General features: G+C 34.9%; 1 protein-coding gene across 1 annotated transcript; it reads right to left on the reverse strand.

The window, feature by feature from the left end:
- Positions 1-35,380: 35,380 nt before the first annotated feature.
- On the reverse strand, positions 35,381-37,620 carry LOC105765977 (annexin D5). The gene is made up of 6 exons (XM_012585268.2): positions 37,487-37,620; positions 37,072-37,217; positions 36,738-36,956; positions 36,138-36,350; positions 35,969-36,058; positions 35,381-35,880 (listed from the first exon to the last, which is right to left on the reverse strand). Exons 1-6 carry the CDS (start codon positions 37,560-37,562, stop codon positions 35,677-35,679), a joined length of 948 nt encoding a protein of 315 aa, XP_012440722.1. The 5' UTR covers positions 37,563-37,620; the 3' UTR covers positions 35,381-35,676.
- Positions 37,621-72,089: the final 34,469 nt, after the last annotated feature.

Consider the following 72,089-nt stretch of genomic DNA (forward strand, 5'->3'; position numbering starts at 1 on the left):
TTAAGGGTGGAATAATCTAGAAACTAAGGAAAATGGATGAATTAGGACCAAATTGAAAAGGTGAAGAATTTTGAGGGACTAAATTGCAATTTTACCAAATTAAGTGATGACTCAAGGATGGAATTTCAAAAGATTATAAAGGGCAAAATGGTCAAATAGAGAGAGAGAATTCTAGAAGGTAATGATGATGTTTGTGATATTTTTAATTAATTAATTAGATAAATGTTATTTAATTAATATTTTATTAAGATTTTTAGTATTATTTTATTATTAAATGATTAATATAAAAGGGAGTAAAGATGATAAAAAATCATCATCTTTCCATGCAACCAACGTTAGAAGAGAAGAGAAGAAAGAAAGTTTTGCTTTCTTTACAATTTGGTCCTTTCACCAAAAATTCACTATTTTCACCTAGAAATCAAAACAATTTCCATAGCTTCCAAGAGAGAAAAATAATAAGGAGACAATGGGGAGCTAGAATGTCAAGTTAGATTTGAGAAATAGAAGCTGGAGGAGAGAGAAAATCAAGTTAAAGATTGAAATCAATAGCATAAGGTAAGAACATCAAGATTTCAGTATATTTTTAAGTTTGTTATTGTTGAAAAGTATGGAAATGATGTTATAGTAGAGTTTTCTTAAATAAAGTCTTATGTTCTTGATATATTGGTGAAGTAAATAAGTGAAAATGATGGGAAATATTATAGATAAAGGAATAAGGAGTTATAAATTTAGTAATCAACATCTTGCACTAAAACAGTTTTGGACAACAAGCAGAGGTTAACTTTGAAAATCACCATAAATTGTGAAAATCAAATTAGAGGATGAAAATATATGGAATTAAATATTATTAAGTCTAGTTTCTCATAGAAGAAACGGTGTAAGTAATGGAATTGTAAATCATGAGATATAATAAATTTTGTGAGACAAGATCAGAATGAATTCGGGTTCCCCTGTTCTGACTTTGGAAAATCATAAAAAATTGAATAAAAATAATTAGAGGCTTAAATTTATATTTTTAAAATCATGAATGAGTCTATTTTCAATAGAAACAAATGGAAACATCATCCAAATTCTACAAAGAGATAATTAATTTTTAGTGAAGAGGGTCGAACAATCAAATAGTGAAACAGGGAAACTTTAAAGAATAAACTGTACTTATTGGCTAAACCAAAATTTTGAAAATTTTATGGTAATAATATATGTGAGTCTAGTTTCATATAAATTTAGAGTATCTTAATTCGGAGTTCTGTAGCTCAAGATATAAATAATTTAGTGACTATGACTCAAGTGGACAGCTTTGAATTAATATATAAATAAATGATGGAATTATAGATAATGTTACATATAAGCATATTATACATTAAGGATGTGAAATGGAGAGGAGGAGGAGAAAATAAATTATTATTCAACTAGCATGAGTTTTCATTAAAATGGCCAATTTGCATGTTTTAGGTTTAAGGACTAAATTGAATAAAAGTAATATTTTAAGGGTAGATTGATAAAATGTCAAAAAATGACCAAATTGCATGAAATGAATTTTTTATTATTTAAATTAATAAATTGAATGAAATATTAATTTAGATCATGATTGGGTGGAAATTCAAGGAAAATAGAAAATTACCAAAATATCCACAAATTTTGGTATTTCGCAATTTAGTCTGGTAAGTTCGTGTAACTTGAATTATATTCTTAAATGTTTAAATTGTATGTTACTGATGTGAATATGATTTGAATGTTCATTGTATAAATTGATGAAACATTGATATATTTGATAAAAATAGTAATAATGCATTGAATGGATGTATGAATGTTTATCACACTATCCATTAATTCTATCGGTAATTTTAGATGTTTTGATTCTGGTTATAATGACATGTATGAGTTAAATTGGCCAACGTTAGCTCATTAATGTTTTGATTTTGATTGATTTTAAATATGAATGCTTGATGAAATGAAATGTCTGTAAATTAATTTGTAAACTCCGATAATGCTCTATAACCCTATTCTAGAGATGGATATGGGTTAGGGGTGTACAAAAGGACTCTTTTTCAATAGGTGAAATCGGAAAAGGAATAGGGAAGCAAATGAAGAACAATGAAGAGAGAAAAGTGAAAGAGAAGTGAAAAATAGAGGGTTTTGATATGTGTTTGAAGTGAGCAGCCAAAGGGGTATTTATAAGTTGAGAAGGCTGCTAAAAATAGCCAAAATTAGCAGCCAAAGACTCCCCCCGTGGATGGCCACACATTTGGCATGTTTGAATAGTTCAAACATGCTATTTTTAGGTAGGGGCAAATCTTAAGAGGCATGAATAGTGGAGGGGTTTGAACACAAATTGAAGGAGTCTTCAAAGGCCATTTTGCAAGCAAAAAAATCAGCCAAACAAGCTTATTAGGTCAGCATGTGGGATAGTTTTGGGCTGCCTAGTGCTGCAATTTAGTCCAATTAGCTATTACCGAAAATTGAAGAAAGAATTATCCAAAGCTAGGGTTCTTTATTCGGCCATATTGATTTACTTGCATGTAAGTGATTTTGATCCCGTTTTTAATAATTTTTATGTTTTTGAGGTCGTTATAGTTTGTTTTTTTTTTTAAGGAAAAATATGAGCACAAAGGTCAACTTCATTATATAGCATCACAAATAACAAAATCATGGATTTCCAAACGGTAATCCATGTCAAAAAACTAATTACAAGCAACCGAGCATAATTTTTTACTAATAAAATCAGCCACTGTGTTACAACACCGGTCTTCCCAACATAACTTTGCATACTTAAAAGTTTCCAAAGCTTTAATACTTTCTTTTATCCGCACACCAATGACAATGACGTCTGTGCAATGGTGCTTCACACTATTGACTAGGCTAGCATTATTTGTTTCGAATATCACAACTATTTGAATATTAAGCGCACACACGATCTTTATGCTCTCATCAAAAGCGTAGCTTTCAGCCCTTTCAATTAACATTATCTCATCCTTGAAGCCCCTGCCACCGCCAATAACAAAACCACCTTCATCCATTGTGATAACCCCAAAGTTGATTCTATTATTACTAACAGAAGCATCAAAGTTTATTTTGACATGACCCCTTGGAGGTTTCTCCCACCTTTTAACAGCAGGGTTAGCAAGTAACAAAGGAGCATTCATAAGGTTAAAAATGCAGTAGTCTTGACTGAATGTTCTCACCCTGTCCCAAACAACGTGCACCTCTTCTTCTTTCCCACGCAAAATGAAGTTGTTCCTATTCTTCTAGCTAATCCAAAGAGTGGTCATCAGATTGGAAGTAACTCTCTTGTCCAAAACCCTCATCATGTCTTCCAACCAATCAATGCAGCAGTGATACTCTTTCGGAATGAGGCTATTGTCAAGGAGACTGATAGATAAGATCGTCCTTGATGTAGGATAGTCTTTAAGGGCATGAATAAGGGTCTCTTTTTCAACTCTACACCTAGGACAATCCTGCCCAAAACCTTGTCAAATAGAGGTCGTTAGTGGGAAGGATCTCATGCCCTACCCACCAAGTGAAGAACTAAATCTTAGGGAGGGTGTCGAGCTTCCAAATAGCTTTCCAAAAAAATCGGTGAAGGCCGAGCCCCATTTGCTTCAACATAAGCCAGGAGTATGCTGACTTAGTCGTGAACGAACGAAGAGGGTTGTGGAACCACACCACTCTATCCCTTTGGCTTTCATCACCAATCGATAAATTGTAAATTTGATTCCCTATGTCTTGCCCATACAACTGCACACTCTTGCATTGTTACATCTTCTACAATTATTGATCCATAAGTCTTTCACGCTACTCTCATAAAGGTTCAAGATGTTGGAGTTAATAGCATCACCATTTAAACCTTTCAGCCCCCAATTTTTAGTCCAAATATTAATGCAATCACCACTGCCAACCTACCAACTGAAGCCATCCCTAAGAGCTTTAGTCGCTTCAACAATTCTCAACCAAGTGAAAGAAGATTTATCCACTCTTTTGGGATGAAAAATGTCACCCTCGGGGAAATATTTTGAGCTCAACACTTTGTAACATAAGGTATCTTTGCAATTTAAAAGTCTCCACACTTGACGTCCAATGAGTGCCAAATTGAAGAGCCGAAGGTCCCTAAAGTCGAGCCCTCCCATGCCCTTAGGACTGCACATGCTCTTCCATGGAATCATCGCCCAAAATCTACCCCTCTCCTTGCCCGTCCACCAAGTCCTACAAATCTTGGCTTGCATGTCTTTTATAACACCTCTAGGAGCCAAAAAACCCGAAAAGGCATAAGTTGAAAGAGATTGAAAAACAACTTTGATAAAGATTTCTTTACCACCGAAAGAGAGAAGTCTCTTTGACCAACTATTAATCCTGCAAGAAAAATGATTAGTTATCTCTTGAAAAGTCAAAGTTTTCTTCTTGCCAACTGGGAGAGGTAATCCAAGGTAGTTGTCCTGTAACACCCCTTACCCGAGACCGTCGCCGGAATCGAGTACGAGATGTTATCCAATTTAACTTACCGATTCGGAGCATAAAAATTTGCCTTTAAAATTAAATTCACTGTTCACAACAAAACTGTCTACCTGCGTGACTTTCACTAATTTAATTATAACTCGAGTTACAGAACTCAAAATTTAAATCCATAAATTTTCCCTGAAACTAGACTCATATTACTACTTACCATAAAATTTTCAGAATTTTTGACTTGGCCAATTAGTACAGTTTATTCATTAAAGTATCCCCTGTTTCACAGCTCGATAGATCTGACCTCTTGGCACTAAAAATCAATTATCTCTTTGTACAGAATACATATAAGGTTATCGTTTGTTTCTTTTGAAAATAGACTCACTAATAAATCTACACATATAAATTATGACCCATAATTCTTTCTGTACAATTTATAATGATTTTCTAAAGTCAGAACAGGGGACTTCAAAAACCATTCTGACCCTGTCTCACTAAAATTCAAATATCTCAAAATACAGAATTCCTTTTCCTACATCGTTTCTTTCATATAAAAATAGACTTGATAAGCTTTAATTCCATATATAATTCACTCTCTAATTCCATTTCTACTATTTATGGTGAATTTTACATTCACGTCACTGCTGCTGTCAAAGAAACTGCTTCTTTGAATTAGTTACCATTTACACATACATAATACCAAAACATAATCTTTACTAACCATTTCAATAGCTATTCTTAGCCATATCATTTGAACATGCTCAAAATGATTAAGACTCTATACATGCCATAGTTCAAACATTTTGAAAAGCACATAATACCGAGATGGCTATGATAGTGTGATACGAGCTCCGACGGTCCACTATTCGATCAAGTTCAAATCACTATAAAACAAAGGAAAGAAAGAGATGTGTAAGCTATAAATAGCTTAGTAAGTTACATGTAAACAATAATTACTCATTTAATAATTAACACTTTTAACATATAACTAATCAAAACATTTCTTAGCAATTTCAATCACTTACACATGCACAATCTTACCAATTCACTTGCATATACATTTTCACACTTAACATTTCATATTCACTTTAATTCATTATTAATCCCGTTGAGCAGTTGGAATATACACGGATACGTGATTTTAGCACATAAGTGCCACATCGATATGTAGCCGGTTACCACTGATATGTAGCCGGCTACCACCGAAATGTAGCCGAAGCTACCACCGATCAATAACACTGGAATGTCCACGGGCTGCTCACGAAGTTGTCCAGTGTCTCGCAACACATGCTAGATCACCCAGACCCGGACTCACTGTAACACTCGTAACATCTTTGTAACATTTGGTCTCTAGTGACATGTCACTTGTATCCAATTCTATTCCTAAGTTCAACCGAATTTACACTTAACACTTTATTACTTGAATAATTCATGAACAATTTTCCTTCCACATTCAATATTAATTCACATATCAAATATAATTCACAATTTATACAAATATAACTATTATTTACATATAACTTACCTCGGATGCAAAACGACTATTTTTTGTAATTTAGTCGATAACTTTCTCTTTCCCGATCACTTCCACTATTTCTTCTTTCTTGATCTATATTAACACAATTTAATACATTTTATCAACATTTCATTCAAATACAATTCATACACAACATTTTGGCAAATTTACATTTTTCCCGAAACTTTTCAAAATTCCACTTTTGTCCCTAAGCTCGTAAAAATAAAATTCACTAAATTTTTAAATTTCAAACTTCACTAAATCATATTTCATGCTCATAACAGCCCTCAATTTCACAAAATCACAACTTTATGCACACTTTACCATCTTTCACAATTTAGCCCTTTTTCAACATTTTCATCAAAATTCATCTAGTAAAACTTGTAATTAACACTTCAAACATTCATTATCTAACATCACTAATCAATTTACAATTATATCATGAATGGGTCAATTTTAAACTTTAATTTCATTTAAATTAAATGGTAGAAACATGAAATTCAAGCTTCAATAAGCATAAAAATACGAAAATAATCAAAAGCGGGCAAGAAATCACTTACAATTGAGCTTAGGAAGTTCAAGAACCCTAGCTATGGTGACATGAATTTTTTGGCAGAAAACGTCTGATTTTAAGAAGATGAACACTTGTTTTCATCTTTATTTTGTCTTTATTCAATTTGGACAAAATGCCCTTGACCCATTACTTAGATATTTTCTAGAAATACCCTTTTGTGTCCATAACACTAATTCATGGTCTAATTGCCACATAAACACTTCCAATTTCATGCAATAATTCAATTAAGTCATTTAATCACTAATTAGACACACTTTGCATTTTCTCAATTTAGTCCTAAAATTCAATTAAGCACTAAAGCATTAAAATTTTCTATCCATATTTTCACACAATATTTCAATCAATCAGTAACTAATAAAATTTATAAAATTAAACTATTTCACTTGGATTTGTGGTTACAAAACCACTATTCGATTAGGCCCTATTTCGGCTATCACAATTCTCCCCTTAGGGATTTTCGTCCCCAAAATCTTACCATGAATAAGTTGGGATCTGTTTCCTCATAGCCTCCTCGGTTTCCCATGTTGCCTCTTCCATCCCATGCCGTTGTCATAACACTTTCACTAAAGCAATTACTTTGTTTCTCAACTGTTTCACTTCTCGTGCCAAGATTCAATCGGCTCTTCTTCGTATGTCATATCCGATCAATTTCCACTTCATCGGTGAAATCGCATGCGATGGGTCCGATCGATATCGCCTCAACATAGAAACATGAAACACATTATGAATTCTTTCCAATTCGGTGGTAAAGACAATCGGTAAGCCATCGGACCAATTCTTTCTATCACTTCATACGGGCCAATAAATCTTGGACTTAATTTACCTTTACTACCAAATCTCAAAATTTTCTTCCATGGAGACACTTTCAAAATACTTTATCACCCACTTGAAACTCAATCTCTTTTCTTTTCAAATCCGCATCGACTTCATCGATCCGATGCGACTTTCAAACAATCACGGATTATCTTCACTTTTCTTGATTTCTTTTACCAAATCGACTCCATGTAACGATTTTCATTAAGTTCAGTCCAATATAATGGAGTCCGACACTTTCGTCCCATACAACGCTTCATAAGGTGCCATTTTATGCTCGATTGATAACTATTATTATATGCAAACTCCACCAAAGGTAGATATCTTTCCCAATTACCTTCAAATTCCAATACACAACATCTCAACATATCTTGAGCACTTGAATTACTCTTTCAGATGTCCATCGGTTTGGGGTGAAATGTTTGTACTAAAATTCAATTTAGTACCCAATGCCTCTTGTAATTTCTTCCAAAACCTTGAAGTAAACCGTGGATCTCTATCGATATAATAGACACAGCACACCATGTAATCGAACTATCTCAAAGAATATACAATTCACTAACTTGTCAAATGAAAAACTCATTCGCACAGGAATGAAATGAGCTGACTTAGTCAATCGATCAACTATTACCCAAATTGAGTCTTTCTTTTTCGGTGACAATGGCAATCCGGAAACAAAATCCATAGTAATTCTATCCCACTTCCACTCGGGCACCATAATAGGTTGAAGTAACCCTGAAGGTACTTGGTGTTCAGCTTTTACTTGTTGGCACACAAAACACTTTGTCACATACTCAGAGATATCCCGTTTCATACCCGGCCACCAATATAATTTCTTTAAATCATTGTACATTTTACACTAATGGGTGAATCGCTAGCGACTATCATGTGCTTCCTGCAAAATTTTCTGAATTAAATCAACATTTTTCGGAACACATATTCTGTCATGAAACATTAAACATCCATCTGAATCAATCCGAAAATCAGAATTATCGCCCACTGCACACTGAGTCTTTTTTCTTTGTAATTCATTATCCACTTTCTGAGCCTCATAAATTTCTTGAAGAAACAATGGACTAGCTTTTAACTCTGCAAGCAATGATCCATCTTCAGTCAATGTTAATCTTGTATTCAAAGCTCTCAAAGCAAAGAGAGACTTTCTGCTCAAAGCATCAGCAACTATATTGGCTTTTCCCGGATGATAATCTATTACAAGTTCATAATCTTTCATCAATTCCAACCATCTTCGCTGCCGCAAATTCAGATCTTTTTGTGTAATAACATATTTTAAACTTTTATGATCTGTAAAAACATGACATTTCTCACCATATAAATAATGACGCCAAATCTTCAAAGCAAAGACAATAGCAGCCAACTCTAAATCATGGGTAGGATAATTTCGTTCATGCGGTTTCAATTGTCGAGAAGCATATGCTATCACTTTTCCTTCTTGCATCAATACACATCCAAGCCCATTTAACGACGCGTCACTATAAACAACAAATTCCTTTCCTGACTCGGGTTGCACTAACACTGGTGCCTCAGTTAAACACTTCTTTAATTTCTCAAAACTTTGTTGACACTCCTTAGTCCATTCGAACTTAACATCTTTTTGCAACAATTTTGTCATCGGTGAAGCTATCATCGAAAAACCTTCTACGAATCGACGGTAATATCCGGCTAAGCCCAGAAAACTCCTAACTTCAGATACATTTCTTGGAGGCTTCCATTCAACTATTGCCGATATCTTATTCGGATCCACTCGAATGCCATCTCCGAGACAACATGTCCCAAAATCCAACTTCATCGAGCCAAAATTCACTTTTACTAAATTTAGCAAATAATTTCTTTTCTCGCAGAATCAGAGCACAATCCTTAAATGTTCGTGCTCACTTCACTTCGAGAATAAATAAGAATATCATCTATAAACACCACCACAAATTTATCCAAATAGGGCCGGAAAATCGATTCATCAAATCCATAAAATAGTGGAGCATTAGTCGGACCAAAAGGCATTACAAGAAACTCATAGTGACCATACCGGGTCGAAAGCGCCTTTGGCACATCGACTCTTTAACCCTCAATTGGTAATATCCGGATCTCAAATCAATTTTGGAAAACACTGTGGCATCCTTTAACCGATCAAACAAGTCATCTATTCGGGCAATGGATATTTATTCTTTCATGTCACTTTATTAAGTTGACGATAATCAATACACAATCTCAATGTCCCATCCTTTTCTTCACAAATAGCACGGAGCACCCACGGAGAATAACTTGGTCAGCGAATCCTTTATCCGTCAACTCTTGCAATTGCACTTTTAATTCTTTTAATTGATTGGTGCCATTCTCATGAGGAGCAATCGATATTGGAGCGACTGCATTACTTCAATACCAAACTCTACTTCTCTAATCGGAGGCAAACACGCAACTCTTTTGGGAACACATCTAAATATTCACATACCACGGCATCGATTCGATCTTTGTTTCGACACTTTTGTATTCAACACATAAGCAAGATATGCTTCACAACCATTTTTCAAACATTTCGGCGGACATGGCAGAAATCACAATTGGCATCACATTTGACTTATCTGTTTCAACCCGAAGAACTGTACCACTACTACACTTCAACTCAAGAATCTTCTGACTACAATCTATCTTGGCCTTATGCAATGTCAACCAATCCATCCCCAAAATAACATCAAATTCATCAAATGGCAACAACATCAAGTTGGCAGGGAAACACTGACCTTGTATCATCAAAGGACAATTTTTGCATATTTTATCAACTATCACATGCTTGCCTAAAGGATTCGACACTTTAATCACATACTCACCAATTCAACACACAAATTCTTATCAGACACTAAATTCATACATACATACGAGTGAGTAGAACCAGGATCAATCAATGCAAGAACATTAGTGTCGTAAAGAGAAAATATACCAGTGATCACATCGGGGGAAGATGTTTCCTCTCTAGCTCGGATGGCATAAGCTCTTGCTGGAGCTCCCACTTCAGATCTTACAGTCGTGTCTTTTGTTACGCCTCTACCACTAGTTCCAATCCCCACATTTCTCTGTGGTCTTCCTCTAGTAGTCACACTGCTCGATCTCACATTCTGAAACTTTTCTATCTCTTCTCTTTTCGGACAATCTTTCACAAAATGATCTTGAGATCCACATTTAAAACAAGCTCGGCTGATTAAATAACATTCCCCCAAATGTCGTTTTCCACAATGTTGACATTCCAGTCTAGTAGGTTTAACACTACCTACACTTGCCATAGAAGTCGCCTGAGCTTTGGAACCTGAATATTGTCTTCCTCGATCTCTTTGAAAATTCACACTAGAAACATTCGATCGAGTATTCATTTCTCTAGACTTCTTCGTTTGAAATTGAAATGACTTGCCCATTGATCTTTTCTTGCATCTCTTGCTTCACTTTCCACCTTTCTTTTCTCTTTGCTCAATTCTTCACCTTGATAGCTCTTTCAACTAGTACCACTAACTCTTTAATTTCAAGAATTCCCACTAGCAATCGGATATCCTCGTTTAATCCATCTTCAAACCTTTTGCACAATGTAGCTTCATTAGATACACACTCTTGGGCATACTTGCTTAATTTGACAAATTCTCGTTCATATTCGGCTCACCATCATGCGCCTTTGTTTCAATTCAAGAAACTCTTTTCTCTTTGATCAATGAAACGCTGACTCACATACTTCTTTCGAATTCTTCTTGAAAGAAATCCCATGTAACTTTCTCTTTAGGCACCATCGACACTAAAGTTTTCCACCAATTATAAGTGAATCCTCAACAATGAGATAGCACATTTGAGACTTTCTTCCGAGTACAAGATAATTCATCCAACACTCGATGGTATTATCAAGCCGAACTCTGCTCTTCAGGATCATCATTTACATTAGCTCGAACTCTTGGCTCCATACTTTCAATTTTGTCCACTGGAGGCTTTGACAATCTTAACACTTCAGTTTGTTGAGGAGCTATGGGAACAACTTGAGGAATAGGAGGGGGAGGAGGTTGAGCATTAGGATTAGTTCTAACAAACTCAGTGTACCAATTGTTCATCATTTGGAGAAAAGCTTCTCGAGCCTCATCTCCTTGACCACGAGTCTCAAATCGACTTTCAACAGCACATTACTTTGAGCATCATCACTGTATCTCGGTTAGAATCCATTACTATAAAAAACATTTTAAGATGTCGAGTCGTCACACTATCATTATTCAATTATGGCATGTATAGATAGTCTATTACACTCGCCACGTTAGTCCGAGAATCGACTAAACCGTAGCTCGATACCACTAAATGTAACACCCTTACCCGAGACCGTCGCCGAATCGAGTACGAGATGTTATCCAATTTAACTTATCGATTCGAGCATAAAATTTGCCTTTAAAATTAAATTCACTGTTCACAACAAAACTGTCTACCTGCGTGACTTTCACTAATTTAATTATAACTCGAGTTACAGAACTCAAAATTTAAATCCGTAAATTTTCCTGAAACTAGACTCATATTACTACTTACCATAAAATTTTCAGAATTTTTGACTTGGCCAATTAGTACAGTTTATTCATTAAAGTATCCCCTGTTTCACAGCTCGACAGATCTGACCTCTCGGCACTAAAAATCAATTATCTCTTTGTACAGAATACATATAAGGTTATCGTTTGTTTCTTTTGAACATAGACTCACTAAGAAATCTACACATATAAATTATGACCCATAATTCTTTCTGTACAATTTATAATGATTTTCTAAAGTCAGAACAGGGGACTTCAAAAAACCATTCTGACCCTGTCTCACTAAAATTCAAATATCTCAAAATACAGAATTCCTTTTCCTACATCGTTTCTTTCATATAAAAATAAACTTGATAAGCTTTAATTCCATATATAATTCACTCTCTAATTCCATTTCTACTATTTATGGTGAATTTTTACATTCACGTCACTGCTGCTGTCAAAGAAACTGCTTCTTTGAATTAGTTACCATTTACACATACATAATACCAAAACATAATCTTTACTAACCATTTCAATAGCTAATCTTAGCCATATCATTTGAACATGCTCAAAATGATTAAGACTCTATACATGCCATAGTTCAAACATTTTGAAAAGCACATAATACCGAGATGGCTATGATAGTGTGATACGAGTCCGACGGTCCACTATTCGATCAAGTTCAAATCACTATAAAACAAAGGAAAGAAAGAGATGTAAGCTATAAATAGCTTAGTAAGTTACATGTAAACAATAATTACTCATTTAATAATTAACACTTTTAACATATAACTAATCAAAACATTTCTTAGCAATTTCAATCACTTACACATGCACAATCTTACCAATTCACTTGCATATACATTTTCACACTTAACATTTCATATTCACTTTAATTCATTATTAATCCCGTTGAATAGTTGGAATATACACGGATACGTAGAGATTTAGCACATAAGTGCCACAATCGATATGTAGCCGGTTACCATCGATATGTAGCCGGTTACCACCGAAATGTAGCCGCTACCAGCGATCAATAACACTGGAATGTCCACGGGCTGCTCACACAAGTCGTCAGTGTCTGCAACACATGCTAGATCACCCAAAGACCGGGACTCACTGTAACACTTGTAACATCAGAACATCGGTCTCTAGTGACATGTCACTTGTATCCAATTCTATTCCTAAGTTCAACCGAATTTACACTTAACACTTTATTACTTGAATAATTCATGAACAATTTTCCTTCCACATTCAATATTAATTCACATATCAAATATAATTCACAATTTATACAAATATAACTATTATTTACATATAACTTACCTCGGATGCAAAACGACTATTTTTGTAATTTAGTCGATAACTTTCTCTTTCCCGATCACTTCCACTATTTCTTCTTTCTTGATCTATATTAACACAATTTAATACATTTTATCAACATTTCATTCAAATACAATTCATACACAACATTTTGGCAAATTTACATTTTTCCCGAAACTTTTCAAAATTCCACTTTTGTCCCTAAGCTCGTAAAAATAAAATTCACTAAATTTTTAAATTTCAAACTTCACTAAATCATATTTCATGCTCATAACAGCCCTCAATTTCACAAAATCACAACTTTATGCACACTTTACCATCTTTCACAATTTAGCCCTTTTTCAACATTTTCATCAAAATTCATCTAGTAAAACTTGTAATTAACACTTCAAACATTCATTATCTAACATCACTAATCAATTTACAATTATATCATGAATGGGTCAATTTTAAACTTTAATTTCATTTAAATTAAATGGTAGAAACATGAAATTCAAGCTTCAATAAGCATAAAATACGAAAATAATCAAAAAGCGGGCAAGAAATCACTTACAATTGAGCTTAGGAAGTTCAAGAACCCTAGCTATGGTGACATGAATTTTTTGGCAGCAAACGTCTGATTTTAAGAAGATGAACACTTGTTTTCATCTTTATTTTGTCTTTATTCAATTTGGACAAAATGCCCTTGACCCATTACTTAGATATTTTTCTAGAAATACCCTTTTGTGTCCATAACACTAATTCATGGTCTAATTGCCACATAAACACTTCCAATTTCATGCAATAATTCAATTAAGTCATTTAATCACTAATTAGACACACTTTGCATTTTTCTCAATTTAGTCCTAAAAATTCAATTAAGCACTAAAGCATTAAAATTTTCTATCCATATTTTCACACAATATTTCAATCAATCAGTAACTAATAAAAAATTATAAAATTAAACTATTTCACTTTGGATTTGTGGTTACGAAACCACTATTCCGATTAGGCCCTATTTCGGGCTATCACATGTCCAATTTGTCCACCACCTTCATACCAAGTAAATCACCAAAGAGTTGTCTTTGCACCCTAGTAGTGTTCAGACCAAAAAGAATCATAGACTTGTCAAAATTAATTTCTTGACTATAAACATTAGCAAAATCCTTAAGAATGTTAAGAAGGGCATCAACATCACATTTCTTATTCCTCACAAAAATGAGGGTATCATCAGCAAAAAGGAGGTAGTTAATCCGAGGACTAATTATACTGGCCCGCATCCCTCTTAACCAATTATTACACTGCGCATGTAAGAGCATCCTCGAGAGTGCCTCCATACAGAATAAAAAGAGATAAGGGGAGAGGGGATCCCCTTGACGAAGTCCCCTCTCGGGAATAATAATCTCCGAAAGAATGGTATTGCATTTAACAACGTATCTTACAGACTGAGCGCAACTCATAATTTTGTTGATCCAATTATCCTCAAACCCTATTTTTTTCATGTCCTTTTTAATAAAAATCCACTCCACACGATCATACACCTTGCTCATATCGAGCTTAATAACAAAGCCTTTATTAGGGCCATTTTTTGAACTTTGGAAGTACTGCATTAATTCGTGGGCAATCAAAATATTGTCGTGAATCATTCTTCGAGACGAACACGCTTTGGTTTTGGCTAATGCAACTAGGGAGCGAAACTTTGAGCCAATTAGCAAACACTTTAGAAATGATCTCGTAAATAAACTTGCATAAATTAATTGGATAGAAATTAGTCATATCACTAGGTTCTTTAATTTTTGAAATAAGAATAATCATGGTGTCATTTAAACAAGAAATATATTTTCTCCCATTAATAACATCTAAGCAAAACAGAGTAATCTCACTGCCCACAATCTCCCTGTTAGAGTAATTAATAAAGAGGTTAAAGTTGTTACTAAGTCAGTTAGCAGTTAGAAAGTTAGCTTCAAAGTCAGTTAGCTTTAGCTTACGTGGTTGTATAAATACATGAGAGGTATGCATGTTTTCCGCAATCTAATGAAAAAGTTCTCTTCTTGATTTCTTCATTATCTTAGTTTCTTGTAGTTTCACATGATATTAGATGTAAGTTTCTCCTGGCATTTTTTTCTTTCGTTAAGCCGCTGTGCAGTCTGCATAATCAATATGGCCTTCAATTCTTCTGACAGAGTTACTGACAGTTGGTTCTTTTCTACAAAGATGATTAGTGTTCTTCTTGACGATAATACCTATTTGGTATGGCGCCAGCAGGTTCTCTTGGCTGTAAAAGCGCATAAACTTCAAAGCTTCTTGGACTCCCAACAGGATCCTCCCACTCAGTTTCTTTCTGATGGTAGTGGTGGTCTTTATGAGAATCCAGAGTTTGCATGCTTCGAGCAACAGGACAATGAACTTGCGTCGTGGTTGTTATCCTCTATTAGTCAAACGGTGTTTCCTCATCTTATTGGTATGGATGCGAGTGCCAAGATTTGGAATGCGGTCGTTACCTTGTTTGGTAGTAAAACCACCTCTAAATTGATGTTCTATCGAAGAGCCTTGCATTCTCAACGCAAGGGCGAATTGAGCATGAAGGAGTTCTTGATGAAGGTCAAAAGCTGCTTTGATAATCTCGCTAGTTGCGGTGAAGTCATCGACGAGCATGAGCATGTTACTGCGATACTCAATGGTCTTCCTCCAGAATATGAATCTGTCATCACCATTGTTACAGCAAGTCAGGTGCCCTATATAGTACAAGGAGCAACTTCCATGCTTCTTGATGATGAAGCTCGACAGTAGGTGGTGAGTTGTGAAGTCTCCAATTCTACAAACCTGGTGTCTCATCAGTCTTCTGAGTCTTCTGATACTTCTGGTTCAATACCTACTTATCGACCGTCATCTACAGCTCGAGGACGTGGGCGAGGGCGTTCATCTAGCTCAAGGATTCAATGTCAACTATGTGGGAAAGCTGGTCACCTTGTTAATCGTTATTACTATCGATTTGACTCTTCCTACAAAAGTAACAACTACAGGCCCCCCACAAGCAAATATGTGCATGGTTGGTCTCAGTCCTTCTGCTGCACCTTGGTTCCTTTCTTCTCAGTAAATTGCTTAGTGGTGTTCACCATGTTGGTGTTTTCCCACCCATCCCTCATCTATCTGGTCTAACCCGTTTGTTGGTAGTCCTCCACAACAGGTCAGCATGCCCTCCCCTGGCGCAGCACAGTCTCAGGCATATGTGGCAACTCCTAAAATAGTAGTTGACAACTCCTGGTACCTGGATTCTAGTGCCACACATCACCTCACAAATTCGGCTACCTCACTTGGTGACAGTAGATCATATAAAGGACCAGGTAAGGTGTTTGTAGGCAATGGTTCAGCATTATGCAACCATGCCTTTAATGTTCTGGAATGAAGCCTTTTGTAGTGCCGTGTTTCTGATCAACAAGTTACCCTCCCATCCCTTGGGTGATATATCACCATATGAAAAGTTGTTTAAAACAAAACCAAACTACTCTTTCCTTCGAACTTTTGGTTGCTTATGCTTTCCTAACCTTAGACCTTTTACCAAAACAAAGCTACAGTTTAGGTCAATTCCTTGTGTCTTTCTCGGCTATTCACCATTACACAAAGGTTACAAATGTAAAGACCCTACTGGTAGAATCTATATTACCCGTCATGTCACCTTTAATGAGGCCATTTTTCCCTACAAAACACATTGTTCAACAGTTATCCCATCGCTTTTGTTCCACAGCTCAATACAAAACTCCTTGTCCTACATCCTAGCCCTATACCTGTACCTTGTAATAGCACCCCACCTAACGCTATTTCTACTCATCCCTCTCCAACACCTGTTACCTCACCCCCAACGCCTACCTCACAGTCCACCTATCTTATTATAGCTCAAACATCACCTACTTCACCTACGTTACCTAGGTCCTCTCCACCTCTGCAGTTGCAACCCTCCCAATCTGCCTCGATCAACATTCATTCCATGGTCACCAGGAGTAAGGTTGGAATTTTCAAGCCAAAGGCTTATCTGAGCACGACATCTTCTTCTCCTAGTAATGTTCCCTCTGACATACATGCAGTGATGGCATTTGAATGCTGGCGGACAGCGGTTCACAGTGAATTGCAAGCTTTGGTTCGCAATAATACGTGGACTCTTTGTTCTCTCCCCGAGAATCGATGAGCAGTCGGGTGCAAGTGGCTTTTTAAAATTAAAAGGAAGGCTGATGGGCCTATCGATAGGTACAAAGCAAGATTAGTTGCAAAAGGGTTCTCTTAACATGCAGGGCTTGACTTTCATGACACCTTTGGTCCAGTAGTTTGAGTTTCCACCATTCGCACTATTCTTGCGTTAGCTGTTATGCAGGGGTGGGCACTGCGTCAAGTTGACATCAATAACGCCTTTCTTAATGGTGAGCTCACTGAAGAACTGTACATGGAGCAACCCCCTAGTTTTGAAGTCTCGGATGCCTTTGGACAGCCACTTGTGTGCAAATTGAATAAAGTACTATATGGCTTATGACAAACCCCTCGTGCGTGGTTTCAAACTGTCAAGTAGTACCTTGTTGCTCAGCTTGGTTTTCACGCATCCAAAGCTGATTCCTCATTGTTCATTCGAGTGTCTGCAGGGAATTACCTTCTTCTCATGGTTTATGTCGATGACATTGTGCTCACTGGTAGTAGTGTTCAAGATATAGATGCTATGGTACATCATCTTCATAACAAATTTGCTCTTAAGGACATGGGAACTCTCAGTTTCTTTTTGGGAATTGATGTCCAGCGTACGTCCCAAGGTATGTTGCTCAGTCAGAAGAAGTATGTCACTGAGCTTCTTCACAAAACTGGCATGATCGGGGCAGCCTTTACACCGACACCCATAGTAAGCACTCCCAAGTTAGTTGCTTCAGATGGCAGCCCTCCTTTCCCTAATGTTTATTTGTACCGAAGTACAGTGGGTATGCTTCAATATGTATGTATTACACGACTCGATTTGTCGTTCTGTGTAAACAAGCTTAGCCAGTATATGAGTTCCCCCAGTGTCACTTATTGGAAAGCTGTCAAACGTGTTTTAAGGTATCTGGCTGGCACTATGGATCATGGTCTGTATTTTGTAGCAGGTTCATTAGAGCTGTTGTGTTACTCTGATGCTGACTGGGCCTCATCCATTGAAGATCGACAGTCTACATCGGGATATGTGGTATACTTAGGATCAAATCCTGTTACCTGGTGCTCAAAGAAACAGTCAGTAGTATCCAGGCTGTCTGTTGAAGCAGAGTATCACAGCCTAGCCAACTGTGTGTCTAACCTGCTATGGATTCAACAACTGCTGAATGAAGTGGGAGTACCTCTGTCTAAGTTACCAATCGTTTGGTGCGACAATTCTTCTGCAATTTCAGTAGCTAAATATCCCACGCATCATGCTAAGATAAAGCATGTGGAAATAGATCACCATTTTGTTCGTGAGAAAATTCTTGCTGGACTCCTACAGGTCAATTTTGTTCCCACTGATCAACAGATTGTAGATGTCCTCACAAAACTAGTTACTCCTAAGTTGCTTTCATCATTTCGACATGCTCTTCGAGTCTTGACGTTCAGTGAACTTAGTGGTCAAAAATAAAACATGCTAAGGGAATGTTAGAGTAATTAATAAAGAGGTTAAAGCTGTTACTAAGTCAGTTAGCAGTTAGAAAGTTAGCTTCAAAGTCAGTTAGCTTTAGCTTACGTGCTTGTATAATACATGAGAGGTCTGCATGTTTTTGGCAATCTAATGAAAAAGTTCTCTTCTTGATTTCTTCATTATCTTAGTTTCTTGTAGTTCCACTCACACTCCCAATTATTTTTGAAAAAATTCCCCGAGAGGCTGTTAACCCCGGGAGCTTTTCTGGGGTCCATTTGTTTGATGCTTGAATAATTTCACCCTCCGTGACTTTTGCGAGCCAATCGTTGGTCTCCTTGGTAACACACTGTTGGATGTAACTCATATCATGGTTTCCATAACAAGAGGTATTAGACCGAAACAGACTACTAAAGTACTCCCTCGCCACATTACAAATATCTTTAGTTTTGGTCACCCATCTCCCATTTGAGTCTTTAAGCTTAGCAATGTTATTCTTCTTGAAACGACTAGTGGTCCTCACGTGAAAGTATCGCGTATTTATATCACCTTCCTTTAGCCACTTGATACGGGACCTTTGAGCCCAATATTTTTCTTCTTTAGCATAGAGATGACTGAGTCTAAAACTGGCCTCCTTCAAAACAGCCGCACTATGGTCCCTTTGAGAAGTATCAATAACCTTCTCGATCTTCCACTCAAGCTTTCAGATTTCTTTTTTCATCTTGTTATATTTATCACGTTGCCACGGGCCAAGCACCGATCTCACTCTTTCAAGCTTATCAATGATATTCGAATCACACCTGTTCCAAGCACTATTAATAATATCCTTTGCCTCCCTGTCTTTAGCCCAACACTCGTCATACTTAAAGCACAGCCTTGGGTCTTTGAGTTGCTCTCTCGGTTTGCGCCCCCACATGTCCAGCAGGATAGCATCATGGTCAGACTTTGTTTGACGCACAACGCTGGCGGCCATATAAGGAAAATAATCAATCGCTGACACCGACGTTAGAAACCTGTCCAGCCTTTCTGTTATCATACAACTACCTTCCCTATTGTTGACCCACGTGAACCACCCTTTATCGGGTTTAATATCCACAAGAGCCATTTCATCTATGATGTCCTTGAAGTCGTTTATATGTGCCCGCACCTTTCTACGACCACCTTCTTTTTCAGCGTCGTTTAAAATGGCGTTAAAGTCTCCCCCTCCCACCCAGTCCTCCCTTACCGAACCTCCAACCCTTCTCAACATGTCCCACGAGCTGCTTCTTAGGTTAGGGTCCTCATGACCATAAAATCCAGTAAATATTAAGTTACATTGATTCTCCAGCTGAACCAAAGAGTCAATGCGGTGCTTTGAATAGTTGTGGATAGCAACGTCCACCCCCTCTCTCGACATCAATGCAATACCCCCACTTCGACCCTCAGAACTCACAGCCAAACCGCCTCTCATCCTACATAAGTTTTGAATACGAGGGAAACCGTTAGCATTCTTTGTCGTTTCACTAAGAAAAATGATATCGGGGTTAATAGCAACGAGGAGTTGCTTGAGCTCCCGAACTATCGCAGGGTTCCCCAACCCGCGACAGTTCCAACAGAGGAGCTTCATTGTTCTTGGCGGGGCAGGTCGCCAGCCACCGCCTTGTAAGGTGAGAGACAATCCACAAGCTTCCTTCGAACAAGTCTGTTGGGGCTCTCTTCGGCTAACTCCCCATTACTCCCTTTCGTCCTCTTTCTTTTACTTCTCAACTTTCCATTTCCTTCACATTCATCTTTGTAGGACGTTTTTCCATTGAAGAACATGATTCGGATTCTTCCTCATTGTTTTTTATTTATTTTTCTTTGCCTTTCTGTCCTGTAGATTCATTCACCTCCTCATTTCCCTGTTTCTCCCCGTTGGGATCACTATCCATGTTTTTCTTATCTGTGATGACCTCGATCCCATTTCTCCAGTAGATACGGTTCTGATTTGGCACTCCTATTTGAGCTCTAAGCCAGTTTCCATATTGGAAGCTTGTGTCATTTGACTTGCTTTGTTCTTTCTTCCTATCGCACTTTTGGGTTGAATGGCTGATGAGACCGAAAATGTAGCAAAATGTAGGCAGTCTTTCATATTTGATGGCACAAACAATCTCTGCACCGTCACTACTCACAAGATGGACCACCCTTCGTAGAGGTTTGGAAACATCAATCATAACCTTAAGTCTAATATACTCTGTCCATCCTCCATCTCTGTCGCGCCAATCAATGGCTACAACTTCCTCAATCGCTTTGCCCACATCCATAGCCACTTGTCTGTCCATGTACTCCAGGGGAATATTGAAGATTCTTAACCAAAAAGGCGTAAGGTTGAAAGCATAAGCATCCGTGTCTTGGTCTTTAACATAGGGTAACATAGCGAAGAGACATTGGTCGAACAAACAAGGGGATAGGTTCAATATCCTCTTTCTATCTTCCATATTACCAAACTTCACCAGGATGACATCTTCTTTTAAGGCGATGAAATTGACTTCCTCTTTAGTAAACCATAGTGACTTAAACATACGATACATTGCGTCTCTATTAACCTTCTCCTCTATTGTTATTTTCCCAACAGCCCACGCCTCAAAACCCTGGGAATTGTTGGATCCCATGTTTGAGCTAACAACCCTTGTAGATTCTTCCTCTAAAAAGTTAAGCTTCTCCAAAAGTTTGTTAATATCCTCCGCCATTCTATCACACAGTGAGACCACCAAAGAAAAGTGGTTAACCAACCCACAACCCTGTATTTCGGATGCGTCCACTTTGGATATCAAGAAAACTGCGGAATACACAAGAGAGAAGCAGCAGCAGCAAGAATTCCCAGGAAAAGCAATATTGAAAATAAACCAAGAATAAACCAGGTATGGCAGTAATGGAGACCACGAGATAGAAAGGGAATAAAGGAAACAAGAAAATAACGACTCGTGAAACAAACTAAGAGCACAGCCAAGAAATCCAAAGCGCAAGGTACAACACCCAAAAAACCACGAACACAATAGCAAAACTCTCCCCTCCAACAAAAGAAGAAAGAAAAACCTCAAAACACAAGCAGAAAGATGCCAGCAGTTTAACGAGAGAGAAGATAGAAATCTTGAAAAAAGACCTAACCCTACCTTATCTACAAAACAAGAAAAGACTGAAAACAATAAAAATGGAAAAAGAAAACAAGTATAATAAATGCACCCTTTGAAAATAAAATAAACCGAGTATATTATCACTTTTTTAGAAAAGTCAAAAGAAATCGTACCATTAATGGCATGCCATGCATAATCGAAAAAGAAACATGCAAAATAGACGTAGAAACCATGCAAGCATGCGTACCTTTTAGAGAAGCAATAATAATGGTAGAAACGATAAAAAACCTTTACAAGGAGACTTTCTTTCCCATCAATCAGTCCCTAGCACAGCCTATAATGCTCAGGGCCATCCACATATAATCATTCGTACTTCCTCGATCGGCACGCCACCGCACCAAAATACAACCCCCATCGTTAGCAGGGACAACCCACAATAACAACCATCCAATTATTCTTTTATCAATAATAAAGGCAGACAACCACAATAAGATGCCATGAAGGTGTTTGCATTATATTTGAAGTTTAACGAATGATTATGCGTCTTTGTTGATAAATAGAAAAATTTTGTGAAGTAATTTTTGATGAAAATGTCAATTAGAGATTTGATTGTAAAAATAGTAAAAGTACATGGTGAAATTGTGAAATAATGATTTGTATGAGTTGATGTGTTCATAATAAATTCGGCTAGCATGGGTTAGGGATGAAATTGCATAAATTTTTATTTACGAGCTTAAGGACTAAATTAATTAAAAGTTAAAATATTGGAGGCAAAAATATAAATTTATGAAAGTATGAATTTTTTATTAAATTGAATAATGTGAGTATTAAATAGATTGAATTTTGTTATTTAGATTAAGATAGACCTTGTACGGATTTAGATTGGGGTAAAGCTAAAGCTTCGGATTAGTCGATTCCATTTTTACACCTTAATCGTCGACGTAAATTCGTATGATTGTGTATCATTTTAATGCTATGTTTTCAAATATATATTCATATAACTGAATAATGTAAATCCAACGATGTTACAATGACTATCGAGTCCCGTTCGAACCTTAGGAATTTGTAGGATGCAAATGACATGTTATTAGGGTTTTCGTGTTTAGGGTATTGGTCTTGAATGTCCTACCAGTGGATGAGCTCCTACATTAGTTGTGGATACTCCACAACTTATGTGAGCAGCAGCGTGTAGCTTACATTTCGACCTACAGCTCGTGTGAGCAGGCCCATTTCACAACTCGTGTGAGCAATGATGTAAAGGGAAAAAAAGGTTATGGTTATATGTTTAGCACACTTCGTGTGAGCTATACCACGTATCCAATGATATTCTAAACGATTCAATGGGCATGAAAAGGAAAGGAAATGGTAAGTGTTCAATATGAACCATGTTATGTATTTATGAAAAGAATTGAAATAGTGAGTACATTGAAAGTATGTTATGTTAAGGAAGATGATGAATTCAAATGAATTATGTTCATGTATAATGGCTTACCTATGTTAAATTCATGTGGATTATGTTTGAGTATGCTAACATGTGTTGTTGTTGGTGCTTAGGCTTGTGCCAAGCTTATGGTTGGATTGTATTATGCATAAATTTAATGTTATGTAATGAAATGGTAAGCTATGTTTTATGTCTTACGAACTTACTAAGCATTATATGCTTACGTAGTTTTCTTTCTTATGTTTTATATATAATTGAAAGCTCGTTCGGTTTGGAAGTTCTTCGAAGACCTATCACACTATCCCACGGATATATCAGTAGATTTCAACGTTTTGGCCACGATTATAATGGCATGTATAGGAAACTTATGTTTAAAGTTTGAGTTGAATGCTAAGTGTTGAATTTGGTATGTATATATATGATAGTTGTTTTGGTACCATTTGGAAATGGTACGTTTTGTGTCATTTAGATGGTTTTGATACATGTGAGAAATGGTCCAAATGGTAAGGCTATTTTGATATGGCATAGATCTAGTATGATCTGTCTGAAATGTGGTCAATTGTGATTTGTTTTGGTATGGAAATAAGTTAGTTAATGAATGGTTAAGTATGCACATGTTTAGGTATGTTTGATGTATGTGCTTGAGGTGCCTATATGGCATATTGGTTGGATAGTTAAATAGCCTAATGAATTGGTCTTATTATACACATTATGAACATGTTTTAAGGTCTTGGTTAAATGTACAAGTTGCTTGTAGGTTCATGTTTGAATGGGTGAAAAAAATGGCTTGATTTTGGCCATTTTCTTGTCCACATGGCCGTGTGTCCCTTGTAAGTTTTGAATATTTAAAGTTAGGCAGTTACACGACCTAGCACACGGGCATGTGGCTTGGCCGTGTGACCTAAGTCAGAGAGTTACATGGCCACAAACACAGGCTAGGATAAGGTCATGTGTCACTATTTCAAATGTTACACGACTTGAGACACGGGTGTGTGTCTCAGCCGTGTGACCTCTACAGTATGAAATTTTCTAACTTTTTCCTTATTGTTTCAAATGTTCCCTATTTAGCCCCAAATCATTTCTAAAGTGTTTTTAAGGCCTCGAGGGCTCGAATAAGGGACAATATACTTATGTTTGAATGAATTATGCTATGATTTATGAAATGTTTTGAAATGAATGTTTTTAAGTACACATTTATTGTAATGCTCTGTAACCCTATTCTAGCGACGGATACGGGTTAGGGGTGTTACAAAAAGCCTACCTATTGAAGTAACCCTTAGTGAACCCCGTTGAGCTGAACATACCTTTTCTTGATTAACCCATGAATGTTAACCCATAACCTAATTTTTTTCGTTGTGACTCTTTCCCGTTTTATTAACTCCCCTTTTATCGAGATTTGATTTGATTAGTTACCTAACTATGCTCTTTTGTTTGAATTACTGAATTTTTTATTGTTCTAGTTAAGAAAAATAAAAAAAAATATTGATTAATTTCTTGTTAATTGAGCTTGAACAGTTTATTTCATATTTTATTGAAAAGCTCGTTTTTATTCTTGAATCGTATTGATTGATGCACTTTCTTTTAATTCAACATTTGTTTATTTTTTTTCTAGTTTGGTAATTTATCAACTCAATCTCGATTATAACCAACTTTTTTTGCCCTTTTTCCACACCCTTAACCTAAGCCCCATTACAACCTCTTAAAGACCTTTTGATATGTGTGTCATATCATTTTATAGTGGTGGAGATTTGATTTTCAAGCAAGTTTATGGTAATAACATTTCTTGTTCGACTGTTGAGTGCATATTTCTTGAACCTTAAACACTTTGAGTGAATCTTTAGTGAGGTTGTCAATTCTTGTTGATTTTAAATTAAAGGTAATTACTTAAGTAAGGGGAGACACATATGTTTTCATGCTTTAAAACTTTTAGCTTGAATTATTTGAATCTTTAGTGCCCTTTTAGTTTAATTATCAATGCATGATTGTTTGCGAATTGTTTTTGAGTCATTATTGATGAGAATTACAAGTTGAGAAAGATTAACCTTGATGTGAGCTGAGGATTTTTCTTGAGGACAAGCAGACACTTAAGTGTAGGGATATCTGATAAGTGATAAATGTAACATATTTTAATCTCGTTCTTAATGCATTTTTGGATGATTATTTATGCAAAATGGTGAATTTTATGCTCCTAATCTTTTGAATTCATGTTTCTATACTTAGGAGAGCATTTGGGAGCAAAACGAGCAAAAATTAGACAAATAGAGCAGATTTCAAGTTCCAAACGTGCTGGGCCTTCCCACACGGGCTTGACACACTTTCGCATGCCAGACCGTGTCAATTTTGTAACTTGCATCCCAAACATGTAGAAAAACATAATTTTTAGGCTTTCTGAGGATTCTACAGTCTATAAATACCAAATAGAAGAAGAGAAAAGGGGGAGCATTAGAGAATATTGAAGAAAACAACTCGAAGAACACCATTGGAGCCAACTCTAGAGTAGATTTCCATCAAGATTGAAGATCTCCTTTTAATTTCTTTTGAAGTTTTTATGAGTTTCTTTATTTCTTGTGGCTATTCTGTCTTTAAGATGTTTTTATTCACATTTATGAACTAATTCCCTAGATACCTAGGGAAAATGAACCCTATGATGAATTCTATTATTTGATTTCTATTTTATGTGATAAATACTTGATTCTTGTTCTCAGTTATGTGTGCTTATCTCTTGTTTTAATATTTTCGGGATATTAATCTATGTTTAATGTGCTTAAATTAGAGGAGGAAAAGTCTCTGTTTAAGAGTATATCTAGCATAATTGAGTGGAGTTGCATGCAATTCTAGAAATTGGACAACATAAATCTACCGAATTAGAGTCAAATCTAATAGGAGAATCCATAGATTGAGTTCATGCGACAATAGGAGTTTTAATTAGAAAGAAATTTCAATTAATCAACCTAGAGTTAATTGCTCTTAATCAACATAGAGTTAGTTGCTCTTACTCTCGAAAGAGATATTAGTATAATTTAGGATTTCTACTAATCAATATACTAAGTGAATAAATCATTTTATTCGATTCATAATGATAGATGAAGTCTAGGTGGATTCCTCCTAGGTATTGTTTCTCTCATTGGTTATTATTCATTTATTTTCCGATTTATTCTCTGTTGAGTTCTTCGATTAAATTAATTTAGTAATTTTAGTTTAAAACAATTACTCCTATTTGTTAGCTAAATAATAGGAAAATGGTATTTACTAGTACTTTTAGTCCTCATGGATATGATATCTTTACTGACTATAGCTATATTATTTATCAATAGATGCACTTGCCTTTGTTGTATTTTTAGTTAGTAACGTGACACATATCAAAACCACCTTCAACAAGCATGATAAACTCTCCTTTCTTATACTCAAGATACAATTCCCTAACATACTTCTTCTTAATCTCTTGCCTAGAAGAACGTTCGATTGATTCTATCTATTGAAACATACCTAGTTACAATCAACCACCATGAAAGGCTTGCTTCTTCAACAAAGAAACCTCACACTGAACATGCTCAGTTTAGGTACATTCAAGCCACTCTAAGACATGTATTATTGTCTCGAGCCAATACTCAACTACCGAAGGATCAACTATATTGTATTCAACAAAGTATTCACTACACCAAAACAGGATATTAGCGGCGGTTTTAGCAGCGTTTAGATAAAAAATGCCACTACAGATCGATCATTAGCGGCGCTTTACTGAAAACGCCGCTGAAAATAAGTATTAGCGGCGTTTTTGAGAAAGCGCCGCAAAAAACCTAAGCCCAACGACGCCGTTTCTCGAGCTTTCGGGGATTTAGCGGCGTTTCTGAGAAAGTGCCGCAAAAAAACCTAAGCCCAACGACGCCGTTTTGTGAGCTTTCGGGGATTTAGCGGCGTTTTTAAGAACGCGCCGCTAACGCTCAAGGCTTTAGCGGCGTTTTTGAGAAAGCGCCACAAAAAAACCTAAGCCCAACTACGACGTTTTGTGAGCTTTCGGGGATTTAGCGGCGTTTTAAAGAAATCGCCGCTAATGTTCAGGGCGTTAGCGGCGTTTTTGAGAAAGCGCCGCAAAAAAACCTAAGCCCAATGACGCCGTTTTGTGAGCTTTCGGGGATTTAACGGCGTTTTTGGGGAAGCGCCGCAAAAAAAAACTAAGCCCAACGATGCCGTATTCTGAGCTTTCGGGGATTTAGCTGGGCTTTTAAGAAAGCGCCGCTAATGTTCAGGGCTTTAGCGGCGTTTTTGAGAAAGTGCCGCAAATAATTTAAAGCCCAACGACGCCGTTTTCTGAGCTTTTAGGGATTTAACAGCCAAAAATGCTGGGGGCTTTGGCGGCGTTTTTGGAAAAGCGCCGCTAAAAATATTTTATCTTAATTGGTTTATTCATATTAAATAAAATTCAATTTATTTCTAATTGAATATTTAAAATCTTTAGAAAAAGATAATGACACGTAGAAATAATTTGAAATAAAACACATGGAAAAATTAAAATACTATTATTTAAAATAATTGTAAAAGAGATAATAATAAATTTGTTTAGGGTTTTTGGTTTAGGGTATATGATTTATTTAAGATTTAAGGCCAGTTTAGGAGTTTATATTTTAAGGTTTAGGAAAGTATGGGTTTAGGGATTATGGATTAGGGATTATGGATTTAAGGTTTAGGGGTTAAAAGGTTAGGGGTTTGGGGGTTAGATGTGCTAGGGGTTAAAAGTTAGGGATTATGAATTAGGGATTATGGTTTAAGGGTTGGGGTTTAAGGTTTAGGGGTTAGGGGTTAGATGTTAGGGGTTAAGAGTTAGGGATATAAGGTTTAGGGATTCAGGGGTCGAGTTAAGGTTTTGAGTTTAGATTAATTATTTTTTAATTTATATTTTAAATATGTTCTTATATAATTGTAAAATAGATAATAATAAATCAAATATATTGAAATTATGAGTATAGTTTAAATTATTTAAGAGATATATAATAGATAGACTTTATATGTATTGAATGGTTAATTTAGAGAGTTTAAGGTTAAGGTTTACTTGAGATTTGTTAAATGATAAAATTTTATACAATTAATTAATGTTTTATATTTAAAAAATTTAATGTAAACCATTTGATATATTTAAATATTAGTTTAAATAGAATTAATAAATAAGTTAAAAAAGTAATAGATTGATATGGATATTTATGTATAATTATTTATTTTGGAGAGGACCAAATTATAAGAAATAAATACAAAATAAAAATGAAATAAAATGATATGGATATATAGGTAATTATTTAATTTAGATAATTCTAACTTAATAATTAATTACAACCATTTTATCATTTGTTTTCTTATTAAAATATACAATATTTATTTTGAGAGTACTTGTTTTTTTTATAAAAATCAATTTATAAAAACAAAATAAAAATTTTTAGCATAGCAAAACAATCATTTTGTTCAAAATGAAATAATATCTTGCGGCGTTTTTATGAAAAATGCCGCAAATAATAAATCAATTAATAAAAACAAAAATAGCAAAGCGGCGTCATTTTGTTCAAAATGAAAAATTATTTGCGGCGTTTTTATGAAAAACGCCGCTAAAGGTAAGCAATAGCGGTGTTTTTTATAAAAAAACGCCGTAAAAAATAAATAACTTTATAAAAAAATAAAATAAAAATTTTTTAGCATAGCAAAACGGTGTTATTTTGTTGAAAATGAAATAGCGACGTTTTTTTATAAAAGCGCCGCAAAAAATAAATCAATATATATAAAAAATAAAATAAAAAATCTTTAGCAGAGCAAAACGGCGTCATTTTGTTCAAAATGACATAGCGGCGTTTTTTATAAAAACGCCGCAAAAATAAATCAATTTATAAAAAATAAAATAAAAAAATTTTAGAATAGCAAAATGGCGTCATTTTGTTCAAAATGAAAATTTTATTACTTAAATTGTGGAAGCAATTGCGGTGTTTGTACCTAAAATGCCGCAAAATGGTGTTAATATAATGGCTAAATGACGCCGTTTCCGTAACCGATTTTTAACTTAGAAAAATTTTAGAATAATTTATTTAAAACGTCACCGTTTGGCTTAAAATAGATTAAGTATTAGTGGCATTTTTTATCAAACGCCACAAAAAATGCAATTTCAGACTAACAGAATGGTGCCGTTTCTGTTTACAGGTTTAATTTTTTGTGGTGTTTGGTCTATAAACGCCGGAAATGTGGAATAATTAGTGGCGCTTTTTAGAAAATGCCGCAAAGGTGTTTTAATAATTTTTTCTGAACGACGTCGTTTCTGCAGACGTTCTTTAACTTAGCATTTATTCACTCGACAAAGACAGAAAGAAAAGGCAAGTGCAGAGGCCGATTGGGAAGGGAAAAAAACCTAGGAAAAAATTCTAAGGAAGAAAGGGGAGGAAAAGTCAGAAATCATCAAAGAGGAAGCAACGATTGCGTCATTCTTGACAGTAGCTGCGGAATTTCTGGTTAAAAGGTATGCGTTTAATCCTTCCCAAGCACATCGTCTTGATTTAGGGTTTTGGGTGCATTGTGTTTTGTGAATTTGGGGTTTAGGAAAAAAATTCAAAATTTAGGGTTTGTGGTTTAGGTTAAAACAACATTCTCGTTTGGGAATTTGGGGAACTTGTGAATTATTTATTTAGCAGTTTAAATAGAAGGGTTTATTTAGGAAAAAATCGTTTATTTAGGGATTGCCCGAATACAAAAATGGGTCCTCAACACAGCCTGTTGTTTCTCCATTAAAGCGATTTTTGGAGAAGCATAAAAGGGTAAGGACAGCCCTTCTGGTTGTGGTAGTCTTTGGTGCTTCTATGGTCATAGGGGATGGTGTGGTCACTCTAGCAATATCAGGTTGATATAATGGGTAACTAAATTTGAATATCTCAAAGTACTGGATTATCATCTTTATGGCTATGGATTCTAGAGCTTAATATTCATTCCTCTTAAACATATGTGGCAACTAGGACAATAAGCAAAACTATTAATCATGTCAGTATATATGATTGTGGATGGTGATGGTGAGCTTGAGAAGACATTCCCTTTAATAGCTCTGCTGATATTTTGCATATGGACTAGACAAGAGATACCAGTAAATAACTCGTCTGGTCTTACACCTGAAAGACTCAAATTAACACAGATTTAAACCCAAGCTAGCTGGTGAAGGTTAAACAAACCATTTTCCTAAAATTTTCTTGGCTGAGCCATTATTCGGACCATGCAATCATTGTTGCAATAGTGCATAATTATGTTTGATTCGTTTAGTGTGCTTATTTCTCAGCTGGACATAGTTGATCTCCCATGACATATTTATGGATAATGATATCAGAAGTTCTTTAATGAACATAGTGGTGTCATCGTAACTTCCGCATTTGGTCCTTTCTTTAAGTGGTTGCATTATTCCTCCTATCTGGAGTATATTTTTTGTGGTGGATGGTTTGACATGTCTCAGTGCTGATATTTCATTATTCAAATAATATTTCCTATCTAGAGTTCTTTTAAGAAATTGAAATTTAGTTAAATACTATTCTGTTTCGTTGTTTTATTTTTTACTGTTTAATTGGTAGTAATTAAAATTTGTTTTCCTTTTTTTTGTTTCTTGCAGTAGTTCACTTGAAGTCGAGTAAATTTGAGGTATTTATTCCTATGTTTCCTCCTTAGTTTGATTTAAAAACACCTCGAAATGTTTAAAATTTAGATTTTGTTATATTTAAGCTTTATACTTTAATTATTATTTTTGAGTTTTAAAATGGAGTTTCAATTAAGATTTTTAATTTTTTAAGCTTGGGGTATCGGTTTTATTTTTCATTATTGATAACCGCTTGTTTTACACGCTTATTTTCAATATAATAAATGTTGTTCTGCTTTTATATATACCGTTTGTTGCTATCCATATTTGCATGTTACTTTGCAAAATTTTTCCATAATTGTAAGGTATAAATTATGATTGTAATAGTTGTACGTATTTTTACCCAATCAAAAACAATTACGCAAATGATTACAATTCTTAAATCGCTTTGTATATTTCAAGAATTGAATAAATTATGGGCAAATAGTTGATTCGTTTTAAAGTGAACAAATTATCGATTTTCAATTTTATGTCAATTAATAAATTATCGACGTTAAATAATTCATGTAATTGATTGAATGTTAATGTTTAAATAATCTATCATTTGACAATAAATTGATCGATTAATTGTTTGAATATCAATGAATTATCAATTTTGTAAGTTAATTGATTGAATGTTTAATAAATTGATTATATAATGAATTATTTTAATAAATATATTTATTAGTAACAATTACTTTAGTGTATTACTTGAATATTTTACTTAAATAAATTACTTAAAATACATTACTTACTAAAATTGGGTTAAATTTATTACTTAAAAATGTTACTTAAATACATTACTTACTAAAATTTAAGTATATATTACATTACTTAAAGAACTTATTAAAATATATTAAATTACTTAAATATATATTATTTACTAAAATTGGGTTAAATTTATTACTTAAAAATGTTACTTAAAAATGTTGCCAATTAACTTCGAGTCATGGCGGAAAATGCCTGAGAGTAACAAAAACCAAGCTCTCGATAACATTAAGGTAACAAAACGTTAATGTCATTTATAATACTTGGGTTTAAGTTTCATTTATATTTACTTTCTTAACTTGTGTTTTTTGTAGGCGAGATTTGCTCTAGAGGTCTCCGATGATTATGTAAAGAAGGCATTGGGAAAAAGATGGAGAAACCATAAGAGCACTTTAAAGAAAGACTATTTTAAGACTAAAACAACACTCGACGAGAAATTACAAAATGTCCCGCCGGGAATGCTGAGGTACCAGTGGGAAGAGGTCGTCAGATTTTGGACTTTAAAGAAAGGAGAGGTATGTGTTACTACAGAAATCTTGTAATTATTTTGGTTTATAGTATTTACTAATTAACATACTAATAATTTCATAACGTAGGATCGTGAACGAGTTGGAAAAAGTAGTAGGCAGAAACAAAAATTCACTCACACAGCTGGGTCAAAAAGTTTTGCTTGTGTAGCTCAGGCCGAGGTATTTTGAATTTTTTAATACTGGCAGATATTTATTACTTTCTATCAAATAATATTTTTACTACTGTATTGTAGGAACTGTCATCCGGTCAAAAATTTGGACGTCTTCAACTTTTTGACATTACACATAGGAAGAAAGATGGAAACCCTATGACTCCTGAAGCTGCAGAAATTATGGTACGTTTGCTTAATACAATTTGACTTCTTTTAATTATTTATAGTGTTTATTTTCTAATGGTTTATTTCATTTCTTGTAATGCAAATATTGTTAAGTTATGTTGCATTTGTTTTTTTAATATATATTGCGTTCCTAACTATGTGATTTATTTTTTAGGAAAAATTAAAGAATAAAAAGGCAGAGTACGAAACGATTGCTTTCAGTGATAGTTCTGTTCATATTGATGACATTGATAACCGGATTATCACTGAAGTTTTGGGTCCTAAAAGGTATGGCCGGGTTCGATTTCAAGGATCTTTTGTTAACCCATCCCAATATTTTGGATCTAGCTCGCAACAATACATGCCTTCGGGGAGTCGGGCTCAAGCTGAAGTTTAGAGGTTAAGAGACCAGATGGCTCAGATGCAAGCGACAACAGCTGAGCAAATTACACAACTTAAAGCGGAGGTAGCAGCGAAAGAAGAAGAGCAGCGTAGAAAGTACGATGAGCTCCAGCAGCAGCTTCAGAATATGATGAAGATGTTTCAAAGAATAGCAAATTGTCGTCTTAGACTATCGTGTAAATATACTTCAATTTTGACTTTTAATTATCATTTTAACTTTTAACATTTTTGTAAGAATAATATGAATTTTATTTTATTTATTGATATTTATTATATATTATTCGTTTAATTTTAAATATTATATAAATTTATTGCTTTTGGCTGGTTTATATCTAGTTGCTTTTGATTTGTTGCTACAGGAGGGCTGAAAAAATGGAAAATTTTATTTTACAAAAATCCCAAATTAGTGGCGTTTTTTACAAAAGTGCCGCTAAAAGTCATATTCTATAGCGGCGTTTGTGAAGAAAGCACCGCTAAAGATCATGTTCTTTAGCGGCGCTTGAAGAAAAACGCTGCTAAAGAACATGATCTTTAGCGGTGCATTTTTCTAAGCACCGCTAAAGAACATGATCTTTTGCGGCATTTTTTTTTGTAAACGCTGCAAACGTTAGCGACGCTGTCGTTAGCGCCATTTTTTGCTGCACTTGAGGAAGCGCCACAAAGACCTTTTGTGGCGCTTAAAAAGCGCCGCTAAAAACCTATTTTGGTGTAGTGATTATAAAGAATTAATGAAAGAAAACATGTTTAATTGGTGATCAGAATATAAAACTATATGGTAAAAAATGTTTAAATTTTACTTCTTGAGTAAACCTTAATCTTGTGAGCAAAATGTATAATATGGGTGAGTTATTAAATATTGTAATTAGTTAAAAATGTTTATTGAGTTAACTAAGAGACAAGTAGAAAGTGTTATATAACATTAATAAGTATATGAAACATTTTTAAATGCCTTCAATTTTGAAATCCTATGTCTAAAGTAAAAGTGCCAAAATAAGTAAGTTAAGGTAAACTTGCAAAAGCTAGGTACTATATAGCTTGCAAAAGCTAGGTACTATATGAGATACACGATCAAAATCTTAAAATTAATTTGGTAAAAATGTGCCTTTGGTAAGATGAGTAATTACATGAAACTTTGGTTGGTGACATGATTGAATCAAGGTGATCCATATGCTTGTTTTAATGTAAATGACTATGCTAAACAATGGAAAAGAAATGTATAAGTGCTCATTATGTGAGATTTCATATGATCATTTCTTAAATGCCCTAATAGCTTGGTGGAAACAGAGTAAGATATATTGGCATGCCAATAAGAACTGTGATAGCACTGAATAAATATATTGTGTACGGGGTTGTGGAGTACACAAGAAATATATATTTGATTACACTATTAGTGCCCTTAAAGTGTTAGGAGGGTTTAGGGTTTAGGAGGATGCATTTTAATTGCCTAAATTATTGATACATTAGTTGTTTTGGTTGGTTGCACTATAACTGCATTATAGCGTTTGTGAAGGGTAAATTCCATATAGAGAAAGGATTGTATGAAACAAATGCAACATCTCATCCTGTATCCCTTTCTAATTATTTAATAACATTTCTACAATTTTTTACATATCATTAATAAATAATTTTGATAAATTTTTTTAACTTGAACCCTGAACCTCAAACCCTAAATCCCAAACCTCAAACCATAAACCCAAATCTCGAATCTTAAACCTTAAACCCTAAACTTAACCTTTTGATTTAGTGTTTAGGGTTTAAGTTTAAGGTTTGGGGTTTAGGGTTTAAGGTTTAGGATTTAAGATTCAGGGGTAGGTTCATGGTTCAAGGTTTTGGGGTCGAGGTTCAAATTCAAGGTTCTTGTTTAAAAAATACCAAAATTATATGTCAATGATATAGAAAAATTGCTAAAATATCATTTAAAAATTGGAAAGGGATACAAGATGATGTGGCGTCACTATTTCATACAATCATTTCTCATTCCACATATCCTACTTATAGTCCAGCATTACAAGATACAAAGGAAACTATATTAGTCACCATGACTAAAATTATGACATGATATAACTATTGAATTGGTTTATATTATGAATGAATTGGTCAAAAGAACTAAAGAATTCTTATATTTGTTAAGAGATCTAATATTTGTATATGATATATGATTTTGAAGATTGGCAATTGTACTTGAAATTAGGTTGAGAAATAATGCATTGTATATTAAATATGAATAAAGGTATAAAATGTGTTAAAGCCGTAAATTAAATTGTGATATTAAATATCTAAATTTGAATCGTGAAAATGAATAATAATAATAATAATAATAATAATAATAATAATGGATTTGATAATTGAGACTAAGAATTAAATGTACACTTGTAAAAGCTTGAGAACTTGGTCTCTAAGTAATGAAAATTTGTATTGAAAGTTGATGCATTGATAAGCTAGTAAACATAAGGTGTATTAACAACTATGGCTCAATATAGAGAACTTGGTCTATTAAGTAATGAAAATTTGTATTGAAAGTTGATGCATTGATTAGCTAGTAAGCATAAGGTGTATTAACAACTATGGCTCAATATAGAAACATAGTTGAAGTCACTAAAAGGGAAAGGTACAAGTAATTTGTACAGTGGAAAGATAGATAATGAACTTAATTGGTTATGCAAAGATTTCTAATATTGTATAGTGCGGGTTCATGACATGTGTCGGGTCCGAAATACCTAATTGTTGTTACCTAAAAGGGCAAGCAGAAAAATTCTGTAATGGCCGGAGGTATCGGAATAGACGGCGTCGTTCAAAGTCTTCCCATATTTTTTACGATATTCTGCCTTTATGTAATGCATGTCAACCTCAGCTCTTGTAACCACAATCCTGATTAGGTCAGTGTCCGCCGTTCCAATACCTTTCATTGCTTTTCGCAACGCCTGCAGTTGGAAACAAAAATGAACCAACTATTCTATTATATTTAAGTTGCAACAAATATGGGGAACTAGGAAACGAAGTAAAACTCGCCTTTGCATAGAACCTTGGAGGACTTTCAGCACATCTTAATATTGTCTTAAGGGCATATTCAAAGTTCTTGTGAGTTTCATCTCGTATTGCCTGCATTAAGTTACATGGAGATTGGTACGTGGAAGACTAACTCAATACTAAATATAATAATGTGGGGATAAAAGTTTACCTTCTCCAATGTTTTCTTGAACATGGTTTTGTAGATGTCACTAACAGCACAAAGGTGTGCCCTACTTCTATCACTGAATATCTGTATGAAAGGCTTTCCCGCAAGACCAAATTTCCTAGCCGCTTTGTTCAGTGCTTTAGCGTCTTCCTCTACCAACGTTTCATCGTATTCTGGGCCTTCGTACCGGGATGTGGTTAAAAAGGCAAGTAGTAACTGTAATTTCAATTCAAACCCATTATTCTCAATTCGTACAGCTTTTGTAGACTTGAGTTTAACCGTAAAATTTCACGATCAATGGATTTGTATATGAAGTAAACTCAACAATACACAACTCAAGTAACAATAAGACAATGAGTGAGCAATTATTCCAAAAACTTAAGTACAATTTATGAATGTAATCGCTCTCTTCCTATGGCTCTTCTACAGTAAACCTTTATAGAGAACATGAAATTTAAACACATAAACAACTAATTTGGATCCACAAAGTTATACAGTTGGACCAGATATGTACTTAACATAGATGTGATTTTTCACCTTGAACAGAAAAACCTGAAAGGAAAAATATATATAAAAAACAGAGAAAGCTGAGAAAAAAGAGACCTTTTTATGTTCACCAGATAGTTCAGCTTCAATGTCGTCTTCAAGATTGCTTCCAACATTTGAGAAATAAGCTCGTTTAAGCTGTCCAATTTGCGATGGAGTTCGAGAACATACGATTTCTGTCACTGCTTTTTGATCTTTAACTGCTCCTTTCAAAGCTTTCTTCAAAATGAAAGCATCTCGTTCTCCTGGTTCGTGCATCCATAGCAATACTGCTTTCTAAGATCATAGTTTTTTTTTGCAAATATCAGTCGATTTTGTTGATTGAAACCGGAAATGGGTTTGGATTTTTGTTGAAAATTGAGAAGAATTTTAGCAGAAAATATATTGTTACCTTGAGATGACCGGTGAGCTCTGAGGAAAAACGTTTCCGAAGTTCATGACCATATGTGGATTCGTATTCTTGTTCGATGAGGGAGCGTTGTGTGGCATCTCTGTGAGCTATAATATTGATGATTGCCGCAGCATCACATCCTATGCCTGAAAATGTAACGGAAACGGAAAATGATATCGTTGCACATGCAATAATGAGTCATCAAATTCATGCAATGATATCTCCAATTAAATTCTCGCCAAAACAAACATTAGGAAATTAACATCAGTTCATTCAGTTATCTTTAAACGTGTAAATGAAAACTAACTTGTGCAGCTCCTTTTAAACCACGCACGCACACACACACACACACACACACACACACACAAAAAAGGTGAATAAACGAGAGATTGTAAAGAAATGAAAATGTTATCACCTTTGAAGGCACGGTAGATTTGCATGGCATCATCACGGTGGGAAGGTGCCACCGCAGGTACTTTCAGAGTCGACATTTCTTGTTTCCCCTCTCTCTCTTTCTTTCTTTCTTTCACGTTTTGAGGAAATTAGGTAGAAGAGGGAAAGAGGGTGAAGGTCAATATGAGTATGGATATGCAATAAAAAGAACGTAAACATAGGTTCCTTCCCCCCATGTATTTAGGAATATCCACCAATTTACAACTGCCCCATATATACTCTCAGCCCTCTGTAATTTTAAACACTTCAAATTGTCGTAGAACTCATCCAAAAAATATTTAAAAAACTTCACATTTAAACAGTATGTATATAAAGTTACTTGATGATAAAGTTAGTTGTTTTTCTAAATATAAAGATTAGAAATATTGATTATAGAAAATAGATTATGGTATGTGGGTAAAATTTTACGTAAAAATTTATTTTATTTTATTTTTGTAAAATAGATAAATAGAGCTTTGGTTGAAATAATAAAGTTAAAATATTTGGAGTTCAAATCCTAAAATTGTAAGTATTTTTCTAAAATTTATATGAAAAATTAAAAATATCCTCAAAAAATATCTACCCTTATAAAATAAGAGGCTTTGAGTTGGGTATAATGATACCAACTCAATCGAATCCATAACCATAATAAATATTTTGCATATTTTAGTGAGTTGTCCTTGATTTCATATCAATCAATGGTTTTATATGTTTTGAGTAACTTCTTTCAAGTGATTATTATTTTTGTTTGAACAAAAAAATTATTATTTTTGTTATTTAGCCTTTAACAATGGCTTTCTTCTCCCCAATACAAGATATGTTAGTAGTATCGTATAAAAATTTCGTTAAGAAATTTTGACATTTGCATGTTTAATTTAGTAAAAAAGACTAAATCGTAAAAGGTACAAAAGTAGAGTTCCATAAGTTAAAGGAGTCTAATTGTTATTAAATTTAAATGTGAGTGGTTTTAAATGGCAATTAGACCATTTATGTGGATAGCGGACATCCATGACATGGTTTTATTGAAATTATTACAGTTTTTAAAGGGTAAAAAGGTAAATGAGTAAATAAAGATTAAATTAATTAAAACAAAGTGTTCATCTTCTTCATTTGATGAACCAAAAACGATTTTGGCCATTGGAGAGAGAGCTTCTAGTTGAGCTAGGGTTGTGTGCATGGTGAGTTTTCAAGCCCCGTTTTTAATGATTTTTATGTTTTCGGGATCGTTGTAGCTTAATCTAGCTAGCTTGGGGACTAATTTGCAAAATTGTTAAAGATTTAGGGTTTTTCCATGAATATTTTTGTATGATTCTTGAATTTTAATGAAAGATTATGAGTCGTTGTAGATATAAACAAGTTTTGTAAAGTGATTTTTGATGAAAATGTCATTTAGGGACTTATTTGTAAAAGTAGTAAAATATCATGGTTAAATTGTCAAATGATGATTTGTATGAGTTGATATGGGTTCATAATAAATTTGGTTAGCATGAGTTAGGGATGGGAATGCTTAGATTTCAATTTACGAGTTTAAGGACTAAATTGTAAAGAGGTTAAAATATTAGGGGAAAATTGTAATTATGCATAAATATAGATTATGGATTGAATTGAATGTTTGAGATGGATTGAAATACTTAATTGAATATAATCGTTTATTTAGATTAAGATAAATCTCAACCGAATCTAAATCGAGAAGAGGTGAAAATCACGGATTAGCTCGATCGTACTTTTACGCTCTAGTTGTCGATGTAAGTTCATAGTATTTATATACGTAATTGAATTCCTACTTGTTTGTTCACAATATAGCTAAGCAATTATTTGCTTACACTTAATTGTTTCTTGAATTGCACATACGTGCCCCTGTTTATACTTCGGTACCCCTGAATTGCACATACATGCCCCTGTTTGCACTTCGGTACCCTTGAATTACACATACGTGCCCTTTTTTGTACTTTGATACCGCTGAATTGCACATATGTTCCCCTATTTGTACTTTGGTACCCCTGAATTTCACATACGTACCCTGTTTGTACTTCGGTACTCCTGAATTGCACATACGTGCCCTGTTTGTACTTCGGTACCCCTGAATTGCACATACGTGCCCCTGCTTACACTCTGGTTACTTCAAATAAAGTAGAATAAGAGTTGCATTCAATTGTTGTTAAGTTAAAATATTTAGTATATTCTTACTAAGCTCTGTAAGCTTATATGTTTTTGTGTATTGTTTTGTAAATTGTTATTGCTGACTTTTGGACAGATTGAATCTTCGGCTCACACTATCCACCGATGTTGGTAGTTCTTGTGCTCCTTAGGGTTGTGGCATGTATATGTGGCTATATAGGTTGTTATGGTACATTTTGACAAAATATTAAACTAAGGTTGTAAATAGGTATCTTTTTGGTATAATTACAATAGTATGAAAGTATACACTTGTGGCTTGTTTTGGCTTGTTGGTGAATTAAGTTGCTATGCTAGAAATGGTCTTAATTGTTGCATGCTTTAAGACGATATGGAACTAGATATGTATGTTGGAAGTAAGGTTAATTATGCATATGTTTTGGTAAGTTTGTTTGATTGTGATTAAGGTGCCTTATAAGGTACATTGGTTGAATGGATTTTGGATCTTTTAAGTTGGTTAAATTAACATGTTTTGGTAGGTTTTTGGTGCATTGATCATATGTGCATATGGCTTGTAGGTACTTGTTGGACCTGGTGAAAGAAATGGCTTGATTTTGCCCAATTTCTTGTCCACACGACCAAAGACACAGGCATGTGTATCAGCCGTGTATGACACATAGCCATGCAACACGGCCGTATGTCCCTTGTAGGTTTTAAAGGATGTAAGTCAGGCAGTTACACGGCCTGGCACAAGGGCATGTCAAGACATTTTGAAAGTTACACGGCCTGGCACACGGGCATGTGGCTTGGCCGTGTGACCCATGTCAGAGAGTTACACGGGCACGGAGACGGGTTGGGACATGACCATGTGTCCCTATTTTGATTGTTACATAGCCTGAGACACGGGCGTGTGTCTCAGCCATGTGAGTCAAACGACCGTGTGACCCCTGTAGTTTAAATTTTTCTAAATTTTTCCTTAGTGTTTCAAATGTTCCTGATTTAGTCTTGAATAATTTCTAAAGTGATTCTAAGGCCTCGAGGGCTCGAATAAGGGATGATATGCATGTATATTATTAGGTTGCCATGTTTATTGAAATGTTTGGGAAATAAATGATTTTAAGTTACGTTTATTCGGTAATGCTTTGTAACCCTAATTCGACGACGAATACGAGTTAGGGGTGTTACATTACTTGTCTTAATGTTAGTAATTATCACAAAGATGCATTGGTGAATGGTAAACTTTCCTCTTCGAGGCACTTCTCCATGTGAGAAAACCTTAATTTTCCTCTTTAATACCACACAATTATACTCCAAATTTTACTTTAAATGGGTTTTTCCATTACGTCTCCACTTGAATTTCACTCTAGTTCTAGTATTGTAAGGGATTAGTGGATTTCTAATGAAACCCACATTGAATTCTTGATTTGACGAGGGTTTCAAACTAAGGTCAATCCTTCTCCATCTATATCCATTGGCTTTAACATGTTTTTGTTCCTATGTTTTAGAGTTGTAGGTGTAGAATTCCAAGTGTCTTCTAGAGTTCAAGTTTAGCTCTCAACATGGCTATTGCTCTCCATACATAGTCTACAAGCATTAGTACCAATTTGGTCTAAGATTTATTATTATAAATATCATAAGGATCTATTTATAAAAAAATTATTTTTTTTTGCATTTGACAATATTTTTTAAATTGATTTTTTTGACAAGTGTAAACCCTTTATTGGGGGTGCATGGATACTTCCTTGAAACAACACTAAATGGTTACTTTTGGTGGTTGTTAGTAGAGATGCCAATAACCAAATGTTCCCTTTTGCTTGGGGAGTGTTAGAAGGGGAGTATGTTGTATAATGGTGGTTTTAAAGAAAATATTCATAGATATAGATCATCGATAAAATTGTGTAGCTTTAAAATTGAATAGAATTGTAATTAGTTAACATGTTTCTTTGTTAATTTTACATGGTTTCGATAAAGTGTTGATAGAGGAATACCCTAATATTTAGCGTAGATTGTGTGCTAGACACAATTATGCTAACTAGCCAAAGAAGTGAAGGGGTTGAACAAGAAAATTGTAATTTAGAATTGTGCTAGATCAACCTTTGTGGAAAATTTTGATGAAAACCCCAAGAATTTGGAAGAAATAAGGTTTAAATTTACAAATGACCTGTTGGAAACACCTATTTAGTAGTAGACCAAAGCCTACTTCTCTGGAGCATCAACGTGTGATTGTCACAGGGCTAGAACTTTAGTCTCGCAACTCGTGTGACCTTAGACGATTTCATGGTTTCAAATTTTCCTAAGTCAGCCTAACTCTCACAAAGTGAGAAATCTCGATAGAAATTCTTTATGGCACCGAAAATAAAGTGGAAACAACTAAACTACCACAAGTCGTAGTGGCAAATTAAGTACTTTTTGGCACTTAACAAGCTTGTTTTCTAGGCATTTTAATATATTTTATTACGTTTTTTCATTTCTTAGTTTTGGATTAAAATATTGCAAAATAACCGTTTTTGTAACACCTCTAACCCATATCCATCGCCAGAATAGGATTACGGAGCATTATCGTAAAAACATAACTTAAAACATTCATTTTCGAACATTTCATTAATCATTGTATAATTAATTCATAGACATGCATATCATCCCTTATTCGAGCCCTCGAGGCCTTAGAAACACTTTAGAAACTATTCGGGTCTAAATCGAAAACATTTAGAACTTTATGGAAAAAGATGGAAATTTTCACACTACTGAGGTCACACGGTCGTGTGACTCACACAGTTGAGACACACGCACGTATCTCAGGCCATGTAACACTCTAACTAGGGTCACACGGTCAAGCCACATGCCTGTGTGTCAAGCCGTGTGCTAGGCCGTGTAAATTTCAAAGAAACACCTTTAAAACCTACAAGGGACACACAGCCGTGTCGCATGGCCGTGTGTCTCAAACGTTATCTTAGGTTGTGTGGACAGGAAATAGGCCAAATTTAGACCATTTCTTCCATCCAATTCAAGCACACATGTACAAGCCATTTGCACATTTAATCAAACCTTAAAAACATACCTAAAACATGCATAATAAGACCAATTCAAAAGGTCATTTATCCATACAACCTATATGCCCAAAAGACACCTCAAACACAATGTATCAAATATGCCTAAACATGTGCATAATTAACCATTCTTCAACTAACTTATTTTCCATACCAAAACATATCACAATTGACACATATCAACCATACCGAATTAGATATTCCATGTCAAAGTAACATTACCATTTGGACCATTTCTCACATGCATCAAAACCATATAAATGACACAAATCTAGCCATTTCCAAATGGTACCAACAACCAACATATATGCATACCATATTTCAATCTTGCATATCTAATAGAAACCTTTTTAAAGCATATCATAACTTGACCATGTTGAGGTCAATTCATCACCTATCACTTTGGTTATTTAAACATGCATTACAACATTGTCAAAACAACACACATCAACAAGGCATCAAAAGTACCAAGGTTAAATCAACCAAAATGACATATACATGCCAAACTCATCAAATAACATAAACCACAAGTCCACCTATACATGCCATTGTAACCTTGCTCAAGACATCAAAATCTACCGATACAATCGTTGGATAGTGTGATAGATCTCTAACAAGCTTCCAAATCGATCGAGCTTCCAATAATCTGTGCCAATGCCAATGCCATAAGATTCATAAATCTATATAATCATCAACTCACAAGTGAGTAAGTTCATTAATGTCACAAATATTTATCATTCATAACATGATAGGATTTTATGAGACATAATATATAATCATCAACCTTTCTATAAGATTATACACCTATCAATTTACTTACTTTCCATTCCGTTGCCAATGCTTATCATAAGCCTAAAATGACATTATCAATTCCCAACTTAGTGTATTTATCCATGATATAGGTAGACTCATCCATAACATAAGTAGTTTGCTCACATATAAATACATCATTTATCTCATCAATTCTTTTATATCATCATATTATATCCCAGTTATGAACTTACCGTTTCACTTCCTTTTCTTACCCGTACCATTTGCATATTACAAAGCATAGGCATAAAAATCAACCATGAACACAAGCTTGGCACAAGCCTAAACATCATTATCAATGCACGAGTTAGTGCATACATACATAAATTACTTAAATAAAACATATGATGATCCATTTCCATGTGAACATATTTCATTTGAATCATTTAACCTTTCCATGAACATATGCATAATGCCATGTGAAAGATTACATTTTCAACCCTTTTCATAAATATATGATAGGGTTCATTTTAACATTTACCGTTCCTTTCCTTTTTCCTGCTCGTTGAACCGTTTAGAATATCATTGAATATGCAGGATAGTTCACACTAGGTGTGCTAACATATAACTGTAACATTTCCTTTCCTTTATATCATTGCTCACACGAGCTGTGAAATGGGCCTACTCACACGAGCTATGGGTCGGAATGTAAGCTACACGATGCTGCTCACACAAGCTGTGGAGTATCCGCAACAAATGCCGAACCTCAGCCATCGATAGGACATTTAGGATCAGCACTCGAAAACATGGTAACCCTAATGACATGTCATTTGTATCCTATATATTCCTAAGGTTCAAATGGGGCCCGATAATCGTCGAACGTTGTTAGATTTTCATTGTTTCTTTACATGATAAATTTCATAATAACACATATAAATATTGATTCATTTACAATAGAACAACACATTAAACATTCAATCTAATCAACATTTAATTGTTTATAGTTCATACGAACGTACATGACTAAATTACAGAATGTTGAAGTAAAGGGGATATTTCGAAATTTTCCATGTCTCCCCGATTTTCCACTTGATCTTGATCTAAACTAATAATTTCATTCAATTTATTAATTTATATAGTAAAAAGAGTTATTTTATGCAATTTAGTCATTTTTAACATTTTTATAAAAGGCCCTAACATTTTACTTTTATTCAATTTAGTCCCTGGTCCTAAAACTTACAAATTAACCATTTTTATTGCAAACCCATACCATCTGAATATTCATAGCTTCCAATAAAGCCCATATTTATAAAAATTTCACATCAACTCCTTGCATTTTTACTATTTCAATAATTTAGTCCCTAATCGGTGAATTCATCAAAAATTACTTAACAAAATACTTTTAAATACCAATTAACACTTTAAATTCACCATTTAATATCTAAAATCACATAGATTCATCAATGACAACATTCAATATCTTTAACAGTTTCAAAAACGAAGGTATGAGTTAGTTGGACCTAATTGCAACGATATCAAAAACATAAAAATGATTAAAAACGAGGCTAAAATGAACTTACATGCACACAATGAAGTTTGGACAAAGCTTCAAAGACTTTAAAAAGGCTTTCTTCTCCCCAATTTGGTGAAAGAAATGAATTAGAAAAGATGATACAAACTTTGTTTTATTTAATTTAATTTAATTACAAATTTACCATTTTGTCCACTTAAAAATCATCCAAATTTCAAGCTTTTAGTTTCCCAAAACCATCCAATAAATCCTTTAATGGTTTAATTACCATTTAAGTCCCTTTTCCTTTATTCAATAAGCCATTTAATCACTCAAATCAAATAGTGATCAAATTTTACATCATTTACAAATTAGTCTTTTTTAATTGATTAACTATCGAAACATTAAAATTTCTTAACAAAACTTTACTACAACCTTAATAAAACTCTGTAAATATTTATAAAAAATTACGACTCGGTTTATAGAAACAAGGTCCCGATACCTCATTTTCTAAAACCACTTGACTTTAGGGTCATACCACTTGAACTTAATAAATCATTTATATAACGTAAATTACCAAATTAAAAACCTTTTTAAAATCATATTTGGCTCATAAATATTAATTAAGAATATTTTCAAACTTACTCATCGAATTTGTGGCTCTGAAACCACTGTTTCTGACACTACTGAAAAACGGGCTGTTATAGTTTTTATGCAATATTTCGAGTTAGTTTACCTAATCGGGCCACTTTTTCACTTATTCTTCAGCCTTTAGTCATTTTCTTCCAACTCTGGCTACTCATATCCACTTCTCTCTCATTTTTCTTTCAAAGTTTCTCCCTTTTCCTAGGATTTCTTCATAATTGTGTCGCCTCATTATTAGAGTTTTTATCTTTTTTCTAGCCACCCTATTGAACATCTAAACCTCCCAAACTATACCTATTTTCTACCTTAAACTTCCATTTTTTCGCTCATAATAGCCTCCTTTATTGTCCATTGTCTCCCCCTCTCCCTTATTCGTATCAATGTCAGTAAGTCCTATTTTTCTTTCTCTGTTGTTGTGCGAGATCTTGCACTATTTCACTTTGTTAATAATTTATGCTTTGGTTGATTGCTTTAAATTTTGAATGGGGTTTTTGGTTACTGACTTTTAGGGATTAATTATGTTTAGGTGCTGATTTAAACATCTCGGACCAGCAGTGACTACAGATCTAGTTCACTTATACGTTTCGCATCAAATCAGTGTAAGTAACCTAGTCAATTTGGATTTGAAAATTGTTATTGTAACGCTAATTTGATTGAACCTTTAAAAGGGTTTTTTAGGCTGATTTGGCAACATTTGAACTCTATAAGTATTGTATTTTAATTTAGATTCAGTTTAAGTCCAAAGGAGGAATCACGAGTTTCGTAAGTAGTGCTATGGTTGTGCGAAAATAAGGTGTGGGTTTTAACCTATAAAATTTAAATGTTAGATAATATTTTTAATACTTAAAATGATGGTTAAGATTTCTGGTCGGACTTAGTTAAATGACTAAGTAAGTGATTTTAAGGTGGTCGAATCAGGTACGTTTCGAGCCCTAGTTAGATGGCATGTTTGCAAGGTTGCATGGGTGATTGAATGTTTGTATCTGGTATTAGAATGAATTAATATGAATTTTTTGTGATATAATGTATGCTGGTTGCATGGGTAGCATGTATTAGAATGAAAATGAAATGTATGTTTTGGTAAAATGTTATGAAATACACTGAATGAGAGACTACTACACATGTACTGGAAAATTGCTTATGAATCATAATGAAACTATGGCATGCTGGAATGTCACCATATTGATGGTGAAACTAAATGGTTAATAAGTGTTATTACCCTACGAAAGTGAATGCTATTATGAGAGTAGGTAAAACATGCTATTGAAATGGGAATGTAACGAAAACATGATTTTGATTGAAATTTGTATGACATACCGCATGTGCATAGGGTGGGATTATATGGATGACTGAGGATTTTCATGGAGTAATGGAAACATATTAAGTCTGTATATATGTTGTCAGTGCATTGCACCGGGAGTAAGGAGGAGAACGGTGATTATATCGTATTTATTTTGAATGGCAGTATAATAGTGGTTTAACCACATTGAGTTCAGCTCACAATGTATGGAGTTTGGCAGACGAGTTCTAGGGAACTCGTGGTGTGTAGCGGATGATTAGGGTAGGAATTCATTATGCATTATGTTATGTCCATAACACTTCTGAATGGTAATGTTTATGCTATGTTTGTGTTACAACATTCTTAATGGTGAATGATACTTGAATGAATATTTGAATGTTCTTATTGTTTAGACTCACACTAAGCTAGTTATCTCACCCCGTAGTTTCAACCATCTCAAGTAATGCTGGAGACTAGGATCGGACATGGCATGCTGACATACGACAGACCTTGGACTTATAAATTATTCTACTTATGTTTTTATTAAATTTATCTGGTTTTTAGACTGTAAAGTTATTTGGTCTATGGTTTGGGTTTTTCTCTTTGTTTTGGGGTTTTTACGCATGCATACTCATCTCATTGATTGGATTTAGATACTTATTTTGAAATCGGATAATGCATGTTACTCGACTTAGATTAAAGTCATCATATTTTTTCCGTTGCGAAATTCGTACTTGAATTTCTGAAAAGTAAATTATAAGTCAAATATGTTTCCAAAATTAATAAGAACTTTCACTTAATTGGATCTTATTTTAAACCTAGTAACATTAAAGTTTTTATAAAATAGAGTCATTACGATTTTATGAAAATAAGCAAACACTTTAAAAATAAATTTTTGAAGATTTAATCGTTTCTACTTGTCCATTTTGGTTGTTAATGTGACCTCCAAAATTCGATCGTAACATGTAAGCTAGGTTTGGGGTGTTACAGTGGGCCTGAAGGTGGTTTTAACGATTTACTTAAGTGTGCAGGGCACCTAACTTTAGGCCTAAAAGCATAACGAATGGAAGCCGAATTGTGACGCAAGCTTTCGAAGTTGCGACACAACCAAGCTAATCAAGAATTCTACATTCGAATTTGTGTATCGTAACACGCAAAAGTCTATATCACTACACATGAGCGACGTGAGGCCAAATATAACCAAGGATGTTTCTGTCTACACAACACATATTTTTATATAATTAAGGTTGGTGTTTACCCTAAAAAGGGCTTTTAAAACCCTATACAAATATGTAACTAGAGGAAAGGCTTAGGAAGCTTTTGCCAAGCCGTTTTAGGGTTTTTAGTTAGTAGTTTTAGGTTTTTTTTTTAATTTAGTTTATCTTAAAAGACAACTTATTTTCTTATTCTTCAACTTGGATTCAATTTGAATCCAAGTCTGCATTATTAAGCATTTTCATTTTTTTTTCTTATTCCAAATTGCCGATATCTCAATCACTGTCAAGGGATTTTGCCATTCCGAGCACTCCAAGATATCATACAGATAAATCCTATCTTTTCTCTTTTATATTAATTTGTGTTCTTTTCATGATCAAATTAATTGTAGAAAAGATATTTTTTAAGACGATAAGTGGCTAGATATTTAAGAGGATTAACGAGCGGATGTAGAAGTGATTGGTTGGTGTGAATGCATGTGTTTTTAAACCCTAGGCTTGACGACCCTAGGAAGTAATATAAGTAAACGGATTGTGAGATGAGGTTACCAAGTAAATCTTTTATTCACCCCAGTCAGGAAAGTGAGGCCAAGAGGTAAGTGTGTTGACCGGCTATGCACGTTTGCATTAAAACACTGAATTTATAAAAACTAATTTTGATCGTCTAATTTTACTGCAAGCATACAAGTCAATTGTAATATTTATAGTTTTCCAATGAAACACTAAAGTATTCCAAAGATAGAACCCAAAGGAAGAGGCGATTGAGCAATAACTAGCATACACGATAGAGTCTAAGTGGCTACTCATACGATTTTATAGTACGAAAATTCGTAAAAAGATGGATTTGCATTAAAATTAAACATTTTACTCTAAGGACTAGATTGCAAGAACTGTAAACTAGAGGGACTATCTAGCAAAAAACTAATGGGGTTGATTGAGTTCAATGTGGTTCACCAAATATTGGACTAGGGACAAAAATCGCGTAAATTACCAAGTGGCTCCATTTAATCTTCCGATCTCAATTTTATCAACTTAGACGAATTAGGTTTGGTTTCTCTTCCAATCTCGCCGCTTAATCCAAGACTAACGAACGGGTGCACAAAAAGGTTACCTTCTGGTCTCACTTTATCTTGATATTCCCTTAGGGGCGTCACTACTTAAGTTCTCAATTCTATTCAAATTAGTCCAATTTGTTATGACTTAGTCCTTTGTCCAAAGATTTTAGTAAATCCACATCTCCATCAACCAACCTCCTTAAAGTTTTAGCTACACATGCTCAAGGTAAAGAAAGCAAACAAACAATGGAAAATAAGGCAGCCATGAAAGTAAAGCTTGAGAAAACTATAAAAATTGAGATTTTTATGCAAGAAAACTTGAATAGCATGAAACCAAAAGCATTTAACAGAGAAATCTAAAGCAAAAAATATAAAATGAGCAAAATTTGACAGATTTAGAAAATAAACTGAAATAAATTGAACTAAAGCTTAGGGAGTCTTGAAAGCAAAGTACATGGACTAGAAATATAAATAAACCTTAGTTATAGTGTTAAGCAACTTAACTAACATAAAGAACAATAAGAACAATAACGTAGAAGAAGAGAAAAATAGAAACCCTAGAAAAGTTACAGAGAAAAACCAAAGAAAGCCTAGAGAAAACTAAACCTAAACTAAGCTAATGTGTGTCTCTCTCCTCCTAATTAATTTTTGGTTGTTTTGAAGTGTATTCTAATGACTTTTTGATGCCAAAAATGCCCGTTCATGGGGCTTGTGTAATTGGTGGGCTGGGTAGGTTGCCCTTTTTGTCAAAATTTGTCCTCCTAACGAAGGTGATATCGTGATACCTAAGGGGATAGATACCACTGAAGGTTGTTGAAACCATATTTTATTGAAAAACAAAAATTTAGTTGTCGACTAAAAAAAACAAAAATTGGGAGTCGCCACCGACCTTTATTGAGGTGTGATCAGATCACCTTGAAAACAATTTTAGGTCTACGAATTTTGAGAAAATGGGTTCGGGAGTCGTTTACGTACGAGGAAGGGTTAGCACCCTCGTAACACCCAAAATTGGTACCGAGTTGATTGTTTAATGTCTTAGTGTTGAGAATTTGAAAAGATTTTAAAATGCGATCCTTCCCTTTTTATTAATGTTAATTTTATAAAAGATGCTTGGATAAATCGATGCGGATGCTAAAGACCTTCTCGTCTCAGAGTAATAAAATGTCACACCCAATTCGTTAGGACACGACATTTTTAGTCCTCGAGAATAATCTTGTCTTTTTATTTTCAAAACTCTTACAGTGAAGTTAAAAAGGGATATTCAATTGCTTTAAGTCAGATGAAAAATTGAAACCCAATACGTTAGGGTACAATTTCTCAAAATTCCTAGCATTGAATATAACCCTTATTAGTATTTTAAAAATTCTCATCTCGAGGAATCAACATGCCATGTCCAATACATTAGGACACGACGCATCGAATTCCCGAGAATGAGCTTTTATTTATGTGTTCTGATTAAAGAAAATTTATGATTATTTAGATTCAAAGAGGAAAATTTGAACTCAATACGTTAGGGCTCAATTCTTTCAAAGATTCCAAATACCGAACGTTGCGTTATCTTGAAAGTTTTTGAATAAATTGGTTTTGATATTAAACCATATTATACACGACTTTTTGAACGAATAAAGCACAATGGAATAACAATGCACGACGCGAGGCAATAATTCATAAACCACAATAGAAGTTAATAAACACTAATATTAAATGAATACCAATAAACAAATACCATACGCATAAATACAATAATTTCACATCACATGTAAATATCAACACTAACATTTGAAAGCTAATAGCAATAAAAATACTAAGAAACAAGTGAATTAATACAAACACCAACCTAATGTACAAGTTTGAAATAACAAAAAAAATATGAAAGAAAGGAAATTATATATTAAAATAAATTTAAAATAAATAATACATAAATAAAAATTTGAAATAAATTAAAACTACGGTTAAAGATAAATACTACATAAAATAATAGTATCCAAATAAATTTTAAAGTAAGTATTATGTAAAAATAAATCAAAGTACATTAAATAATATATATATGTACGTGTATTCATAATAACAATATATAATGAAGATTAAACAATAATACGCAATAAATTTTAAAACAAATGTATAATAAATCCAAAGTGGTAATATAATTTTATTTATAATATAAAATAATATTACGTAAAAATACGTAATGAAACTAACTATTAATATATGATAATAATTCAAAACTTAAAGTAATAATATAAATAACAAAATAATGATATATGTACATAGATAAATAAACACATGAACTAATACAAATAATAATACTAATAATTATAGTAACATTAATAATAATAACAATAATAATAAAAAATACTTAAGTAATTTAAAAAAACACAAAGGGGACTAAATCGAAAGTTAAAATAGAATTAGCGGGCCATAAATATAGTTAAAAAAACACGGAGGGTCCAAACTGCAAGTCGCGAATTACAAGGGGGCCAGATTGGAAATTATTCCATTCCCCAAAACGCAGCGCAGTGATGCGAACCCAAATGAGGCAATATCAAAATGTAAGGAAAAAAATTAAAAATAAAAAAAGGCCAATTTAAAAACCATGCAAGAGCAGAAGGGCCTTTTCCGCAATATACCCAAATGTTGGAGAACGCGCGGATCTTCCCCCGGGTTGGGTCACCGCGCGGGTCAGAGGCTTCTGAACGGCGTCGTTTTTATAATCTGCCTAAAAAATAAAAAAACCCTAAACTAACCTAATCTACCATTTTAAAGAAAAGCCTAAGGACTCCCCTCTCAACTCCGCGCCGCAATCTCGAAATCCCCATTTATCTCCGATTTCGGACGGAGTGAACGGAGCTCCGCTGATATGCCTTTGCGAAGGTAAGGGTTCCCTTCCCCCTCTCCTTTTTCTCTTCGTTATTCTATATATCTATTCTCATATATATCTAAAAAACATGAAAAGAAAGAAATATGAATCGAAAAAAGAACAGAATGCAAAAGAGAGAAAAACACCTTCTTTTCAAATTTGATTTTTTTTGTATTGATTCTCCCCGTGTGTGTAGAGGAAAAGGAACCCCTTTACAGTGTTGGAATCAGTCTTATATAACCGAATCGAAAGGAAAATAAAAATAAATAAGAAACCCAAAATCTCTTCTGCTATTTCTATTATTTCCTTTCTTTCCTTGCTATTTTGTTTTCTGCTTTTTTTGTCATTGCTGGTTGTTTGTTGTTTGTTCTTGCAGGTGCGAGGCCGTACGGTGACGTGGCATGGCTCGGTGTACATGGGGAGAGGCGTGCTCGTACGGAGACGAAGGCATGCGCGTACGGAGGAGTCTAGCTGGAGTGTACAGAGGCGCGTGTGAGGAGTGGCACGTAGCGGTGGCGCACATGCGGAGAAGAGCCTGGCTTGACTGCGGTGAAAAGGATTTCAGAAACCCTAGTTGTGTTTGGAATTTTCTTCAAATCAGGCCATAGTGTATTGGGCCTGGGTTTTTGGGTATTTTAGGCTGAATTAGGTTTGAGTTAATCAGTATTGGGCCTAGAGTCTGTAAATTGACATTTAAAATGGACTATTTTCTATTTGCTTTTTTATATTTTTTGTTTATTTATTTCTGACTTGGGCCGGGCAAATTTGGGTTATTACAGCTGCCCCTCTTTAGTCGTTGTCGTGTAACGGGAACGGAGCAAAAACTCTAAAAATGGCCAATTTTGCCCGGTCATGTTGGACCTTGGTGCTATTCTTCTTCGAGTTGCCTCATTCTATCCTACTGCATCTTCAGAGGTATAGGAATTGGTGCTTCGATCCACTCCACTGCAATATCAGAGAGATAGGATTTGTAACTCGTAACTTTTGGAAAGTAAGATTCGCCATTGTAGCTTCAATCTTTTTAACTGTAATGTCGGGGAAGAAAGATTCGCCGTTGTGGCTTTAATCTGTTCCACTGCACCGCCAGGGAAATAAGATCTGTAATTCTTTTGTCTATTCCACTGTAATATCAGGGAGATAAGACCTGATGCGATCTACTCTACTGTATCTTCAGAGAGATAAGATCCTTTATTTTAATCCGTTTCACTGTAATCTCAGGGAAATAGGATTACTGGCTTCATCAATCTGCTTCGCTGTAATCTCAGGGAGATAAGATTAACCATTTTCGATTAGCTCCACTATTGCTTAGGGAGATAAGATCTGGAATTCTTCGGTCTATTCCACTGTAATCTCAGGGAGATGAGACCTGATGCGATCTACTCTACTATAACTTTAGAGAGATAAGATCCTTTATTTTAATATGTTCCACAGTAATCTCAGGGAAATAGGATTACTGGCTTCAATCTGCTCCGCTGTAATCTCAGGGAGATAAGATTCACCATCTTCGATCTGCTCCGCTATTGCTCAGGGAGACAAGATCTGTTATATTCACTGATCTGTTCTTTGGGAAACACGACCTGTATAATGAACCTAATTATGCCTAATGATTAGGATGGCATGATCAAAATGAATCAAATGCTCCTCACTAGATAAGTGTAAATGGTGTTTGCATGAATGCAGAATTTTATTTTTCCGAGAATGATTCCGCTTTGTCATTACTCGAAGTTTATTAAGGCTTTAACACTGATGTGCTTACAACGACTTCTTGCTTAACCGGTTTTTCTGAAGAAACATCTAGCCAGGTTGCCTCCCCACTGTAAATCTCAAAGTTTAATCCATTGGGGCGTAAAAATTGTACCATCATTCTCCCACTGCAACCATAGGGTAGAAATATATGTGGTTTTTATCAGAATCCTCTCTTATCACAAATCAAGGATATAGGATCTAAAATTGTTTTGGTTCCCTAAACCATTCCCAGGGTGTCGTACCAAAGACTTATGTGCAAATGAAGGCTCTCTTCTCCGAGGTAACCTCTTTCTCTTGCCTGATGATTATTGTTTGCTTGTTTATTTAAGATTTGTCATTAACCCGACATCCTATCATTTTGTTCAATCAATGCATTTGACAACAAAATCCAAAGAGAATGTCCAAATTTAGACTCTTCCTTCTCAAATTTCCAACCTTTAAATTTGGTGTGTTCTAAACAATAGTCCTGTTTCAGGTTCCTATACTATTTAGAAACTTTTCAGAGTAATATGCAAAACTTCCTTTGTGAAAGTTTTATTAGTCCATTGATCATTATTCCAATGCAACATGCTTGCAAAAATGGTCATAACAGTGGATAAGAATAAAGTTGGTTCTGGGCATAGCTCAAAATGAATAAATTATCACAAATAGTAAAGAAGGATAATCAAGAAATTGATTGGGAATGCATATCTTGGAAAAGAAAAAAGTATTCCAAGAACAACAAATTCAATATAAATAATTGGAAAATTGGGTGCTCCGGCTATCGCAGCTTGACCTTCCCTGAACAAACTTTCTGAAGACCATTTTGAGTTTGGCATGTGTTTAGGAGATCTACAGTGCTTTGTCGATGCCCCAAGATGTCGCCTACCCTTCCCTGTTGATTCAGGTATAACAAGATTACCATATGCTCGAAGATTCGAGTTGCTTTGATCGCTTCATGCCCCATTCTGATCAATATTTGAGCAGCTCTTTTCGGGTTTTCAACTCAAATCCCCTTTGGCCTAAGGTGTCATTTGCGGGTTTTCTCCTTAGCCTCTCCATTTTTACTTTTTTCATTTTTTATTTTTTTTAGGAATCAAAGCGCCCTTTGTGGGTTTTCACTTTGATCACTTTCCTTCAAGTGAAGTATTTCTTGACTGAGTCTGAGTATACAGGATTTGGTAAGTTTTTTTCATCCATCTCACTTAGAATCAAAACTCCACCAGAAAAGGCCTTCTTTACGACATAAGGACCCTCCCAATTTGGCATCCATTTTCCTCTAAAGTCTTTTTGTATAGGAAGAATTTTCTTCAACACCAGATCCCCTTCGTGGAATTCTCTGGGACGAACCTTTTTGTTATAGGCTCGCATCATTCGTTTTTGATACATATGACCATGTTGGATGGCTTTTAACCCTTTCCCTTCTATTAAGTTCAACTGGTCGTATCGAGACTGAACCCATTCTACTTCATCCAATTTCAATTCAGCTAATACTCGAAGAGAAGGAATCTCCACTTCAATGGGTAAAACAACTTCCATCCCATAAACTAGAGAAAATGTTGTTGCCCCAGTAGAGGTCCTAACAGATGTTCGGTAATCTAAGAGAGCAAATGATAGCTTTTCATGCCAATCCTTGTAGGTTTTAGTCATTTTCCCCACAATTCTCTTAATATTCTTATTGGCCGCCTCCACTGCACCATTCATTTTTGGGCGATATGGCGACGAGTTATGGTGACTAATCTTGAACTGACTACAAACTTGTGCTATTATGCTATTATTCAAATTCAACGCATTGTCAGATATAATTCTTTCAGGCATTCCATATCGAGAAATGATCTCCTTTTTCAAGAATTTACCAACTGCCGATTTCGTGACATTTGCATATGAAGCAGCTTCCACCCATTTGGTAAAGTAATCGATGACCACAAAGATGAAACGATGCTCATTCCAAGCCTTCAGTGATATTTGCCCAATAACATCCATGCCCCACATGGAGAACGACCACGGAGCAGTATAACATACAGAGGTGAGGGAGGTACACGTATCTTATCTCCATAAATTTGACATTTATGACACTTCTTGGCATAGCTAATGCAATCCCCTTCCATAGTAGACCAATAGTATCAAAATCTCATGATCTGTCTGGCCATTGTAAAATCATTTGCATGGGTTCCGCAAATGCCCTAATGGACTTTTTCTAGGATCTTTCTAGCCTCTACGGCATCTACACATCTTAACAGCACTTGATATTTCCCTCTCTTGTACAACACTTCCCCATCTAAGACATATTCATGGCTATTCTTCTCAGTGTTCTCTTGTCATTTTCTGTAGCTTGATCAGGGTATTTTCAATTTTTCACATATTGTAGTATACTCTGATACCAAGGGTGATCATCTTTTCCTTCCTCTTCAATATTGTAGCAATGAGCCGGAACTTCATATATGCTCATCTGAATAGGCTTCATGATTTCTAACTTGTTCACCTTAATCATCGAGGCTAGAGTAGCCAGTGCGTCAGCCCTCTGGTTTTCATCTCGTGGGAGATAACAGAAAGTGATTTCATCAAACTCGTCAATCAATTCAAAAACCAGCTCTTTATAACTGATCAACTTAGGGTCTCTGGTTTCCCATTCTCCTTTGAGTTGGTATATCACCAATGCAGAATCTCCATAAACTTTTAGCACTTTGATTTTACGTTCAATGGCCGCACGAATACCCATAATACATGCTTCATATTCTGCCATATTATTTGTGCAATCGAAGTCCAACTTGCTAGCGACAGGATAATGATCTCCACTTGGGGATACCAAGACTGCCTCAATTCCATTACCCATGGCATTTGAAGCTCCATCAAAATTTAACTTCCATATGTGGTCTATTCGAGGGTTTTCTTCAGTGTTTGCCACATACATTAAGTCCTTATTTGGAAAATCGAAGTTCAAAGACTCATAGTCTTCCAAGGCTCTGCTGGCTAGAAAATCAGCTATTACACTTCCTTTTATAACCTTCTGACTTACATATATTATGTCAAATTTAGAGAGCAGAATTTGCCATCTAGCAATTCTCCCATTTAAAGCAGTTGATTCCATCATGTACTTTAAAGGATCCAACTTTGAAATCAGCCAAGTCGTATGATACAACATGTATTGCCTTAGTCTTCGAGTTGTCCAAATTAAAGCACAACACAACTTTTCAATGGACAAGTACCTCATTTCACAGTCAGTGAATTTCTTGCTGAGATAGTATATTGCTCTTTCTTTCTTTCCTGTTTCGTCATGTTGGCCCAAGACGCATCCCATGGAATTGTCAAACACCGTTAGATACAATATCAATGGCCTATCTGGACTAGACGGTGATAGTATTAGAGCATTAGCCAGGTATTTCTTTATCTTGTCAAAACCTTTCTGACATTCCTCATCCCATTCTCCCGGATTATGTTTCTTCAGAACACGAAATACTGGATCACATTTCTCAGTCAATTGTGAAATGAACCGAGCAATGTAGTTCAATCTTCTTAGGAAACCTCAGACCTCTTTCTGAGTGCTTGGAGGAGGCAGATCTTGTATTACTTTAACTTTATCCAGGTTAATCTCAATCCCCTTCCTACTGACTATGAAGCCCAACAACTTTCCTAATCTGGCTCCAAATATGCATTTTGCTGGGTTGAGCATGAGCTGAAATTTTCTCAATCTTAAGAATAATTTCCTCAAGACTTGGAGATGATCTTCTTCAGTTCTAGATTTTGCAATCATATCATCAACATAGATCTTAATTTCTTTATGCATCATGTCATGAAACAGGGTGACCATTGCCCTTTGATACGTTGCTCCTGCATTCTTCAATCCAAAGGGCCTTGCTTTGTAACAAAATTTTCCCCATAGGGTAATGAATGTGGTTTTCCCCATATCTTCGGGATGCATCTTTATTTGACTGTATCCAGAAAAGCCATCCATGAAAGAAAATAATGAGTAGCCAGTTGTATTATCTACCAAAGTATCAATGTGTGACAACAGAAAATTGTCTTTTGGACTAGCCTTGTTCAAGTCCCTATAATCCATGCACATTCATACCTTTCCATCCTTTTTGGGAACAGGGACGATATTTGCTACCCATTCTGAATACTTGACCTCTTGTAAGAATCCGACATCATTTGCTTTTGACCTCCTCTTTATTTTCAACACAATATCGGTCTCATTCTTGAGCTTCTCACGAACTGGTTTACAATCTTCTTTTATAGGTAAACGATGTACCACAATGCTAGTATTTAGCCCTGGCATATCCTGGTATGACCATGCGAAAACGTCTTTGAACTCTCGGAGTAACTCAATGAGGTCATGTTTTGTCTTTGCGGTGATATTAGTTCCGATTTTCACCTCTTTCCTTCCTCTAGGCTCACAATTTCTAATGATTCCTTATGAGGTAGGATTTGTTTATCCTCTTGTTCCACCATTCTCAACAAGTCTAGAGATACACCACAGTCTTCATCATTTTCAAAGTCATGAGATCCTTCCAAACACATGTCTTGTTCAAAAAGAGGCTCCGTGTTTGAAACAACATCACTGATGTCATTGATATCTAAGGACCCATGGGGATACACCAAAGAATATACAAAAATATATAAATTTATGAATAATTATTTGTACAATCAGGTTATAAATATAATGAAAAAAATCATTTGGAAGACAATCAATCAAATGGAAAATATTTACTTGCCTGGAAAAAATAAAAGAATAATTGCTCAAAATGAATGCAAAGATGTATTTTATTAGAATAATGATATTCAGACTTAAGCCTATTTCACAAAGGATTTCTTATCATGTTTAGGTTAAAAACAACAAGAATGTTTCGTAAGGGCAAATCTCCAGCAAGGTCTTTCTTTCAATTGTCTCTATAGCATTGATCTGAACATTTTCCAACATTTCTTCAATGCTTTCCCTTCTGGACACCCCTTGCTTAGGGTAAATAAACCCACCCGACACAAAGGATTTAGATATGTGGGGAAAGGTCAAAGGCTCCCACTTGACTTCCTCTCCGCTCAAACGTGCCCTTCTTCTCCCCTGTCTTTTCTCCACTTCTTTTCTTTTTTGTTTCATATCTGGCTTGTAACCTAAGCCCAAATGATCAAACTTTTCCTTCAGCATGGGTGCTTCAATCCTTCCTTGAAGGTATTTTCCCAACCCTTTCCCTAGCGAAGCTCCTCTTCCTACCATCAACTCTAGACCCATCTCAGTAGTCTTGGATATCTTTGGTACCAGAATTCTGTTTCCTTCAGCGATAAACATTGCGTTCACAAATTTCAAGGACCGGAAAGAACATTCCACTACCTCATCATTGGTCTCTACATAAGGTGCATCACCCGTTACCATTGCAATGATATCCTCCTCCGCACTTATTGTTACCAATCGACCCTCTAATATTAGCTTCACCTTTTGATGTAACGATAAAGGTACTGCCCTTGCCGAGTGTATCCACGGTCTCCCCAATAAACAGTTGTAGGAAGGCTTAATATCCATTACTAGAAAGTCCACCTCATAAGTAGTTGGGCCAATTCTTAAGGGTATTTTAATTCTTCCTATAACCCCTCTTTCTGTTCCATCAAATGCCCTTACTATATTCTGGTAGGCTTTTATATGTGAACTGTCCACAGGTACTCGATTAAGAGTGGACAAAGGCAATACCTTCAATGCGGATCCATTATCGATCAAAACCCCCGGTAATGTGTCCCCCCGACATCGGGTAGTAATGTGTAGAGCTTTAGTAGAACCCCTACCTCCAGACGGTATTTCATCATCATTGAAGAAAATAAAATTATTAGCACTTATATTATTGATCAACCGATCCAACTTATTGACTGAAATGTCATTGGCCACATATGTTTTAGTACCTTCATCAGTGCATTTCGATGTACTTCTGAGCTTAAGAGCAAAGCTAATACTGAAATATGGGCTGGCTGTTTGCGCAGTTGCTCCACAACACTGTATTCGCTATGTTTCAAGAACTTCAATAATTCCTTTGCTTCTTCTTCTTTTATTGGTTCATTAACCAATGGCTCAGATTTCGTTGCCTTCCCTTTCCTCTGTTCTACCATCGAAGTCTTTTCTCTTGGCAATTCTGCTTGAGTGTCATAACGCTTCCCATTACGTGTATAAGAACCCCTTTCCTGATATTCTTTTACCATATTGCCCTCAACTTCTTTTCCTGGGATTGTCACATTGCATTCGTAATTCCACGGGACCATTTTTTCATCCTTATATGTGAAACTTGACGGTTTCATGATTACAATTTTTGGTGTTACCTGAACCCTAGCCTCATTACTCTTAGGGCGTGAGATAATGACCACATGATGATTTATTTTTGGAGTCCCTGTTCCCGACTCTGTCGCGCATATGCTTCTCCTTTCTTTCGCATCTTCATAGAACCTCATCTCATTGTTATCCATCATGCTTTGAACCAAAGCCCTGAATCCTTCACATTCTTGGATTTCGTGCCCTATTTTATGGTGGAATTCACAATAGTTTCCCATCTCATACCCTTCCTCAAAACCTGAAATAACTAACCCTCTTTTTGCCATCTCTTTCCAGACCCATTTCAATGGAGTTTTTAAATCAGCAATGTCAGTCTTGACTTCTTCCCCCGTACCTTCGCTCAACATATTCACTCCCTTATCATCATGATTGGGCAACGGACTTTCTGTGCTGGGTGACTCATCAAATTTGACAACACCCAATTTAATAAGTCCTTCTACTACCTTTTTGAAAGCGGTACAATTTTCTATTGAGTTCCCTGAAATTCTCGCATGATAGTTACATTGTGCATTCGTGTCATACCATTTTGGATTCGGGGGTTTTAGAAGATTCAAGTAACGAGGAGCAATAACATGTGCATTAAATAAATTCTGATACAGCTCTTTATATGTCATTGGAATGGGAGTGAACTGGGGCTTCTCAGTATTTTGCCTCATTCCCAATTTCATTTAAAAAACTTTTACTAGGAAACAAAATTCTGTACATAAAACAGGTTACATATATGCTCTTGCCCTAATGCTCAGAACTTTAATTTTCCTAAGTAATGAAGCTAATTCTTGTCCCCGACTTGATTCCAGCTCATACTTTATGCTCAGTGCATCGGCTTGTGCCGCCAAAGTCTGCAGGTGATCAGCTACCTCCCGGATCTGAACCACGGCTTCTCCCATGATACGATCTCTATTTTCAACTTGATTCTAAAGATGGTAAAGTTGCTCACTCTAACGACTTTTGTTGGTTTCCAAGTACTCAGTCTGGATCTCACAACTTCGCAATGCTGATTCCAACTCTTCTATTCTTCCTTTCATTTCTTCGACTTGCCCAAGCTCGCCCTCAATTCCATCGCAGAATTTCAACTTCGATACTGATAAAGAGATCTTTCTAACTCAGCCACTCTATCTTTTAGTCCGCACTTTTCCTTTTGGCTTTTTGACAAACTTTTTTCTAAAGCTCCATTTCGTGTCTGAACCTCTCAGAATTTCTTTTCCCACCCATCAGCCTTGATCTTTTCTTCCCGAATCTCTTGACACCATTGTTCTGGAGTTTTCCCTAGCCTAGCAGTTCTTATTGATATTCTCAACTTCTTGTAGCCTGTCTTCAAACTGTCCAAGTCTTCCTCAGCCTTGTTCTTTCCTTTTCTTAATTTCTCAGTCTCTAACTTTTGAACATCCACATCTAATCCCAAGTGCATCTTTTCTTTTTCCAACTGCTCGATCTTCTTTTCAAGCTCTGCATTCCTCTTCTCAAAATCTTGCTTCATAATTTCCAATTCAGAGGGAACAACCCAGAAATGTTCTTCTACTAACTGACTATCTCCTTGACTTGGCCTTGGGATGTTATAATTGATTCTTCTAACCCACCATTCATTATATTCAGAAGTCGTCGTCAGGCCTATGGCTAATCTCTTCATCCGTCGAGTTTGGTCTCATGCACTGGTTATCTCTCTAATCTTCTTTTTATAGCCATTGTCTTTATACGAGAATTCGAACTCAGCTAAGTCTTGGGTTGCAGGTATAAACTGCCTTGACCTGTACTGTCTAAGCACCATCAATGGAGCAAAACAAACAGCTCCCCAGATCCCAAGTAATGGGACCCAATCAAAATTACCACATCGGTACAAGATCTCATCCGGAAGCAACCATAGGGCTCTCCACTCGATGTCCTCTTCATGAAGATTTTGAAGAATGACCAACCATTTCTCTTCCGAGATGTCATCTCTCCTTGGTGTAGCTGCTATCTCTTTTAATGGCGAATAATTTTCAGAGAAGACTCAATACGAAACCTTATCAATTTTCCAAAAATGACTGTGGAACCATGCAAGTAGAAGCTGTACACACCCGATGAATCTGCCCCCACCCGCCATTCGACATGCATTCAATGACCTGAAGGTTTCTGCCAAAATTGTCAGAACTGGTGTAACCCTCTTATCAAGTCGGTCAAAGAGATCTGAGGTCGCCTCATCTACGTGCCCTAGTGCCTTAGGGTAAATTATTAGCCCATAAATGCTCAGAGCAAAGGCATCGATCCTTTTCCTCGCATCAGGGTGCCCTAAAATCAGCTCTTGCAGGCTTTTCCAAGGGATACATTTTCTTTCCCCCTTCTGCTTGATCCGTGCCGTGACCCACTGCTCACTCATTCCAGTGATGTTCATCAACTTCTTTATAAAGGTTGGGACATTAACGGCTCTAGAGTAGACTTTATCAACTTGGATCTTTGGGCAACGTAGCAAAGCTGTATATTCTTCTATAGTGGGCACCAAATCAACCCTTCTAAAGGTAAAACAATCATATGCGGGGTTCTAAAACTGAGCGATGGCCCAGAACAAATGTTCGTCTACCTTAATGTCGAGTAGATACGGCAAATCCCCGTAACTAGAGTTGAGCAATTGCTTAGTTTCGTCATTCCAATGGTCCTATATTACCTTTAATTTCTGAAGGCTATTTTGCGTTACACTGATACGGGTGTAGTCCCATAACTCCGAAGTGTACCCCCGGCTAGACTATCTCCTTTCTCTGATTGTGTTTTCTCTGACCACACACGGACAGCAGTATTGTCCTCTACTTTATCAAGAAATCTGTTCTCTATGCCAAGCTTTCTAATTTAGTAATCGAACTTGAATCGACACTCTTTTGAATATGAAATGACATGCAAACATAACAAAAAATCATAAGTTAGTGCAACAAAAAACGCAACTTTAAGTAAGTAAAAAAGAATCAAACACCTAGCGGGGCAATCGCTAGGGTTTCCGCAGTACGATCAAGGATGGGCTCCTAGGTTTTTCTACATGCAGCTTGGTTCTAAAGTTGAGGTACCCGAACTAGTAGATTCCTCGATCCTCACCCATTATAGGCTCATACGAACCAAGTTCGGTTCAGGGGAATACATTTCCCTATGGCTGCACAGAGATGAAAATCTCACGAAGACATAGGTACAGATGTATCCCGGAAGCGATCCACTATCCTGCACGGAGGTGAAAACCTCACGAAGGAGTAGCTTCTCACTCCCACTTAAAGGGGTAAGACCAGAATAGCCTTTATGCAATATGATGCAAAGATATTAAATCTCAATTTACAGTAATCATACAAACAAATGCAAAGAGGATCGTAATTTTTCAAATCAAATTTTCAATTTTTGACAATAAGACAAAAGACAATCAATTTTGCGGCTTGACTCTCTAAATGTCCCCAGTGGAGTCGCCAACCTGTCAAAACCATTTTTTTAATGAAAAACAAAAATTGGGAGTCGCCACCGACCTTTATTGAGGTGCGATCGGATCACCTTGAAAATAATTTTAGGTCTACGAATTTTGAGAAAATGGATTCGGGAGTCGTTTACGTACAAGGAAGGGTTAGCACCCTCGTAACGCCCAAAATTGGTACCGAGTTGATTGTTTAATGTCTTAGTGTTGAGAATTTGAAAAGATTTTAAAATGCGATCCCTCCCTTTTTATTAATGTCAATTTTATAAAAGATGCTTGGATAAATCGATGCGGATGCTAAAGACCTTCTCGTCTCAGAGTAATAAAATGTCACACCCAATTCGTTAGGACACAACATTTCTAGTCCTCGAGAATAAGCTTGTCTTTTGATTTTCAAAACTCTTACAGTGAAGTTAAAAAGGGATATTCAATTGCTTTAAGTTAGATGAAAAATTGCAACCCAATACGTTAGCGTACAATTTCTCAAAATTCCTAGCATTGAATATAGCCCTTATTAGTATTTTAAAAATTCTCATCTCGAGGAATCAACATGTCATGTCCAATACATTAGGACACGATGCATCGAATTCCCCGAGAATGAGCTTTTATTTATGTGTTTTGAGTAAAGAAAATTCACGATTATTTAGATTCAACGAGGAAAATTGGAACCCAATACGTTAGGGCTCAATTCTTTCGAAGATTCTAAATACCGAACGTTACGTTATCTTGAAAGTTTTTGAATAAATTGGTTTTGATATTAAACCATATTAAACACGACTTTTTGAACGAATAAAGCACAATGGAATAACAATGCACGACGCGAGGTGATAATTCATAAACCACAATATAAGTTAATAAACACTAATAATAAATGAATACCAATAAACAAATACCATACGCATAAAGACAATAATTTCACATCACATGTAAATATCAACACTAACATTTGAAAGCTAATAACAATAAAAATACTAAGAAACAAGTGAATTAATACAAACACCAACCCAATGTACAAGTTTGAAATAACAAAAAAAATATGAAAGAAAGGAAATTATATATTAAAATAAATTTAAAATAAATAATACATAAATAAAAATTTGAAATAAATTAAAACTACGGTTAAAGATAAATACTACATAAAATAATAGTATCCAAATAAATTTTAAAGTAAGTATTATGTAAAAATAAATCAAAGTACATTAAATAATATATATTCATAATAACAATATATAATGAAGATTAAACAATAATACATAATAAATTTTGAAACAAATGTATAATAAATCCAAAGTGGTAATATAATTTTATTTATAATATAAAATAATATTACGTAAAAATACGTAATGAAACTAACTATTAGTATATGATAATAATTCAAAACTTAAAGTAATAATATAAATAACAAAATAATGATATATGTACATAGATAAATAAACACATGAACTAATACAAATAATAATACTAATAATTATAGTAACATTAATAATAATAACAATAATAATAAAAAATACTTAAGTAATTTAAAAAAACACAAAGGGGACTAAATCGAAAGTTAAAATAGAATTAGCGGGCCACAAATATAGTTAAAAAAACACAGAGGGTCCAAACTGCAAGTCGCGAATTATAAGGGGGCCAGATTGGAAATTATTCCATTCCCCAAAACGCAGCGCAGTGATGCAGACCCAAATGAGGCAATATCAAAATGCAAGGAAAAATTTTAAAAAATAAAAAAGGCCGATTTAAAAACCATGCAAGAGCAGAAGGGCCTTTTTCGCAATATACCCAAATGTTGGAGAACGCGCAGATCCTCTCCGGGTCGGGTCACCGAGCGGGTCGGAGGCTTCTAAACGGCGTCGTTTTTATAATCTGCCTAAAAAACTCTAAACTAACCTAATCTGCCATTTTAAAGAAAAGCCTAAGCACTCCCCTCTCAACTCCTGGCCGCAATCTCGAAATCCCCATTCATCTTCGATTTCGGACGGAGTGAACGTAGCTCCGCTGATGTGCCTTTGCGAAGGCAAGGGTTCCCTTCCCCCTCTCCTTTTTCTCTTCGTTATTCTATATATCTATTCTCATATATATCTAAAAAATAGGAAAAGAAAGAAATATGAATCGAAAAAAGAACAGAATGAAAAAGAGAGAAAAAAAACCTTCTTTTCAAATTTGATTTCTTTTTTTATTGATTCTCCCCGTGCGTGTAGAGGAAAAGGAACCCCTTTACAGTGTTGGAATCGGTCTTATAGAACCGAATCGAAAAGAAAATAAAAATAAATAAATAACCCAAAATCTCTTACGCTATTTCTGTTATTTCCTTTCTTTCCTTGCTATTTTGTTTTCTTTTTTTTTTGTCATTGCTGGTAGTTTGTTGTTTGTTGTTGCAGGTGCGAGGCCGTACGGTGATGTGGCGTGGCTCGGTGTACGTGGGGAGAGGCGTGCTCGTACGAAAGCGAAGGCGTGCACGTACGGAGGAGTCTAGCTGGAGTGTACAAAGGCGCGTGTGAGGAGTGGCACGTAGCGGTGGCGCATGTGTGGAGAAGAGCCTGGCTTGACTGCGGCGCAAAGAATTTCAGAAACCCTAGGTGTTTCTGGAATTTTCTTCAAATCAGGCCATAGTGTATTAGGCTTGGGGTTTTGGGTATTTTAGGCTGACTTAGGTTTGGGTTAATCTGTATTGGGCCTAGAGTCTATAAATGGACATTTAAAATGGACTATTTTCTATTTGTTTTTTTTGTTTATTTATTTCTGATTTGGGCCGGGAAAATTTGGGTTATTACAAGGTAGTCCTTGGTCTTCTATACTATCGAGCGTGTTGCGATCCCAAGGATTGGGTATTGTGATACCTTTTCCCTAGGTGCTGTTCTCGCTCATTTAGGACCTCCGACACATCCCTACAGCAGTCAAACACACATTAGGTCTCCAAATGACACCAGCGGCCAATTTGGGTAAAAAAATTAAATTAAATTGAGGCATTTTCACTTATAATCCATAAATATGAAAATAACAAAAATAACGAAAAATTATGCTAAAACTCTATTTTGATCGAGGAAAATCTCCTTAAGTGTGTTGGAAAAGCCTAATTTTCCACGTTGATTTGTGGTAGATCATGTGTACTGGTTGATTAGTTAGGCAGTAGAGGTCGAGAGGTAATACTGTCTAAGTAATAACTAATTTTCTAATAAAAACCCATGTTCTGAAGTTAATTATAATCACGGAAGCGAGTTAATATTCTGTTTGTTTATCAAAAGATTTGTGGTTGTTAACTCTATTTTTTCGTAGTTAGTTTTTATTTTATAATTTTAATCCTTGTTTTTATTTATCGTAATATGATTTTTGGTGATTACTTTTTAGATCTGTTAGTGTAAAAAGTATATTTAGATTTAATTCAACCTCTCTTGGGTACGATCCTTAGAATACTTCTTAGTGTTCCGTTGTAAGACAAAACTATATTACAATTTGACCTATTCGCTTGCAGATACTTCACGAATTTTATTTATTTTTATTTACACAATTTTTACTCTAAATGTTTATATGAAGCTCGAGATTGATTCAAGTAACTGTTAAAGAAGTGTCCCCATCAAAAAATGCAAGAAAGGCTCCAAATGCAAATATTCTATAATTGTTTAGTAAAAAAATCTAAGACCCTCTTTGGATGTGCATCCGAAGATGCTTTAGTGAACTACACATATGAGCGAGCCTATCAAATCATTGACGACATGGCTATGAATTCGTACATGTGGCCAAATGAGAGGTTTACTTACAATCCAAAACCACAAGTGATGAAATCCAGTCAAAAGGTGGATGCTTATCAAATGATTTTGGAGAAGCTGAACTGATTGGAAGCTACAGCTAAACCAACCATCACAGAGTTGGCCCAACATTGCAGGAAAAATTTGGATCATCAACTGGATGAGGTTAATTACATGGGTAATAAGGGTGGAAATCCCTATTTGAATACATACAATCTCAGTTGGAAGGATAACCAGAACCTAAAGTGGGGATTAAATCAAGGAGGTAAAAATCAACTACAAAACTAGGTAAATCCTCCTTACAAACCTCCACACATACAAAGATCTCAAGACAGATCTATGGGGTGTGGCCATACTGTATGTAGTCAATGAATTGGTCGAATAGAGGGAGTGATTCAATCAATAAAGATGGACATCCGACAAGTATAAACTAAGTGTACTTTAACCATAAACACATTGACGGATTTCAAAGAAAACATCCAAAACCAAATGAGCCAAATGATGAAAATGGTGAGCAACATGTAAAGGCAAATTGGTACAGGAATCTCAAATAACACGAAGAATACTCCTCAAAAAAATGGAAATGAGCGTGTAAATGCTATAGCTTTGTGATCTGGTAAGATTATTAATGATGTTAAAACTCTTATCTAAATAGGTGAGTATATACAAGAGCTTATCGAGAGATCCATAGATGAAGAGAAGTGTGATGAGCCGATCAAACAAGCGACCGAACCAATAGCTAAGCCGGTGACTAAAGACTCTACTGTCACGAAAATACCATTTCCATCAAGGATTGAGGACAAGCGGAAGAGGGATGAAGCATATTTTGTAAATTTTCCGAACCTATTTAAATCTCTTAATGTTAATTTACCCCTTTTGGAATTAATCGATAAAATATCAAAGTATTCCAAGTACCTAAAGGAGATCATGTCTAGACATAATAAATTGAAAACAAACGAACAAATTAACATAGATGCTTCTTGTAGTGCTATCATTGCTAAGAAAATACCCCCCAAATTGAAAGATTCGGGTAGTTTTACAATCCCAATAGAGATAGGGGACATATATTTTAGTAAGGCCCTTTGTGATTTAGGGGCCTTCATTAATTTAATACCTTTATTGATGTGCAGAAAACTCATATTAGGGGAGTTGCAAAACACCTCGATAACACTACAATTAGCTGCCTAATCTGCCACAAATTGATATGTCAAATTGGGCCCGATTTTTCACTTAACGAGCTTATTTTCAAGTGTTTTTAATGTCTTTTTAGTATTTTTATGTAATTTTAGTTTTTACAAGTATATTTGTGAAATCACCTCTTTTTCCTTATTTTTTGATCCAAAATGGCCAAATATGTCATTAGGGACCCCTAATGTGTGATTGAAGTGTGTAGGGACATGTAGGAGGCCCAAATGGAGTGGAATTCAAGCCACAAGTAGTGGTATTGCGATATCGAGGCTCGGGGATCGCAATACCATTGACAGACTCGAAACAGAGAAGATTTAGGACCAAGTTATAAGGGTATCGCAATACTCGCCTCGTGACAACAACCCTTGAGTGGAGTGATTAGGATATCGTGATATCCTCCATTAGATATCACGATACCCCTATTGTGAGTGTACAAAAAATGATATCATGGGTAAAGTTTGTCCACTTGAAGCACCAATCAAAAGCCACCGTTCAAGGGCACTTTTGGGAAACATTTTTTTGGTGAGAAATCAGCTATTAAAAGCCACTCTTTGCTAAGAAAAAAAGAGGAGGTTGTGGTTTAGGTTTAGAAAGCTCTTTAGTTTAGGTTTTCTTTCATCTTTTAGTTTAGGTTTAGGGTAGTTTTCTTTTTTATAGCTTAGGGTTTACTTTTTCTACACATTTTCTTGTTAATCTTAGTGTTAATGGTAGTTAGTTAGGTTAGTTATTACCGTAGCTAGGTTTATTTACAACTTTAATCATTCTCCCTTTCTCGTAATGACATTTTTAACTTTAAGTTTAATGCATTTCAATTTCTTTTATGTTTAATTAGTTAAAGTTTGTTCATTTTATGTTCCTAGCTTTAGATTTCACTATTAGATGTTTCCATTTATCTTTATTGCAAGTTTTAAAGAGTAAAAATATCAACTTTTATGTTTTCCTTGGGGTTTATGTTCATGAATATTAAAGTTTTTATTTTTTGTTTGTTTACTTAATTTTTAACATGGATAACTAAACGCCAAAAGAGGTTGGTTAATAGAGATATGGGTAAGTTGATTTTTAGCTAAAAGACTAAATTCTAATAAATTGGATCAATTGAATGAACTTAAAAACTTAGGATTGACAACCCTAAGGGAACATCTAGGTAAGTGAGATCGAGAGGAGACCTTGTTCGACACCAATTCATTAGTCCCAAGTTAACCGATGAGATCGAGAGATAATTTGGATTAATTTGTCTAACTTGGTAAAATTGAGACCGAGAGGTAAAATGGAACCATTTTGGGTGTTCAAGCAATTTAGGACCTTAGTTCAAATTAATGAACTACATCAAATTTAACCAACACTTGATTGTTAGTTATTTGTGAATTTTTAGTACTTTTACAATCTTTATAATTTAGTCCTTAGGATAGTTAATTTATAAATTAGTGTTAAAAATATTTGTTTATGTTTTTTCGTACTATAGAGAATATTGAGTAGCTAGCTAGACTCCTTTCTTACGTGCAACTTTGAATAGAAATCATTAAATTAGTTTACTTATTTGGGTTTGATCCTTGGTAACACTATAAATATTATAACTGACCTGTACACTTGTAGTAAAACTGCACCTTAAATTTGCTTTATAAAATCATTTGTTTTAGGAGCATACGAGCACGCAGTCACTGACATGTCTTTAGTACGCCCAAAAGTTGCACTTGAAGACGTGTTGGTTAAAGTGAAGAATTTCATAGTCCCTGTCGACTTTGTAGTCGTTGATTTTGAGGAGATCAAGAGATCCCCATATTGTTGGGTAGGCCATTTTTAGCCACGTCTAGTGACCTGTCGTCAAATGTAGTAGCTAATTCAAGTCAATTCTGCACTTAAGGAGCTTGTTTTCTAAGCAATTTAGGATTTTATATTTCGTTTTCAGTATTTAGGCTTTAGGATTAAATATTAATAAAATAAGTGTTTTTTTCACACATTTTATAAGTGTGTGACCCAATAGGCTGACACGGTCCTTAAGTGGTACTAATTTGTTTAATTGAGTGTGTAGCATGAAGATGTAAAGGCCCAATTGACATGGAAACAAGGGACGAGTGATGCACAAGGCACAAAACAAATGACACAAGGCACAAAATGCATGTTGTGTAGTGCCATATCCTTGGTGTGGTGTGACACTGGTTGATGTGCTACCCAAGAATACTGAGGCTATTTTCATCCGCGCAATGAACTTTATATGAAGACCTAGTACATGCCGAAGACCTAATTTGGGCTACCAACACCACTATAAATAAGACATTAGAAGTCTGATGTAACTAATTTGTCCTAGACACCTTCAACAACCCTGGTAATTTAGGAGTAGGATTAGATTATTTTTCTTTCGACTTTTCATAACTCTTTTGTTTTTATCAAATAATCAATTTTGATCCAAGAGTTTATTTCTTATATTGAATTATTTCATATTATTTATTCTTACATTCTATTTAATTATTTATTCCAATCAATCAAATTGCTACCAGACTCCATATGATTAAAACAACCTTAAAAAACTAAGCAACACAAAACCTTGACCAACAAGACTAAGCATGCATGTTGGCATGGAAATATTTGCACTTTACGTTAACAAGAGAGGAAGGTCAAGACGGATGAATATTTTTTTAAAAAAATTATTTAGGAAAACTAAATCAATCAAATTAATTAAAAATATAAAATATTTATTTCCACATTTAATACTAATTTAGACAATAATTTGTATCAATTTGTTTTAATTATTAAATAAAAGGAATCAAAAATTAATTATGGAAAATTTTGTAAATCTTGATAGATTAATTATTAAAATGAAAATGAGAATGTTTTAAAAACTTAGTAATTTATACATAAAGAGTAAAATAGTCAAACACAAGGTATAATAAATAGTAATGAAATTCACTTGATCTAATATGATTTCAATTGAGAGCAATTTAACTAGATAGTAATAAAATTAGGTAAATGTAAATATGTTTTTAAATTATTTTAAATTGAAATTAAAAAATTGTATTTATTATAGGACACGTGTCATCTTTCAAGGCATTTCATATGTTAAAAATTTGTTTTTTTAAAAAAAAAAAACATATTACCTATATTAAACTAACAAAATAAAAAATTAGCTATTCTATCAATCTCAAGAACAAGTAATAGATCTTCTTGCATATGTGTACTCCTTATTGTAGCCATCTTTGCAATAAGATCCGTGATTTGGTTTGTCTCCCTTGGAAAATATTTTATCTTCCAATGTTGTATAGCTTGTAAAGTCATGTGTATCCTTCGTAACAAACCTGAGGAAGAATCTGCCAAATGAGCATCTTGAATGGCTTTGACTACCTCTAGATTGTTTGTATAGATCACAATCCTTTTGGACGAGGATCAAACCATGTAGAATACCCCAGAGTTTAGCATCGAAAACTGAGCAAAGCCCCAGATATCGATTGAATCCAAGGATCCATTCCCCTTCTTGCTTATTAATTACCCCTAGCAGCAGCAAATCCTGCATCCATCATAACAGTCCCATCAATGTATAGTTGAATCCAATTACCTCTCATAGAAGATTCATAAGTAGTTTCAAAGTGTTATGACGAGTTGCCTCTATGAGCTAAAAAATATTGTTTGGCCCAGCTCACAGAAGATTTCATAGTTTCAATGGAGCTCCAAGATATTCCTTGGAAAATAAAAAGGTTCCTATTCTTCCATATGCATCAAGCAATTATACCACAAAGACTTGCCC

Source organism: Gossypium raimondii, chromosome 5 (assembly GCF_025698545.1).
Source record: "Gossypium raimondii isolate GPD5lz chromosome 5, ASM2569854v1, whole genome shotgun sequence".
NCBI classification, from domain to species: domain Eukaryota; kingdom Viridiplantae; phylum Streptophyta; class Magnoliopsida; order Malvales; family Malvaceae; genus Gossypium; species Gossypium raimondii.

Excerpts from the sequence above, each read along its gene's own strand:
- LOC105765977 (XM_012585268.2), bottom strand. The coding sequence starts at position 37,562 with ATGTCGACTCTGAAAGTACCTGCGGTGGCACCTTCCCACCGTGATGAT. Across the intron at positions 36,351-36,737 it reads TATCTGGTGAACATAAAAAG|TTACTACTTGCCTTTTTAAC; the intron begins GTCTCTTTTTTC and ends TTGAAATTACAG. Across the intron at positions 35,881-35,968 it reads CTCCAAGGTTCTATGCAAAG|GCGTTGCGAAAAGCAATGAA; the intron begins GCGAGTTTTACT and ends TTCCAACTGCAG.